General features: G+C 42.9%; 3 protein-coding genes and 1 long non-coding RNA gene across 9 annotated transcripts; 1 reads left to right on the top strand and 3 right to left on the bottom strand.

Moving 5' to 3' along the window:
- Positions 1–2,083: 2,083 nt before the first annotated feature.
- CSTF1 (cleavage stimulation factor subunit 1) lies at positions 2,084–21,043 on the bottom strand. 2 transcript variants are annotated; one of them, XM_053394302.1, is made up of 7 exons: positions 20,536–21,043; positions 18,982–19,173; positions 18,305–18,500; positions 17,103–17,380; positions 15,752–15,949; positions 14,305–14,695; positions 2,084–2,760 (listed from the first exon to the last, which is right to left on the bottom strand). In XM_053394302.1, the coding sequence occupies exons 1-7, from the start codon at positions 20,653–20,655 to the stop codon at positions 2,501–2,503; spliced, it is 1,635 nt and encodes a 544-aa protein (XP_053250277.1). In that variant the 5' UTR covers positions 20,656–21,043; the 3' UTR covers positions 2,084–2,500. The 2 variants fall into 2 exon arrangements, with proteins under 2 accessions (XP_053250277.1, XP_053250278.1); XM_053394303.1 differs by lacking the exons at positions 18,982–19,173; positions 20,536–21,043 and adding an exon at positions 18,899–18,923.
- Positions 21,044–22,206: 1,163 nt separating this feature from the next.
- On the top strand, positions 22,207–34,563 carry AURKA (aurora kinase A). Of its 5 annotated transcripts, none has more exons than XM_053394307.1 (9): positions 22,207–22,301; positions 23,988–24,047; positions 24,530–24,794; positions 26,940–27,018; positions 29,955–30,146; positions 31,051–31,189; positions 32,521–32,669; positions 33,203–33,377; positions 33,939–34,563. In XM_053394307.1, the coding sequence occupies exons 2-9, from the start codon at positions 23,994–23,996 to the stop codon at positions 34,122–34,124; spliced, it is 1,239 nt and encodes a 412-aa protein (XP_053250282.1). In that variant the 5' UTR covers positions 22,207–22,301; positions 23,988–23,993; the 3' UTR covers positions 34,125–34,563. The 5 variants fall into 5 exon arrangements, with proteins under 5 accessions (XP_053250282.1, XP_053250283.1, XP_053250280.1 ...); XM_053394308.1 differs by lacking the exon at positions 33,939–34,563 and adding an exon at positions 33,601–33,861 and having other exon boundaries at positions 22,209–22,420; XM_053394305.1 differs by having other exon boundaries at positions 22,210–22,374.
- A 1,982-nt stretch (positions 34,564–36,545) lies between these two features.
- Positions 36,546–51,214, bottom strand: FAM210B (family with sequence similarity 210 member B). Its single transcript, XM_053394300.1, has 3 exons — positions 50,606–51,214; positions 37,736–37,911; positions 36,546–36,941 (listed from the first exon to the last, which is right to left on the bottom strand). The coding sequence occupies exons 1-3, from the start codon at positions 51,020–51,022 to the stop codon at positions 36,725–36,727; spliced, it is 810 nt and encodes a 269-aa protein (XP_053250275.1). The 5' UTR covers positions 51,023–51,214; the 3' UTR covers positions 36,546–36,724.
- On the bottom strand, positions 39,147–41,296 carry LOC128416485 (uncharacterized). Its single transcript, XR_008331225.1, has 2 exons — positions 41,018–41,296; positions 39,147–39,870 (listed from the first exon to the last, which is right to left on the bottom strand). It is a non-coding gene; the product is annotated as an uncharacterized LOC128416485 (long non-coding RNA).
- Positions 51,215–60,948: the final 9,734 nt, after the last annotated feature.

Raw genomic sequence — 60,948 nt, 5'->3', positions numbered from 1 at the left:
GTAAGAAATACATTGTGTATCTGAGGAAACAGCTGTATAGGAGACTTAGTTCATTATTTATTGCGTTTCTCTTTGTATGCCTATCCTAGAAAGAAATTATCTTATTTTGTGTCGCAATGTAGTGGGTGGACAATTCAGGACATAATAATAATAATATATTATTAATAATTAATTAATTTTATCTTATTTTGTGTTGCAATGTAGAGGGTGGGCAATTCAGGACATAATGATCTGTCTGCTGTCTGATGAACACAAGTGTATATGTTGCATTATTTGCAATTGCAACAAAGAAAATCCAAGTGAGAATTTTGAACCCAATGTCAGTGGCCTACAAAGGTAACTTGTTATTTGGAGAAAGCTAAAATGAACAGCAACCCTAAGAAGTCTTGAGGTTGATTTTGCCAAATCGAGGCAATGCAACTGAAAGTTATCTAAAATGAATCTCCAGATGAAAACAAAATTACAATAAAAAACCCTTTTATACACTGCTAGGCGTATAAACAGTCACTTAATGAAAATACATGTCCTTTTAAACTGGAGATGCTGGCTGACATTTTCCTAGAGAAAATGAATTTCAGTAATCTAAAAGTTGGGATCCAAGACTGCTTTGAAATTGAGAACTATCAAGGAAGACATCTAAAACAGAGCACAAGCTAAATGAGATGTGTAAAAAGCAACATGGGTTTGGGTTTTTTGTATTGTTTATGCAGTGCAGCAAAGGTTTCACTTCTTCTTAGGACTATTTTGGTGCTTTAAAGTGGTTAGCCAAAAGAGCCTAAAAAGCAAAACTTGAGAAGGCTAAGAAGCTGAATGCTAGAGCAGCATATGCAGTACTTCACTGTCTATTTAAACGGTTATAATGTAACACACAGCATTATAAATGAGAAAATGAACCAATGACTGTCACTTATGTGTTCCTTAGACATGTATTACAAAAAAATTATATTTAATTCAATCTGTGGTTAAGCAGGAATGTCTCTGGCCAATCTCTGATAGGCGTTAATAACAACTAAGTAACATCTCATCTCCCATGCTATTCTCATAAAGCTTTCATGTGGAAATTAGCTCTAAACTTCACACGTGTGTACGGAGAAGAGATTGTCATAACTAAGGAACTAGTAATTGTGAAAATATTACCATTAGGGGTCACTCCCAGACTGTTTGATATGTCCTTTAGAGACTCAACAAAAACTGGACGATGACACTACAAAACTTTACCTAACAAATGTATCTGGATCAAAGAACATCATAAGAACCTGCTGGACAGGCCAATGGCCCCAGGTAACCCAGATCCTTCTCTCACAGTGGCCAACCAGATGCCACACTTCCCCCTCCTGAAGTCTTCCACAACTGGTATTCAAATGAATATTGTGCCCAAAACCATGGAGGCAAAGCACAGCCATCATTGTCACTGATAGCCTTCTCCTCCATGAGTTTGTCTAATCCTCTTTTAAAGCCATCCTAGTTGGTGTCCACCACTGCTTCCTGTACACATGGATTCCATATTCTGACTATGCACTGTGTGAAAGTTTTGATGTAACTTTAAACAGAGTGGCTAAATGAATGTTCCAGTGATTTCTAGGTACCATAGAGCTCTATGCTTTAGAAGAACCTATCATGGAGGTGACCGAAAGAGGGATTACAATTCTACAGTAAATAGCTCTCGGGACACAGTGGCTTTATACTAATATATGGTGTGACCACACTTGGAAGACAAGTGTCTAGTTCTGGGTGTCGCACCTCAAAAATGACCCTTTCAAGGGGCTGGAGCATCATATCTATGAGGAAATGTTAGTTTGAAGCTTTTCAGTTAGAAAAATGGTAAATGCGGGACACCACGTAATAGAGGTCTGTTCAAATTATGCATGGTGTGGACAAAGTTGATATAGAGGTTTCCTCCCTCTTATTTGAAGCTAAGGCTATCTAATTAAGCTTAATGGTGAGAGATTGAGGACAACAAAATAAATACTTGTTTTCACAGTACATAGTTAAAACACAGAATTCATTACAAGATTCAGTGATTTCCACCAAACTAGGTGGCTTCAAAAGTAGGGTAATAGCCAATTATGAGAAAAATTAGATACACCTTTCTAAGAATGAGTTTAATAAGAGAACTTTTAAGTATCTACATCATCTACAAATAAGAAAAAAAGGCCACCATAGAACTGGAAAAAAGCACACACAACATACAGCAATACATGTACATCAAATGAAACAGAGCGAAGAGAGTTAAGGGGTTTAAAAAAACAGGAGGCCAAGTTTTGCTACTGAACATGGGCAACCTGTCCTGCCAAACATGTACAATTATTAAAATATTTTCAGCTATCTTGGCTGTTTTCAACTATGGACCCAACTTAAAAAACTGTCCTGTCAGTAGGGATTGGTGTTATTTCTAGAGCAGAGAACTCAGTGCAAATACATAAATTCAGAAATGGTAACAGCAAAATTTTTAAAAATAAAAAAGGCATAAAATTCAGGCAACTTTTTCGCAGCTGCAGCTTCAGTCCGTGGTTGACCTTCGGTACCAAAATCGAGCTCTATAGTCGTCACTGCAAGTCATGAAGCCAGGGTTGGTAGGAGAGTGGACAATGCAACGAACTATACTGTTATGCCCCAAGGAAAGAAGATTCCTTCGTTCAGCTGTTCGTGAATCCCAGCAGCAGAGGCTAATGGTCCTTTCATCAGGAAGCAGCACATAGTCTTCTGTATGGTTGAAGACAGCTTGTGTCCTATGAACTTGGCGTCCACTCAAACCAGCTCCTGCAGGTATTGCAACATAAATATTCAGTATCAAAATACATATTAAAGGAAAGTATATGTAGGTCCTGCTATCCAAATGCTCATCATACCAAAATTCACTTATTCAAACATGAGAAACTAGCATCCAAATCTCCCTATGTACACCACAGATTCAGATGTTTGTGTAATACTGTAAACATATAGCAGCCTTAAACAAGCCTTACTCTTCTGTGTTTTGCTGGTCTGTGGCAGCCATTTCACTAGAAACCATAGGAGGAAGAGGCGAAAGGAGGCCATATTGGACAAATAATGGAGCATATTATCCTTCCTTGTTTGACTTTTGCAGAGGGTTTTCCTGTTTTTTTCATAATTTTGAGGTTAAAATTCTTTGATTGGGCATGCATTAGAAACTTTCCCATAGGAAATCAATAGAAAGTGTTGACTTGCTATGCAAACACTTGCCTAACAAATGATTTCCTGAGAATGCATTGTGTTCGGATAGCAGGACCTGTGTATAATGTATATTTGACTGGCAATGGGTGAAATGAACACCAGCAAATATCAGAAAAAAGACAATAAAATAATCAAATATTCCTCTAAGAATCAACAGAATATTTTTTAGTAAATTCAGTAAGAGGCTTCATAAAATAAACATCCTTGCTTGCCTTTAGAAAAGCCTGCACAAAGTGACACAGATCTTTTGAGTCTTCCACAGCTCTAGTTCTACATAGAAAAGTACTCTATTCCCAATTAATGGGAGTAGGATAATCAGGGCTGACTCAAAAGTAGGGGAATACACCTAAAAGGATTAGGCCATTTAGGAGTTCAAAACTTTGAATTGTAGCTGGAAGCTATAAGGCAGCACAGTTGATTAGTGCCCATGTTTCCCCTATTCTATTTGTAACAGAAAACAGTTTGCAACATTTTGCACAACTGAAGCTTCTGAATGCTCTTAAAAGAGCTACCCATGTAGAGCGCATTGCAGTAATCAAACATGGAGGCTGAAGAAAAAAGATTGATGGTTGCTAAGGAAACAGTTGACAGAGCAGATGATGCCAAGTGGCAGCGTACTCTCTGGGCCTCAACTGATACCTGATTATCTCTTTCCAGAATGGTTACTGAGTTAATCTGTTGCAGCAGAAGTGAAGTCTTGTGGCATATTAAAGACTAACAAATCAATACGGCATATTCTTCTTATTATTTTGCCTACGAAAGCTTATGCCACAAGATTCGTTTGTTTTATGTATAACTCTTCTCAGACTTTCCATTAATTATTAAAGAGGGATAGATCACATCCATCAATAGACACTTCCCTCCATCCCAAAACTCAGGGAATATTAGCCACTAGCCCTCAAGCTTGTCTGGATTCAGTTTTCAGACTATGTGTTCTCTTCCAATTAACCAAAGGCACAATAACCATTACTGAGGCCACTCAATTAAATGAGTATGAAAAAATAGAAGGGTACTACCATCCTCATCACGCCTCATTCCAAGAGTTATGTATGATCTTGTTAATGGCCTCTTTTGTTGGCATGTGTCTGTCTTGGAAGACAATGGAATGCATATCCGGGGATGAAGTCAAACTGCTGTATTAGCAGCACTGAAGTTACCTCCCTGGGGGGAAAAGCCTGGGCACTGTGTATGGAGGTTTTGAGCTGGCCATATGACAAGACCCCTCTCTTGGCCTTGCTGGTGGGCCAAAGGTAAACAGAGCAATACATTCGGCACCAGCTTGGCTGCAGGAGTTGCCAGGAGGCATACAAGGCACCATCCAACCATCTTAGAGACTCCACTCTGATTTGTGTAGGTTTTACACATTAGACTTATTTTATCCCAATGATATCCCACAAGGGTGAAGAGGGTCAGGATCACAGTTTTCTTTCTCCTATAGGAGCTATCTTCCTAGGTTGATGAGTCCCAACAGCCTCTTACAAGTACAGTATTAAACAATTGCAGAGATAGAATGGAATGGTGGCACTCTACAAGCCAGCTTCTACAGTGTTATCACAAACTTGCCTATCCGCAATCTCAAAATTTACATCCACAACAAATTGAACCAGGCCGGACCACTACATTTACAAAGCCCCAAAGGGAACAAGATTTTATTATCTGTAATCTCAAAGGTAAATGAGATATCTAATAGGAACAACTCTAGTGTTACTTCCTTGCCCATGTTAAGAAATGATTGGCTACCAGGGCTATTATGGGAGTCTTTGTCCTGAGCCCATGCTGAAAGCCCGACAGAACAGAGTTTTAGAAAACTGTTTCTTATTCATCCCAGAAAGCAGACAGTAATGGTGCAATTGTCAATTCAATCACCTTCCCAGTTTAAAGGCAAAAATGTAGGAATAACCAGTTTCTGTCAGATTGGCACATCAAGAAAGATTTTTTAAGAGAACCTATGGTCACCTTGTTGAAAGAAGTTGTAATTTTCCTCAAGTGCAATGAGCTTTAAAAATAACATTTTTTTAAAAACTGATCCAGCTCATTCACCTTTAACAGAAGCTTCACATCAGCCTTTCCCATGCGGTTTTCAGCAAGTATGCTGAGCAAGGGCTTAGATTATATGAAGTTCACAAAATATCACGGAAGAGGAATAAACTGGCCGAAAGTAATCCGAGCATTTGCGGCAAGAGGTTGCCAATGATGATTCCAGTTGAGGTTCTGCTCTGTGACACCATTACAGGTTCAATTTTATATTTAGCATGCCACAGCAGTCTGCACATGTTTCCTTCTCTGAGTGGGATAATCCATGTCAGGATCTCTCACATCAACTTGAACAGCTCTATGAGAAGTTGCGGTACAGCAATAGCAGAGGAAAGTATTCCTTGGAACCACTACTGCATAAAACTTCACTCTGATTATGGCTGCACATCTTTTGCCAACTGTGCTTCTCAGTGCCTTATACCAGAGGTCAATAGGTCAACCTGCCATTCCAGAAAGCAATAAGGTAACTAATTGCAGCTATCGATGACCACCAATAAATCCTCCTAGAAAGAATTCTAAAAACCAACAGGATGCATCAGTATCTGATAGGCACATCTTAATGCTTTTTCACCTGTGTCACTACTAGGTAACGATTTATCCACAACCAAACCCAATAAATCTGAGAAGTTTAGACTAGAACAGCAGCTACGGCATTGACTTCACTATGATCACTGAAAGGATATGAGGCGAAATTAGGGCTAAATTACTGGTTAGATTAAATTACTTTATAAGGAAGTTTTAGCCTTCGTTATTACTTTATAAGGAACCAATTCTTGTCCAATTAAACATCTGAATAGTTTACATTAAACAATACTTTCATGGTGTAATCCTATGGCCCCTATAATACCGACCTCTCTCGTCATGTGGCTAGAGGTAATCTCTGGGCAGAGCTGGAGTTTCCAAGCATCATGGCTGCTCCACTGGCTGACTAGGAGCATGCTGGGGCAGTTGAAGGCACACAGGATCCCAAGGCTCCCTCATTTCCCCAAAATATCTCAAAAAAGAGCCAGAAACTACACCAGCCTGAGACCTTGCATAATTTCTTCCCACTGGAGGAAATGGAAGGGAATCAAGAACAGGCACAATTTCCTCCCACTGCAAGCAGTCATAGCTTGGAAATTGCATTAAGCATGATGCAGACTTCTCCTTCACCTTTTCTAGTAAAATTTCTATATTAGTATAATGACACATTATATATACTGTAACTTTCTTAAAAATAATAATAATAGAAGTATACTAGTCTCCCCATCTAAAAAAAGTAAAGAACTTTGTTAGTCAAATCTCAGCTATAGAATGTAGGGCAAGGTTTGAGAACAAGATTACACTAGCACTTCTCAAAATTCAATGTGAAACTGAAAAATTAAAAGGAAGCTAGAGAGATAATTGTTACACACTTGGAAAGAAAGCTTAAAACCAACACTAACGGCATATACAGACACATCTAAAGAAAATATATATTTTACTTTCGGGAGTGCAGGCTGAGTCCAGCTTCTCTCACCCCCATCTTTCCACTACAAACAAAGATATACTTTGCTTTCAAGCTGATTGCTAATTAAGCTTCACTTTTGGTCCTCATCCTGCATTTTCGGATAAATTTGTCTTTTTTAACTATTGAAAATACTGCTTGAAGGTTTATACATACATAAGTTACTTTGGCATCTTATCAAACCTTCCCACCCCTCCACCCCCCCCCCATTGAAAAACTGCTCTTGAGAGAAGAGGTGGATTTGCAAAGTCACAGGTTCTAGCCAATCAGCACCGTATAAACCACCTTTTCCTACAAATTGACAGACCTGGATTTCCCTGAACTCAATACTGGAAAGATTGTATATCTGACCATAATGTGCCAAGTGACATTTCATAGCAGCCCAACCACAGTGAAGAGACCAAGGAGCAGGTTTGTAAGAGTAAATGTTAGAAGGAGTAGATTTCAGCAGGGAACAGAAAAAATGCCAAAAGATTGATCCCTTAGCTAGTTAAATGCTCCAAAAGATTCTGTTAGCAAAAGAAAATATGGTGCTTGAATGTTCAAAGCACAAGAGAAGTTTAATTACAATAAAAAGATTTTGTTTTTACAAAGGCTTTTCCATCTAAGAGAATTGCATTAATGTAGATCAGAGATGTCCAACAGGTCGATTGCGATCTACTGGTAGATCCCCATGAGGTTTTGGTAGATCACGGTCAATCTCTGGCACGCTTTCCTTAGCGTTGCTAAAACTGACTCCTTCCACGCCCCACCCTCCATTGTTGTATGATCTCTGGAAGGGAAGACCAAGCTTTCTCTGGGCTGCTGTTTTGATCCACAGTGATCTTTTTGTGAGTGACTTTACCCCTTTGTCCCTTGCCTTCAACACTCCCCAAATGGAACTCCCCCCCAAATCTTTTCTCCTCCCTAAAAAAAGTTCAACAAGTTTGAGCTGAACCCCCACAAAACAGGGTTCCCTTCCCCAGAAAAGCTCAACAACTTTGAGCGAAACCCCACAAAAATGGAGGTAGATCACTGCCAGTTTTTAATTCTAAAAGTAGATTGCAGTCTCTTGAGAGTTGGCCACCCCTGATGTAGATGATATTTGAGTGTCTTATGCCTCCTATGATGATTGCATTTTGCAATGGTCACCATCAAAATTGGGCAGGAAAAAAGGTACCAGAGTTTGGTAATCCCTGTTCTAGGTACCACATTTGGGTTGGATCCAATCAAGTCACCCTCAGGGCAGATTCAATGAAATCAATAGACATGATTACCTGATGTCCACCAATTTCAATGGGTCTACCTTTGAACATGATTTGCAATAGACATTATTGAGACATCAGTTACTCAAGTCAGTTACTCAAGTCCATTGATTTCACTGGATGTGCTTTGAGTTCAAGTTAGTTGGACACTACCCTCTGGATCCCATCTAAGGAATATTCCATTATTTTCTTTACAACTTTTCAAAGAGGGTTAGACTAAGAAAGCAATTCTCCCAGAAATCTTCATTGAGTGGCAATTTGAACTCAAGACTTGCCAACCGAGTACCATTTATATCACACTATTCTGGAATTTAGATTAGGAATTTTTATAGCTTTTACAGCTCAAGGATGCCATTCCCTTGAGGGCAAAAGGCTGGGAGCCACAAGTAAGTGATAGATGGAACCAGAGGCAAAAGTGGGCAGGTTGAAGGATGTGACACTTATCTTTGTATAGCAAAATATATCCCAGACACACAGCTGTCAGAGGTTTCTACACACCCACCTACCCACCCCTACCTCTCCATCCAGACTATGAAGATGCAATATCACAGTTCAAAGACTCTTTCCAGTCAGACAAAAGCCAAGAAGGGTGCAGTTGAAGGTTATGGCCTAAGAAGAGTTCCCTAGAGCAGCCAGGAGGACAACATTCAGCCCCCAGGTCTGAGGTTCCACACTCCTGTTTTAAATTAAGCCTTCAGGCATTTCAATAATATTTTATTGTTTAAAGTTTAACATTATGTAAGAAAAACTGATTTTCAGGTGAATGCAAGCATGTTGCGTTTTCTACTGTTTATAAACAGGTTGCTCCCAGCACTCACTACCCAATCACTCACTATACTGCTGTAAGCTACATATGGAATTGTGACAGACTTCCACACTATCAGAAGTACTGCACTTTCTCTACATGTACATCTTGCTATGTTCTGCCAACACAAGTGGACATGACATACCTATGGTGGCACAGTATTCAGCCATTATTACTTGTCCATTTATTTATTTATTTTAAAAAACCTCATAAAAAACCCTTACCATTATGGTGTCATGCTTTTTTCATTTAAAAGAACTAGCTGGAAAGGAGTTTTGTACTAATTAACAAGATAAAATTACCACCCCCTCAAGAAAAACAAATGAGATCATAAAATGGTACCCATCATTAAAGCCGATGTGTGCTGAATTGCAATTGGTTCACTTTCCCAGTAAGTCACAGCCCACTTAAACCCCTAGCTTTTAAATAAAAAGATGAAAGAATGGCATGAAAGGAAACCTCTTTGCAGAGATTGTGCTGCTCTTCTGGTCTCTGTGGTCTGAGAAAAGATGCAAAAACCGCAGGGAAAATAACTGGGTTTGGATGACTGAGTGAATGTCCACTACAGGAAAGTAAATGAAGCATGTAAACTTCACACTCAAGGCCTAGTGTAGAAGTATCCTAGAGGTTAAGGGAAGCACTACTTCCACAGCAACAATCCAAGCTAGACAGGAATTTGAAGGCTGGCATCAGCAGAAAATTGTGGTTGTGAATATTCATTTCTAAAGACCGTAACATGAAAATTAGTTAGAATGGGTATGCTTCTCAAGACAACTCTAAGCAAAATTGCTAATGGAGTGATGAGTCAGTTTGGCCTGGCTCTGTAGTTTCAGAGTTGACTGGATTCCAGAATACTCTGCTCTGCTGATGACCTTGCTAACTAATGGAACAGGAGGTGGATGTCAGCCTCTAAAACAGTTGCTTCCAAGGGTCATCTTCACTACTTCGTTGGCACAAGTCACAACTTTACATAGGGCTCAAAGGGGATGAAGTGAAGTGCAAGATGATTAAGAGTGTTAGGTGGTATTTTACTTGCAACAAAGCTGACAGATCTTGCTACAGAAGATCTGCTAAAGCCTGTGGCAAGTAATTCCTCCCCGTCTGCCATAATACCTACAGAGCCATCCAAAGCTATTTCTGGTGATGAGGGAACATGGGCTGCCTCTACTTTGAGAAAGATACATCTAGTGTCTGTTTTGAAGACTGAGTATCTAATACACAAACATAAGAGTCTTCAGAGATGTAAGGGCCTTATGACTTGTCCAACAAAACTGGGAGAAGCTGGGTTTCCTTGCTGGGCAGCATTTTTCTCCCATTTAGATAGAGCAGTGTCTGCTATTGTTTTGTTCCTATTTAAACGGTGGGCGGCAGTACCTTGGACGTAGCTTTGATACACTTCTAACCTTTCCTTTTGGAAAGGTTACTGAGAGTATTTGCTCTACAGCTCCAGGCATACCTGGATATCAAGTGTTTTGAGGCTGGCCTTCTGAGCCTGAAGATTTTTACCTGAAAACTGGGAAAGGTAAGTTGAATTTTGAGGTGTTGCTATTTTTATCAGATCAAGACCTAGCAACTGTCACGTATTCATAACCTTGAGGCTATTATCAGATCAAGACCTAGCAACTGTCACGTATTCATAACCTTGAGGCTAGACTACTGTGATGCGCTCTATGTGGGACTGCCCTTAATGAATGCCCGGAAGAGTAAAATATTTCACAGTAAATTTGTTTAGATGAACTCTCATTGCCAGGGTTAAGCATGAGCAAGGCACTTTTATATTATTTTTAGTTTCAAATTTATTTTGTTGTACTGGGGCAGGGTAGAAATGGAAATTAATCTAATTATGGCAGAACTGGTTAAATACTATTCATAGTTACACAGGTCTGACTCACCCCAAGAAAGAGAGTTCTTTCTTTCTAACGTCCAGATTCCTAAAATTTCAGATGAGGAAAAGAATAGGTTGAACCAACTAGTTGCAGTAAAGAAAGTAAGAGAGACCATTAGTCAATTTATGAGTAGCAAGACTGGTATCAGGATATTACAAAAGGTTTGCTGGGATCTTAGCAGACACTGTAGTATCTTTAATCCAAACAGCTGTCTCTGTCTTGAAAAGCGTCACTAAAGAAACTTTACCTCCAAGAGGGCAAGGACTTGTTTGCGATGTATTATCATATATATTTAAAGAGATCTCAATTTTCCAAGTGATGGTATTTATGTAGCCAAAATGGTATCACATACACAAGCAGGAGATTATCAGCAGGCTCAAAAAACTTCAAAGTTTGCAGAGTACAAAAACCTTAAATCCAAGGCGGGGAAGTACAAAACCTTAAATCCTAGGCGGGGACCTCCCCCTCAAAAACACCCAGTCCAATACTAAAATATTTTATTGCAAATCCCACCTGTACCACATTTTCTCTGTCTTCTAAATCTCATCTATCCACCTTTATTTCCACATTGGCAGAAAAGGAATCTGTTCAAACCTAAAATACATTATTTATGATATTAAAAAAAAATATTCCCAGTTGGAAATGAAAAAAAAAAGAGTTATATCTGAAAGATTGTTCATCTTGTCTTTTAGGGATGGAGTGAAAGTTTTCAAATGAAATGAGAACTCACCCCCCCTTGGGATTTAGGTTGAGCTCTATCTTTGGCATGACTACAAATATTTAATGATAAATCTGTCTCTACAATTTTGTTGGATGCAAGTTAATGGAAGCCATATATTAGATAGTTCTATGGGAAAAGGATACTCCAGTTTTACTGTCACAAATGTTTTAGCTGTATTTATGGAAACATGAGGATGGCAGAAACAGACCATAATTTGCAATGTCAGAGATGTCATATCAGAGATGACTTGCAGTTTCAAAATACTGCATTTTTATAAAATGAACCCTCTATTTTATCGAGTCCTTCATGATCATACCATTATCCACAGAGTACCCATTTCCAAAAATGGCCAGAGGCCTCCAAGAAGCTTTCCAACATGGCGCAGAAGCATTTCCCCATCTCTTTTCCATGACTGGTATTCTAATGTTTACTAGTTCTGGACTTCCAAGTTTCTATTTAGCTATTGCAGCAAATAATAATTGATAAACCTAAGCTTCGTGTATTTATCCTTTTGAAACTATCTTAGTACCACCATGTCTTGTGGTAGCCAATTCCTGAAGCTAGTACCACTTTGGTGATACTGCCAGCATGAATTAGGTGTGGTAATCCACACACTTTTGTTGCTGGTGCTGGTGGTGTTCATGAAAGGAGGAAGTGATATCCCTTTAAAATAATTATCACAAGCAATGAGATGAATATAATATAATAAAATAAATATCAGAGATACAATTTACAAGTTTCCTTTTAAGTTGACAGTCTTCCTTTTTGTGGAGTACTCTTTAAAATATAATATAATTGGGAGCAGAATTAAACTATGTCTGCTGTAGTACATGGACTATTGCTAACGTATAGTTTAAAAAAACCCCCACTAAAAATGGTTATCACCTACTACTGGGCAGGGCAAAAAAAAACGGGGGTAGTTTAAAAGGTTAGAAACTGGACATGAGTCACTGTTATTAAGAAAGAAAAATACTGAAGAAAAACCGTTTTCTCCTACAAGTATAGGAGACCGTGAAGTGTATGAATATTCATCATAAAACGTGGGGCAGGAGAAGAGATTTCATGCCTGAACCTAATGGCAGAACTGAGTGAATAACAGACCAGCAACCCAGCTCTAGACAATGACTTAAACTTTAACATGGCAGTGAAACAGTCAACTAAATTGGTTGCGATCTCCAAAACAGAAAACAGAGTATTAGTATTACAAGGCTTAGGTACATCCTTCTTTTTCTTTCTCTCTCATTAGTATTACAAGGCTTAGGTACATCCTTCTTTTTCTTTCTCTCTCTTTCTCTCTCACACAAAAACTACACTGACACACAACATACTTGATGCAATCTTAAATAAGGGGTGGCTAACGTATGGCCTTCCAGATGGTGCTGGACTGCAACTCTAGGCCATGCTGCCTCAGGTTGATGGGAGTTGGAGTCCAACATTGGGAAGCCACAGGTTAGTACCCTTGTCTTAAATGCCAAACTCTTACTCCAGTGTAATGTAGCAAGCCTTTAGCTCTCAGTATCTATACAAACTATTTATGTTCATTAGCTGGCACACCAATTTTGAGACAAGTATTCTCAAGAGCCTTTAAACTTACTGACACTTATCTACTTCCTGGATTGCCTATAAGCAAATTCATTTCAACGCTTCTAATAGGGATAGAAATGTGAAAATATACCACCCAGAATTCAATGTGAAATTATCCATGGTAAAAGTTATTGCAAACCCTGACGTTTTTATATATAGAAACATATTTAAAATCCCATGCATTAGATAGTAATAATTGATGCCTAGGTAGAAAAAATATTTATTCCAAAAATCTCAAAGACACTAATAACATAAATGATTGAAAGCATTATTAAAACACGTGCCATTCACATGAACCAAAACAGCTGTTGCTCACAGCATACAAGAGCAACAGAAAATCATCTCTCAGAAAGAAACCCAGCAGTGAACTAGTTGGACTGGTAGAGTTCATTGAGTGAGAAAATAACCAACCACAAATGTTAAAGCAAGGTAATGTACTGCTTTCCAACTACAGCTGAGGATGAATACTATGGGCCCCCCACAGTGCCCTTGTTTCTTTGTAAAGGAAGAATATAACATACATTATTTAAGACTGGAGAAAGAGCCCTGCTAGATCAGGCCATCTAGTACAGTGTTCTGTTCTCACTGTGGCCAACCAGATGCCCATGGGAAGCCTGCAAGCAAGACCCTAGTGCAACAGCTGTCTCCTCACTTGCGATTCCAGCAATTGACATTCAGAGGCAGAGTGTCTCTGACAGCGGAGGTATGCCAAGACTTGACTGCACCCTGCTGGTTTAGCATGTTAGAAACTTGGAAATTTGTATAACAAAATATGCCTCTACAGAAAAGGAGCTCTTCCAGAGAAGTTAATTCATATAATTTCCTGATTTCTGAGGGAGCTGTTACCGCAGTAGCATCTCACACTGGAAGTATTAGAGAAAGCATTGAGCAGAAAACTGCAAGCTTACATGTTGATGTAGTTTGTTTCCAGCTCAGCAAGATAGAAAAAAGAAGCAACATCATTTGTATATCATTTGTATTAGGAAACGAATCAATGTGTGAACCCCAAGGATTTCTCTTAAATAAACCCCCGTGATTTAAAGTAAGAGTTGTGCAAACACACAAGTATGATTTTGGACATGACTGCAGAGTTTACCTGATTTTCTCCTAGGTCATGAGATCATGAGGTTATTTCCTTATGACCAATATTTGTTTAAAATTTCAAGGGAAAATGTCTGGATTTATATGCCACTGTTGCAGACTTCGTACAGAACTTTCAATTTACATTTTTCCTCATGATACACCCAGGAAGGCCATTACATTTAACTAGATGTAATGGAGGATGGGATCATGGCTAAGAGTACGTGAGAGAAATATATACATATCTATTATATTGGTCAACATCTACTCACCTGTATATTTTACTAGTGTTCTCCCTGTAGAGATCTCCCACAGTTTAGCTACAGAGTCTTTTCCACTAGACAGAATATACTTTGAATTCTTGGAGAAAATGGCAGAACAGACTTCAGCCCCATCGTGCGCTTTTTCAAAAGTAGTGATACAACGATTTGAAACGCCATCCCACAATTTGATGCATCCGTCTTTGCTGCCCGTTACATACATGTTAGCACTTGCATTGTAATTAACTGAGCATATGGCATCAGTGTGCTGATCTTGAGGATTGCAAGATACAAAGCACTGGAAAGTATTGACATCATACAGTCGCAGGGTAGGATGCTGGGTACCGACAAGAATGAAGTCTCCAGAAGGATGGAAAGAGATAGAACGCAGCATTTCTGCTTCCTGTTTAGTTGGAAAATAGGCAGTTAACATTAAAAGGCATCTTCCCAGTGCACTGATCCACCTAAGCACCAAACTTGTGTTGGCTACTGTATAAAACATACAACAACATTGCTATTTAAAGAAGCTAGGCAGGACTCATGGCACAGCAAAACAGATTTTTCTAAACACAGTGTGGGAAAGCAGGTCCTCATAAAAGAGGTGAGATTATTAATTAACAGGAAAAAGGTTCTGAAGGTAGTTTTGTCTGAGTCACACCTTTTCAAGATCAGTATCACCTACTTTGTAGATCCCCAGAGACCACTCTCATTTTCCTGTTAAGTTGGATTCATGCTCTGAATCAACTGGTAAAACTAAGCTACTGTTAGAGAAGAGAAATATTTAGTTATGCTTAAAGAAGTCACAAACTACTTCAGATCTATTGTAATCTACCCCATGTATTATTTTTTCCTTCTCTAGCAGATTGGATGATCATGGTGTTCCATGTTAATTTCTTCTTGAGAGATTGTCAGTATGTGGACAGAGGAGCCACTTAAACCTTCCCCTGGGAATTTTCTAGCTATATTGCCCTTCCTAAGGGGGGAAATATAGGGGGATTTCCCCCTCCCCCTAAAAACAACTTTGGGTTTTGGTGCTAATTTTATTTATTTGCTACAATTATTTACATCCTATCTTTCAGAATACAAATACTTCCCAGGCATTTGACATTTAAAATCACACACATTATCCCCATATAAAATGTTATTTGAAAGGGGGGAAAATTAAGCAGTCCTGTCTTCTACTTCTCTGTTCTTCCACTCAGCAGCAGTAGCTGATACTGCTTTTCAGTTCTAAAAAGCCAGGGGAAGAAAGAATGAAAACCATTTCATAGCTAGTTTGGCCCCTCAATTAAAGTTAGGAGGAGTTTGAATGGCAATGTCCAAAGTATGTTTTACCAGGATGGTCTTAATCCCAAGAACACTTGTACACACCATTTAATAACATCAACAAGGCTTCAAAAGTCATGCTTTTCTAGTTATTTTTGTTATTCCTTATAAAGTTTTGATTTAAGTGTCTAACCTGGATATATTTGAAGGCTCTTTTGGCAGATGGTTTTGAGTAGTCAAACAATTTAAGTGTGTAATCCCTTGAACCAGAGGCAAGGATTTGTTCTGTTGGATGGAAAGCTAAACATGTCACCTCATCCACATGATCATAGAGAGTTCTAATAACAGGGTGGTTCTCCATGTTCTGCTGAGCTGTTTCATTCATCATGACCTGAAGAATACATTTCAAAACACAGCACAGTAAGCATAGAATTTTCGCTGCAGGAATCAAGACATAAATGCTGTCTATTACACATCTGAAGGTGTTCCCTTCATAGTGGACACAGTGGATCTGCATCTTCCCACAACTGTTTATGCAGAATGTTTAAAGCGTGAAACAATCTCTCGTATATGTCCAAATAAATCTCTTTAGTGGGTTATTAACAGCCCATCTTACAAATGAAAAAAGGAACTCTTGAGAGATCAGGACTGGTCCAAACTTTGCAAGTCCATGGCTATGCTAGCACTAAATTCAGTCACCAATACCCTTTCCCCTGCAGCTTCCTGTACCCCACAAAACTCCACAAAATGTGTGTGTGTGTGTGTGTGTGTGTGTGTGTGTGTGAGAGAGAGAGAGAGAGAGAGAGAGAGAGAGAGAGAGAGAGAGAGAGAGAAGGTGTGGGTGGCCGTAGGGAGAGGGGGAAAATAATAAAAATTGCCTCCTTTTCTTCTAATGCAGTTCTTTAAACACAGGTATAACACGTGCAAGGCTAGGTACTCTGCTCAGAACCCTAGCTGCTGCATTCTGCACTAGCTGAAGCTTCTGAACAAAGGCCAAAGGCAGACCCATATAAACCACATTACAGTAATCTAATTATGAGGTTATCAATGTGTGGATCATGGTGGCCAGGCTATCATTGTCTAGGAAAAGGTGCAGTTGACATACCAACTGAAGTTGGTAGTAGGCTCTCTATGCCTACCTAGGCCTCTAATGCCAGTATCTGTATACCTATGCCTTAAAGTGAATTCAAGCAACCCAGTTCCTGGACTCAGGAGCCATCCACCCACAGGCTTTTTGTGTTATCAGAGGAGGCTCAGTTTATTGATCCTCATCCAGCCCATGACTGTGTCCAGGCTTCTCCCAACAGCTTCATATGACTAGTAATTAGCACTGGAGATAGCTTCATACGACTAGTAAATAACACTGGCACCCCACAGTTTAACTGGCAGAGTGATGAGATGCTGTCATTCAAAGCTACTCTCTGAAAACAGCCCCACAAATAGAAGCATGACCAGTTTCTTTTGGCAGATAATTCCCAGAGGACCCTAAAGCTGCAAAAGGAAAATGCAAACATTTATTGATTCATTACTATCTGAGCATTTACCTCAATTGGCATAGCACTCTTTGCTAACATTCTCTCTGTATCAAGTATTTTGATCGAAGCATCAGCTGATCCTGTAGCTATTAACTGTCCATCTCTGCTGTATGTAGCTACACGACATGGTCCTTTGTGCGATGTGACATAACAGGTCTCATATTCAGAAGCTTCTGGGGACATGGTCTGCACATCTGCATCAAATTCCAAGTCAATCCCTGTGCCAGGAGCTACTGTATCAGAGCGCCCAATTGCATACTGAACTGCACTATCATCATTTTCCATTCCTGGAAGAAAAGAAATTACAAAAGCTCATTTTCCAAAAGTAAGAAGCCCCATATTTATAAGCAGGAAAAAAACCTGTTACGACAATAGTTCTCAAACCTAATCTGTTGGTATTTTGAAGGCTTATCAAGCTGTGAGTCCTAGAAGACCTGTTCCCTGCCGTATAGGCCTTTTCCCACCTGGTCCAGAAGGGTGGGGACCTGTCTCACCCCAGCTACAAAAGCTGAGGCTGCTAAATAGATTCTTGGACTGGGATGTTGTTTAAGGTTTTTATAACTTAACTGGAAACATAAAGAATCAGAAAATTTGTGGAAAGTAAACTGTCACAATAATTCATACCGCTAACAACCATTTTTACTCTATATGAGATGCTTACATGCGCAAAAGAAAGTCTTCCTAAAAAACCCACAAGGTGAAATGCAATTATTCACAACTGTGCCTCTCTAGTTTAGTGTACCTGGCACCCACATAAGTAGGTGAGCAGCAACTGATCTTCACTCCGAAGCATAAAATGGAAAGATAGCAGATTGGTGGGAAGCTAAGGTGTAGCTTGGTTGCAAATTCACTGGAAAGATAGGGAAGCTGACCTAGTTTATACACAAATAGCTGCAACAGAGCCATCATGTACATGTCTTTGCTGCTTTACATCCTATTCCAAGCAGGATCACAGAATATAATGGCTCATTTTATATATTTCTCTAGTAAGTACTGATCTGGGAAAACTATCAGTGCTATTTGCTAACTATCGTTTTAGAAGACTTAAGTGACTGCAGATAACTTTAACGGCTTAAATATCCAGAGACAAAACAAGTATTTTGATTACTGATATTTTGACATGCTATCTAAAATAACAGTCTTAACAGAACTAATAGTGCATACCTGAACTTAAACACAGCATATTAAATTTGTTTCACATCACAACTTACCCACTTTAATAAGATGTAATAGTTGTTCGGAGGGTGCACATACAGACTGTGGTTTTACCTCATTTATCAGACCGTTAGCAATGTTGATATAGCCATCATAAAGCAACTGACTAATAATGAGTCTGTAAAGTTGTTGCCTGTCTTTCAGGCTTACTTTTGGTCTATACATTGTGAGTAAGGGCTGTCTTCCAGAAGTCTGAAACGAAGAAGGAAAAAATAACTACAGTACTGACATGTACAGGAAGAAGGCATTTATGTTTAATTTTATTTTTGAAAGCATTTGTATCCTTCTTTCGTCTTTTTTTTTTTTTTAGTAAAATGCCCAAGGTTGCTTTCACAGCAGAAATAAATAAAGCAACCAAGGGCGGCAAAAATATACCAAGTAATATAACCTAATAGCTCCCACAATTTTTCTCCCACGGGCCACCTGAAAATTGCCGAGGGTTTTGGTAGATCCCTCCTGCAGTCTTTTCTCCGGCCGCTCTTTCGCCCGCGCCGAAATCCGTATTTCCCACCCCCCACAACACCGAGCCTATCGTGACAAAGGCTGCGGGGCTGGGCGGCTCTTCCATTAAAGGGAAAGCGGCGGGTAACCTGGCGTTCTCCACGTGCAAGAAACGGCCAAGGCGAAGAGCTGGCGAAACCGCCGGGCCCGGAAAGCGAGACTTGATTCTTACCAGACCGTCTTTCGGCCTGGGTCGATCTGCGCTCAAAATGGCTGCCGGGGGCCCGACGACGTCGGCGGGCGGCTGCGGCGGCAAAGGCAGCGGGAGCGGAGCCTGCGGAGGGGCCGGCAGCAACCTGGACCGAGGGCCGCTGCGTCGAACAGGCTGCTGCATCGAACCTCCGCACATCGATTGAAGCCTCAGCTGGGAGGAGAAAAGGAGCGCAAGCAAGGGTCACGTGTGCGCATGCGCCACCACTATAGCCACGTCTATTCGAAATACGACGCGAAGATGGATAGTGGGAAGGAATTTGGCTTGCCAAGTTTTCTCTATCACTGTAGCTCCCTCTTGGGGGCAAATGTTTTACAGTACATTACAGTATTCTTAAATTTTTGGCTACTAAAAAACGGTCGAGGCACAGGAGCCTTGCCACACACAAAAAAGGATACTTCGTTGAAAATCCAATTTACATGGATCAGTATCATGAGTGTAGCCTAGAGAGGGGCAGGTGCCCCCCATCAATAAACATACAAACCTGAGATTCTGCCCCTCCTAACAAAAGCCTGCACCCCTATCAAAATTCCTGGCTATGCCCATAATCACTATATTTAAAAATGCAGTGTGGTAGATATTTCATTCACAAACAAGGAGCTAGGATTTAATTCTAGGGACAGTAAATTCTGCTAAGCCTGATTCATAATTCTATTGTCACTTCCAGTACACTGCTGTGCATTTACTCAGATCTAAGCCCCACGCACAATGCGGCTTACTCCTGGGTAAGCACATACAGAATTGCAGCCTTAAGCACCGATATCCTGAAAATGTGTGTACACAACTTCTTACTAATATAGGACCTTTAAAAATTTCCAAGTTTTAACAAAAATATTGAGAATGGGCCTGATTATTTGACCTCTTGGGGTTTTTTTCTGGCTAAAAATGGGACAATATACAGTATATTGACTTAAAAAGTCCCAAACTCTTCCCTGACCAGTTCTTCATATCTAGAGGAGCACAACCATTCTAAAGGGCAGGAATCAGATGGCTGAGCTTCCTACTGAATGTCATGCAGCTCAGATGGTGAAATATGGGGTCTCCTCTTAAATCAGGCATCCCCAAACTCGGCCCGCCAGATGTTTTGGGACTACAACTCCCATCATCCCTAGCTAACAGTTGTCAGGGATGATGGGAATTGTAGTCCCAAAAATCTGGAGGGCCGAGTTTGGGGATGCCTGTCTTAAATAAAGCATTTACCTGGCAATCTCACAATCAGTTTACCCAGAGGTAAACCCCACTAGAGTTTAATAGGACTTATTTTAAAACTGAATAGAGTTGCAATTGTGCAGCCTGATCCGTTGCATGTTTCCTCAGGGTGTCCAGATGAGTTCAAGGGAGTTTACTCCCAAATAAGTGTACTGTACAGTGGATTGCAATCTTAGACAAGCGGTGCATAAGTAAATGGGCACTGTTCCGTGACAAAAGATAGGAAGAATCACCTTGGGCATGTTTGCTTTGATAAGTCTACATTGCAACAGGCCCAAATACCTCTTATTGAACAATTCTACTCACATCAGCTTCAAGAAATGACAGTCGCATTGGTCGTGGTTCATTGGTAGGCAAGCCCATGTTACTCATGCCCCATGGAAACTGCCGCCTATCACATGGCGGCGTGATACGACGACTTGTCATTTTTTCTCACAACTGTATATCCTTCACACTACCTCTTCAATCCTCTCACTTGTCCTCAAGAATTAAGTTATATGCAGATGACCTTCAACCTGAGAAGCACACATTAATCTGATGTCTGCCCTGGTCCTCAAAGGTCAGTCTCATAATCCTGTCATGGTAGCTTTTCAAAAGACATGGACAGAGGAGAGGGCTTCTCCTCAAATCCACACTCACATCTGTCAACAGCTGCCTGCTTAATAGGCACAATGTCCATTATACAGAACTGAGTATTATGGGAAATCTAGCCTGGTGCAATGCTGTTTCACATTTGTCAACAAAGTCCATTCCGTAGCAAGTTGCTCTTTTTTGACTTAGTAGCCTGATACCTGAACTGATAGACCACCACGGCTCTGATAAAATGTCTTCAGACAAACACTTTTTTGATGCCACAGACTGAAAACTAAGAATACCAGAATCATTGGTCTTCAGCCACCCAGTGCCTCCTATTCCTGTTGGGCCCATACGTTTTAAAAACAATCTGATGCCCTCCACCTGGAAGAAAACAACCGCTCAGCATCTCTTCAAAAAACAAAACAAAATATTGCTGTGAATCTGACCTATGCATTCTTTGTGGGCAAATGCTACCACTTACTGGAGGTCACCAATGGACCAGAGGGCTGTGGCCCTCTTTGGCTGGGCAGCCCTTCTGCTCCTGACAGTTTGCAGCAAGCTAGCTCATTTCAGAGTGGCCATTCACAGTCTTTCAAATTCGGAGTGGTGAACTCTTGGTTTTAGGGAGAGTCACCCCTCATGCAAAATGGCAGGCCCCACTGTCTGTTTTTCCCCTTTGCAGCCAAGGTACAGAGCCACACTTCTGCTGGCCTGTCACGTTTTCCCCTGAAAATATGTCGTGGCATCTGACCCCTCTGGACATTCAAGCGAGTTTCATTGTCACAAAAAACCAGCCCTGCAGTGTTGGCAGCTGCCCTCACAGGAGCCCCCTCACTCAAGTCTTTCAAAGTGGGGGCTTCGGCCCCAAAGTGTAGAGACTGGGGGCAGGAATAGACCCAACTCTCAGTCTTAGTCTGAGTCCGTCACACTATAATTAGGCGGTGGATACGAGATTTTTGCCGTCGCTACCGTAGGGACTGCGCCGTGAGGCGATGCGCCACCTGCGCAAGGGAAAAGAGCAATGGGCCCTGTGCGACGGGTTTACTTAACCAGCGTATCGCGCGCCTTCTAAAAGAGAGCTCGCGCGCTACGCTGAGAGCGTATCCTGCTTAGCCATGCTCTCTCTCTCTCTTGTTCACGGTTCACAACAACAGACACCAGCAGGAGAAGAGCAGCCTTGCGAAACCCCGCCCCGCTCAGTGCCCCTTCCTCTGCACATGGGCAAATGATCGCAAGCCGCGAGGACAGCGGCTTTCCCTCAAAGGCGACAGTTAGAAGCCCGCGAATGGGTGGAGCGGTGGTTGCGGAGACCAGCGAATCAGCGAGCGGTAGCCTCGTCGACAACAGGGTGAGCTCCGCCAATAGGAGCGCGGCGGCGGTTTAAAGAGCGTTGCAGAGTGGGCGGGCGAAGGTTTGAATTCAAATAGCTTCGGAGGCTGTTGGAGGAACGCGGAGGGTAGGCGGCCGAGGCCTCTGGAGTGCGCAGGAATCGTGAGGTATTCGGCCTGCCTGCGTCTGGTTTCGGGGTGTCGTTAAGGAAAGTGGTTACGACCTTGAGCTGTGGCACTCGTGAGTAAAGGCGGAAGGCGCATCCCAGGGAGCCGTAGCGCTTCTGGTAAAAATTGTGAGCTCATAAATGGCTCTGGGGTGGGATAGGTGCCCAGCATGAAGGAAACTTCTAGAAAGCCCCGTTTTCTCTGCGTAGAATGAGAGGGAGTGTCGCATAGTGGTTAGGCTGTCAGACCCCAATTGAGAAGGCCTCAGTGCTTGGTATACTGTACACTGAAAGCACGTCTTTTTCCCTTCCCCAAGATTCCTGGGAACTGGTTTGTTAAGGGTGCTGGGAATTGTAGCTCTGGGAGATGTAAACTGCAGCTCCCAGGTTTTTTTGGGGGTGGGGTGCAATGTACTTAAAAACTGTAGTTTGAAGCAGTCCTTTTTTCCCTAGAAAGAGGTGCCGGTACTGCATACCCATGAGTACCCCTTAAAAAAGCACTGGTTTGGAAGGTACCCCAAGGATCAACTGTTATCTTCAATTTTTATTTGTTACACATTACAAGGTTGAGTTTCATCAGAACAAAGAAACAAGGTTGTGTGGCATGGGTTGTGAGGCAGTTTTGAAGAGTTAAAGACTAAAGGGGATCACACTATGTAAAGAGGCCCAAGGACTGCCATGACACTGAAGGTTTTCCAAATGTTTGAGCACATTTTTCAACTTGCCCTACTCCTAGGAAAAAACAAAGCTGCACTTCACTCTCAAGATACATGCATATATAGTCCTAGTAGGCAGAGATCCTTCCAATTGTGGGGATAACCCAGTTTTATTTACTATTTATAGTTTATTAGTGTTTGCATTACAGTCATACCTCATGTTACATTTCTTCAGGTTGTGTCCCGCGGCGACCTGGAAGTACCAGAAAGGGTTACTTCCAGGTTTCGCCGCATGCGCAGACACGCAAAATGACATGCGCAGAAGCGGCGAATCACAAACCGCGCATGCGCAGACACGCCATGGCGGGTTGCGTTCTTTTCATGTTGCGAATGGGCCTCCGGAACGGATTCCGTTCGCAACCAGAGGTACCACTGTATTTCAATAAAAAAGTTACTTTTTTTCCTTTCTCACATCCATAAAACACAACCCCATCATTTCTGCTGGATAAGCAGAAACAAACCAGCTACACTTTGACTCATTTACCTACTTGGGCTTCACCCTCTGGGACAACCCGCATATTGTAATAGCCAATAATCCACCTCTGTGCAAAGCATTAAGAATTTCTTCCAAATCAAGTTTATCAATATACCATAGCTTGTTTGCTCCTTCAGATCTTAAAACAGAAAAGCCTTCTGGGCAGTGATAAAATCTTCAGGCATTTCCAAATATTGGGTAGTATGAGTTGCACCAGGGAATTCTAGTGTGTCCTTATTTGCTTCTATTAAGCTGCCTAAATATTATCAAGAAGTGGGATTAATGGGAATATTATCAAGAAGTGGGATTAGTGGGATTAATGTTTTAGGGGCCTCACTGCTTTGACAGGCATAGACAGGCATATTTGATATTTATCAAATATGTCAAGCTCACTGGTTTTAGAATCATTGGCACCTAGATTATAGAAGTGAGATCTTTAAATAACTTGGATTTCATGTTTTACACAAGTTGCATAACTGAATTTCATTTTCTCCAGGCAATAATGGACAAAGCTTGTAAAGAGAATCTGAATGCTAATTCAGCTCATAATGGCAAGGTAAAGTGATCTTCAGATACTGAGCATTGTAAATCTCGGCTTTGTTAATCAGAGCTACAGTTCTTACTGGATTATTTCTGTATGTGACCAAAACTGATATTTGATAGTGCTGGAGTGAATAATTAACATGTGGAGTAATGTTCCCCATCTATTTAAGGCCAAGTCTAGATGAATTCTTGCATAAATGCAGTTTTCTGTTATGTCCAAACTTGGGACTCGGCTATGTAGCTGCAAATGAAATGTTTTAAATGTGTAGTAAAGTGCAATATACAAATGTGACACTAGATGGCGAGAGTGAGCTATGCCAAATTCAATGTATTTTTCAAAACTTTTAAAAAACATTTTCACAGCGTTTTTATGTGTTTAGATTCCACCTTGGGAAGCTATGGTTTTTTCTCATTGGTCAGTTCAGACAAACTAGGATGTGAGATCTCTTAGCTTGCTATGCGTGATATTTACTGTTGTTGTTTTTTAAAAATCAGGCAGCTATTGTGGATGGTGCAAGACGGGTTCCTGTGACCCAGAACGCGACACCTGGAATTGAAGTCCAACAGCAGCGTGTTCTGACTCCTTTAAATGTTGCTCAGCGGGTGCCTATTCAGCCTCAGGCACAGAAACCTACTGTTGCCAGTGCAAAACGTCCCAAACAGTTAACTCAGCATCAACCCACACTTCTTGTTCAACCAACATCTAGGAGTCTAGGTCCAAGTAAAGCCACTGAAACGTCTCGGCAGCCCTCTGTTTCTGGTAAATAGTGCTGTTCAAATGTGTCCACCTCTGTAACAAATGTGTTGGTTGCTATTATGTATAAAGTTCATACTAAAATGGTTATAAAGTCAAGAAGTTGCTTGGTGGCTTAGGGCCTTAGAAATTCATAAGAGAAACCAAATTACTGCAAGAAAAAAAACTTTGCATAATGACCTGAGTAGCAACTTGGGCTTGGATGCTAACAAGGTATCTGAACAGAAGGGTGCCTTCTGTTCATGGATGACACTGAGATGCTGATTAATATTTGTTACCTGCCTTTCACCTTAAGGTCCCAAGGTGGGTTACATTTAAAGATAATATAATGCAATAAAACAGTCACACCCCAAAATGATAGGCCATATATACATAACAAACCAGATGGTACTTCAACTGTCAAAGGTCAAAAGGGGGTATGCCTTCAGTGTGCACTTAAAGCTGTAAAGAGATACTGCCTGATGCACCCCTAGAGACCATCAGCTCCCTGCATTTCCAAAGGCAGTGGCACCATATAAGATGAGCTGCTTTTGCAAATTGTCATGTCCTGATTGGCACATAGATGCTCTTGAAAGTATTTGGGACCCAAATCATGTAAAGCATTAATATCAAGGCAAGTACCTTGAATTAGGCCCAGAAAATTAGGTCTCTTTGATAGGAAACAAGAATTCAATTGTAATATATACAGGCAACTCCTGTTTTGTGTACATGCAGGCCGTTTTCAAATCTAGAAGAGGGGGTGAAGTAGGCTTATGTGCCCTCTGCCGACATGCACTATGACCCGGAACATAACCACTGTCCAAAACGAGGGTTGCCTGTACTACATTTTGCACTGGGGCCTTATTCTCAGTTCCTAGAATGCCCAGCTGGCAGCTAATATGTGGATGTCTCAAACAAAACAACCCTTTCACTTGTATAATTGATCCAGGGAAGGCCAATTCTCAGTTCCTAGAATGCCCAAATGGCTCCAGAGAGAAGCAAGAAATTGTTGAATGTCTCCTTGTGTTCAATAGCTGGAGTGTAATACGAATAGGAACCTGCTCTTGGGGCAGGGCTGTCTTTAGCATATGTGCTGCCAGGGTGCAAAGATCTGCCCAGTGCCCCCAAATTTAGTTTAGCCCCCAAACTGACCCATCCCTTAGGGGAAAGAAGGGAGAGACATGTTTGCATCGCAGCCACAGGAGGCGCCTCCAGATGGCTCCTTCATTCCATGCCTCAGCTATGCCTCTGGTAAAGACCCTTCTTCCTCCGTCCCAGAAGAACCACTATATTTAATGTGCTGCAAATGTGCTCTCTCCCACCCCACCCCCCACCTTAAATCCCGGGAGGTCGGATGGCGTTGCTTCGCCACCCACCTTTGCTGCTGGCACCCTCATCATTCTGGTTAAACTTGAACTTGGGTTCTTCCTTGTCCAGGCTGATCATGGCTTGGGAGGGAGACGCAGATCAAGTGAGCAGAGTTTCCCCGCAGGAAACGGGAGGTGGTGGGCACTCTTGACTCCTTCCCTTGGAAGCTTTTAAGCAGAGCAAACTTGGATGGCTTGAGTTGAGATTCCTCGTGGTCAGCTGCACCTTTGACACGACTAAGCTCATGCCGCCTGCCTGCCGCTGGCGCAAGATCAGTTGTGTCAAAGGTGCCACTGACTTTGCTGCCGCATAGCAGCACTCCTTGAACCCCTAGGTAAAGACAGCCCTGCCTTGGGGTACTTCCCAGTAGAAGCTTAGGCTCCAATTCATTGAGATGGTGGCATGGAGTGTTACTTAGTCAATGGTGTAAATGACCTAGATACACTCTACAGAAAGCATCTGCAGTCATTTGTGTTGCAGGTGGGAGGACTTGGAAACAGATGTGAGCTTGCCAAAGGCCACTTACTGGTCTTGAGCTAGGAGCTTTTGTGTGAGCTTCACCAGCTTCGGGGCGGGGTACATATGTGGCAAGTAAGTGGATGATTGCTACCCAAGCTGCTTATATTCAGAATATTGATTGGTCTGCATGGTTTTCAGGTGAAGATAAAGTTTTTTATTTTGTGTGCTGAATATAAAGCACGAAGTTCACCTTCTGAGAGGGGCGTTTTAAAACAAATTGCTAGAGAGCAGTGTCGCTTCATAAAGTCTGAGCTTATTAAGAGTATTGAACTTCTCTACATGCAGGAAAAAAAGCTGAACCAGGTGTATCAAATCAGAAGAAAGAGGCAAAAGGGGTGTCAAATCCAAACAGTGAGACCAAAAAGTAAGTTGGATACTTCATTTACTTCCATGTTATTTTTTTGTAGGAAGATGAAATACAAATGTGGTGGTGTTGTTCATGATTACTTCTTTTTGCAGCTTTTGGAAAATCTCTTATAATCACGTAGTAAAGGATTAAAAAATATTACTCTAAATTGGTTTCTAAGCTTGCTTCCTTTTCCCAGTCTTACTGATGGTCTCTCAGATAATTAAAATGGGATGCTTTGAGCAAATGTACAACATTTTAGTAAAATATCCTTAAAGAAGAATTAAAAGCTGGATATATTTTCATATAACCTCTAATCGCTTCAGCTTATTGGTCTTCATCGAAGTTTATGTTGTGTTTGAAGTGCATTCTGAAATGCACAGTTGTACTCAAGTCTGGATTGCATCCAGTGCCAGCATGAGCACAAGATTTCATTGGCAAGTAGAATCCCTCCTCTCTGCTGTGGCCTTCTTTCCTACTGCCCTAAAGCCTCTTCTGGGGGTTGGGGGGGATGCTTGTGAAAGATCAGGAACTTGAGGAGTGAGGAATTGGGCATGGGAGGAGCTTCACACACAAGCTGCCCTATCTGACACCCCAGGACTTTCTTGAGGATCCCGTAATCCCCATATTCCTTTCAGGGTGCAGAATATTTCCCTTGTGCAAGCATCTTTTCTATGGCTTTGGATACAGCTCTGAGGAGTTGAATGTAGGAATACAGGGATTTATAGGCCTATTAGACTAACCTCTGTTTGTTAAACTGGTAAGAAAGTATAGGCAGAGTGCAGATAAATCATCGAAGACGGAGGCATGATTAATCCACACTTCAGTTGTTGAGAAAAGTCTTGTCTCAGAAACCTTGGAATTCTGAAACAACATCAACCAATATGCTAATTTGAACTAGCAGTAATTCCAGACTGAGTAAAGAAGGGGAAATGCATGCTGACTAACCCTGCATTCTTGCAAAACACAGATGGTGATTTCAAACAGCCTCAACTGTAAGATGTCAAAGATGAAAACTGCAGGAAGACGGAAATGTGATTTGTGAATTGCATTACCACCATTTGGCTTTAAATCTTAACCAGTGCACTTAAATTGCAGTTTTGTCTTTCATGCACAGGCAGAGACGCAAGGGTGATTTATATTGCATATTTTAAATCTTGGAACTGAGTGTTTGAAATGGTGTTTGGCACAATAATGTCCTAGATGCTCTTGTCCCATTTTGTTTACTGCACTGGAGAAATGTACAGTAAAATGGCTAAATTACATATAATAAGGAAGCATTAAGTATTTCACCTTATGCCCTGAAGGACAGAAAATAAACCTACCTACACTGAATAATCATAGAATTGTGGGGTTGGAAGAGATCCTGAGGAACATCTAGTCTAATCCCATGCAATGCAGAAATTGCAGCTGTCCCATATGGGTATCTAACTTGAAATCTTGACGTTGTCAGCACCACACTCAGAACCTGGTATGATTTGAGGAACTTGATCATGGAGCCTAGCATGATGAAAATGTCAGCTGGGTATAGTGGCACAGATAAAGCCATACTGATGTGAATGAAGTTGTTGGTTTTCAAAAAAAAAAGTGACTTGAGTTGGGGATACATGGACAAAGACTCATACAACTTTGAATGCTGTAAAAAGCAGGTAGATAAACACTAGAGCTAGGATGGGGCTTTAAGTGTAATTCATAGTAGTAATACCTAATTCATAATTTATATGATTTCTTACCTGTCCAGTACTTAGGGCAGGTTATAACAATTTAAAAATACAATATTAAAATCAGTTTAAAATAAATTAGAAGAATGGGGTGGGTCCAAAAAAATATTTGCAGTGGTACCTCGGGTTACAAACTTAATTCCTTCTGCAGGTCCATTCTTAACCTGAAATCGTTCTTAACCTGAGGCGCACTTTCGCTAAATGGGCCTCCCGCTGCTGCTGCGCCACCGGCACACGATTTCCATTATCATCCTGGGGCAAGGTTTGCAACCTGGAGTAACTGCTTCGGGTTAGCGGAGTTTGTAACCCGAAGCGTTTGTAACCAGAGGTACCACTGTATCTTAGATCTCAAAGGCTGGGGTAAAGAGGTGTGTTGGCATCCAACAAGAGCTGCATAAGAAAGCTGCCAGATGCACCTCTGTGAGTTCCACAGCTTAAGGGCTGTGACAGAATGCCTTTTCCCAGGTACTTTTGAGGATGATGGAGCTACCAAGAGGGCTCTTTCTGCCACTCTTAAGACCTGGGAGAATCTGTAAGGAGAGAAGTGGTCTTTCAGATATTTGGTCCTAACTTGTTTAGAGTTTTAAGTACTATTGTAAATACCCTGAACTGAGCCTGGAACCAACAGGCAAAATGAATTCTGTTGTTTTAAAACATGGGTTATAAGAGCCAAATGGAACTGCAACCTGTCATCTGACTGTTTCTGAGTTGTCTTCAATAGTGTATTGTGTGAAGTACACTGTATGGAGTTACTTATGGAATTCATTTCCAGAATTGGTAGTTTAGAAATACTCAAGTAAATAAAATCTAATCAACCTGTGTTGGAAAGGAATGTTGGACTTAGATAAGCCCTTGGTCTGATTTAGTAAAGCTCTTAGATTGTGGTATAATCTTAATATGAGGAAGGTGGGCTTTGTCAATATACTTCCTCAAACAAAGTGCTTGCACAATGCTGGGAGAAGTTCCCCCACCAGCAAAAACAAGAAGCTTCCATCCTGTGCACGCTCAACACTGACACCTAAATAGGTTTTGACAGCACCAAGCTGTTTACACAATACAGAGGTAAGCAAAAATACTGGAAACAAAACAAACTTTTGCATGTTACTGAATGCCTTGTAATTGCCAGCAAGTTTAATATTTTGGGACAGGACCATATGCATGAAAATAACTTCTCACTTCAGAGAGGCAGCTGTATTACCTTGTAGCAACCTAAATAATAGCTTTGTTCTGTAGAAAACAGTGGTCTCTTGATGACTTTGAAATTGGTCGTCCTCTGGGAAAAGGAAAATTTGGAAATGTATATCTGGCTCGTGAAAAGGAGAGCAAATTCATCTTGGCGCTGAAGGTCTTATTTAAAACACAGCTGGAAAAAGCAGGTGTTGAACATCAACTGCGTCGAGAAGTAGAAATACAGTCTCATCTTCGGTAAGATTGATTTTAAATGGCTGTTTTGAATGGGTTTCTAGCTTTGCTATCTTAAGCAGATTTTTATTTTTAGAAGCATTCCACATTTGTGTTTGTGTGTGTATACACACATATATATACACACACAATGCTGTATCATAAAAATCAATCCAGCTTACAAGAATATATAATAAAAGCAAGTAGAAATTTAGAGGCAATCAACTTACAGAAAGATGTTTTCTTAATTGCATGCATATGCCTGGCAGCACAGAAAAGTTTTAAGCACGTGTTAAAAGGTTGAAACAGGTTCCTGCTGAATCTCTATTGGCAGAATTTTCCATAGGACTAGGCTGATGACACTAAAGGGTCTATTTCATGCTGATGTCAAATGAACTTTATCCTACTTGGGGAATGATCAATGACACTCCTGTCGTTGCTCCCAGTGATCAAACTCTGATTTAGGCAGCCCCTAAGGTATCCTAAATATAAGTTCTTCGGGTTTGTGTAAATAAAAGGACATTGAGCATGGTTCAGCAGATAAGCACCCAGTGTAGATGTTCTATAAAATGGTGTCACATGTTATTTGCAGCGTGTCCCCATTAGCAATCTGGCTGCCACACTCTGTGTGCAGGCCCACATAGAGTACACTGTAGTAATCCAGCATCAAAGTTAATAACACTTGGGTGACACTGGTCAGACTATCCTCATCCAAGAATGGCCATAGCTGGCAAACCAGACAAAGCTGGTAAAGCACACTCCTAGCCACAGCTGCTCTAACTAACTTGGTGGTGGTTACAGAATTTCTCAAATGATACTTTTATTTATTTAGCAAATTGTAGGCAGATTGAGGGAGGCATGGAGAATTATGTGCACATCATTTACAAATGAAGCCATCATTATTAAAGATGCATATACTTACTTGTAGGCATCCAAATATTCTCCGACTTTATGGCTACTTCCATGATGCAACAAGAGTCTACCTAATCCTGGAACATGCACCACGTGGAGAAGTGTACAAAGAACTCCAAAGGCTTACTAAATTTGATGAGGAACGGACTGCTAATGTATGTTGACCTTCTGAGGATACTTTTTTCAGAACTGTGTATGTGACCACATATGAAGCTAAAACTGCACTTTTAGGACCAAACTCTTCCTTAGAGAAGGGCATGAAAGAGTAGATTCTTCTTTCACTGACCTGAGCCAGGGTTATACTAAACAGCTATGTTTTGCTGGTCCAAAAGTGGGAAACAGTATCAGTATAAATGGTAGAGTAAGGTATGTTTCCTCAGTTTTGTGGAGTTGAGAAGTTCGTAGCTTTTCCAGTAAAAAAAGGTAAAGGACCCCTGACAGTAAAGTCCAGTCGCAGACGACTCTGGGGTTGCGGCGCTCATTCGCTTTACAGGCTGAGGGAGCCGGCATTTGTCTGCAGACAGTTTTTCTGGGTCATGTGGCCAGCATGACTAAGCCGCTTCTGGTGCAACGGAACACCATTTACCTTCCCGCCGGAGCGGTACCTATTTATCTACTTGCACTTTTGGGCGTGCTTTCGAACTGCTAGGTTGGCTTTTCCAGTAAAGAATATCCCAAAATGGGACGGGAGGAATTTCACTGGAATAAATAGGACATTTATATGTGTCAGTCTTTGGCAAGGCTACATGGCAAGTTGCATGATACAGGACAGTGCTTGGTGTGCATGCAGCATGAAGCCTATGGAGTTGTTGGAAGAAGATTGGGTGGGGCAGGAGTGTCTGTTATTGTATTGGCCTGAATATAACCGTCACCCCCCCCCCAAATTCCAACTGTGAAAAGTTAGTGTGGCTTATATTCACAACCTTACAGTATGCAGCCAGGAGTGTAGGGCAAAAAGCACCAGGAGTGCGGCAAAGTGGCACCTGCCCTGTGCGTAGCCCCCCATCCTCTCCCCCAAGGCTGGTGAAGGAGAGAGCAAGGAAGGGGAAAGGCCGTCTGCAGTGCAGCCCCCCCCCCCCCAGTATGCAGCCAGGAGCAGTGAGGAATAGAGCGGCTTATATTCGGGTATTTTTTTTCCTCTCCCCCCCCCTCTAATTTTAAAGGTGCGGTTTATATTTGGGCCAATACGGTATTCAAAGTAGCTTCTGATGAGGAAGAAGCTATGTTGAGGGCTATACTAATCCAGCTTGGCATCTAATGTTTTGAGTTCTTCGTACTTGGCTGTGGGAAAGAGTGAGTCTTGAATTAGGTGTGTCTAAAGGTTTTTGTCCTATATTAAGGACTTGTTTGCATCAGTGATGCAGCATGTTATTGATACACTGAGAAACATTTTCTGCCATTTTACCCATGCATTTTAGGCATTTGCTTAGCTTGAACAATGCTTAGATTGAACTCCTTATATTTGTAATCTTCATTTGTTCTACAGTATATCACTGAACTGGCAGATGCGTTATCGTATTGCCACTCGAAAAGAGTAATTCATAGAGACATAAAGCCTGAAAACCTGCTGCTGGGATCAAATGGAGAGCTAAAGATTGCTGACTTTGGATGGTCTGTGCATGCTCCATCCTCTAGGTAAGGGAATCGTAGAGTTGGAAGGGACCAGAGGATAATCTAGACCTACCCACTACAATGCAGGAATCTTTCGCCCAATGTGGGGCTCAAATCCACAATCCTGAGATTAATCTGAGTCTCATGCTTTACTGACCTGCGTTTCTGACAACTGAAGAAGCTTGGTACTATGGAGGCAGACAACAGAATCAGAACTTGGCTATGAGGAAATTGTTTTGTTTCTGTAGGCAGTAAGCTTTGTGAAAATAACTTAGCATTAGTCTCTGATTATAAGAATTGAGTTTAGAGAAACTACTGTTAGTTGAGAATGTTACTTAGATTACAAGGGTATCAAGCATCCCTAGAAGGGATGCTCTTCTTCAGGTTGGCCATCAGCCATGCCTTCCTCCAGTATACTATATACTACTATTCATGGACAAAGTGCTTTAGAAAGTGTTAAATCATGAATGAAGATCTAGATGAGTGCGTGGGGAAATATCTTAATAGTTGTGTGGCAACCTTCAGTTGTTAGTCTGTGCATCATTTTTATTTTCTAGGAGGTCGACTCTGTGTGGTACCCTTGACTACTTACCACCTGAAATGATTGAAGGGAGAACACATGATGAAAAAGTTGATCTATGGAGTCTTGGTGTCTTGTGTTATGAATTCCTAGTAGGAAAGCCTCCTTTTGAGGCAGACACATACCAGGAAACGTACAGAGCCATTTCAAAGGTAAGTTGAATTATAATGCTGCTTGATTTAGAAACTGAGCATTTCATGGTATAGGAATTAACTCTCAACTAGCTGTTATGGAACATGTACTTTCCAGGTTTGGGGCCTAATATCATTGACTTTAGTTCAGGAGTTTTCAATTAAAGAACTAGAATTTCTGATTTTTAAATGTGTTGTCTTAGTATATTTTTGTATTCCAGTAAATCCAGGTTCTCCCCAACAGGTTCAGTTGCAAGATTTGAGGTGCAATCCTCTGGCACACTTACCTGCTCAATTTGTGTTTCCCATTTGCAGTCCACTGTGGAAAAGCAGCCTAGGACAGCCTAGGCTTGAACAATTTCTCTGAGCTAGTTCAAAAATAGAAGTATGGGATAACACTAGTTAAATAGAACCCACAGTGACACAGAAGGGGACTGCTAAGCAAAAAGGCAAGAGAAAAACCATGATTACTAATGTATAGTGGGGGGGGGGAGTCTAATAGTTATACTTAATAGTTCATGCACCTTGAATGCATGCTTTCACAGAAACATGTCTAATGATGACTATTTCTTTGGTTTAAAGGTAGAGTACAAATTTCCTCCATTTGTAACAGAGGGTGCTCAGAATCTGATTTCAAAGCTGCTGAAGCATAATCCATTCCACAGGCTGCCACTGGAAGAGGTTCTCAAACATCCATGGATTATTGCAAGCTCTACAAAAACTCCCAAGTATAAAGTTGCTGAAACTACCACTGCTAAGAATATCTAGTCATAGCATGTAGTTCCCAGGAACAAAGTAGTTCCGATGAGATGTATGGTAATCCAGCCAATATAGGCTGGTTGGACTCAAAAGGCAGAGTTTATCGCATTGTAAGCTCTGATCATGAACCTTACAAATCAGGTCATAAAGCAGTTTGTCAATATCTAACTTACTTGAAGTCCTCTTTGCACATGCCACTCTGAGGCATAGCTGGTTGAGGATCGTCTCATGTTCATGGCTGGCATTTCCCTTTTGGCCCCTTTTTGATAGCATCATGAAACTGAGCCATGGATTCTTGTGCAATATGAAGCAGTTTATGAAGCAGCATGTCCTCACAAGATAACATTCAAAACACATGTGCAATGAATGGAATCCACCTTTGAGTGTAACTGTATTGTTTAGTTGTTCTTTTTCCTTTAAGTTTTAAATAAAGATTTTTATAACAAGACTACTTCTTTATGCTACCAAAATGGTCAGTTTAGTGGTCATTCTAAGCACCCACACATTCTGATTGGTGTACCAAATCTGGCTAGCAAAGATCCATTACAAAATGCAATCTGACACTGATTCTGCATACCTTACTTGAAGTTGCCTTTGATACTTAAATCTGTTCTGGATTTTTTACATCTGCCTATGCCAGGGCAGGGAACCTTTCTGGCCTAACAGGCCAGATCCTTATTGGTTCCCAGCCCCATGGGCTGATCCACCTGTCAATCACCTGGCATTCTCCACTAGGAACTCACTTGTAAGTCAACCCAGTTGTATCTCTACATATCCCACATCTGACATCACGAGGTATGGGGCAGGTGGACATTTGGGGAAACTGGCCTCATGCCAAATTGGGAATAGTGTTGGGCCTGCAAGGTAGATTTTTCCCATTCCTGACTTAACAGTAACTTGAATGTACTGCTTAAATGTCCAGGTGGAATAAATACACTAGTTGAATTAGTCTTGGAAATCAAGACAGAACTAGTGTTCTTGATTATTAAAACCATATTAGAGGGGTAAGAGAGAGACTTGTGTAAAGCTACGGGGTTAAGCATCTTTACTTAAGTGGCGCAAATAATAAAACTTATTGTTGGGATTATTTGAATATGGTTTCATAGCTTAAATTTACAGTGGTACCTCGGGTTACAGACGCTTTGGGTTACAAACTGCTTAGCAGGAAGTGGTTGCCCCAGGATAAAAACAGAAACTGAAGTTTCATATCTCACTGAGGCATTCCTACAGTGCCGTGTGCAAGGATGTGAGGCTATTATAAAAGGTATGAGTTGAAACATTTGTGGGTCCTGTGTCTGGTTTGTTTCATATGGGCCTGGAAAACAACAAATAATTATGGCAATTCTTGGTTGGTTTCTGTAGTGTTTGGGTCCACTAGAATGGCCTGCCAACAAATCTGACTTCTCAGTGCCTCAACTACTGTAATTAACAGTATATCCAGGACAGACAAAAGCAGTTCCTCATGCAGCACAGAATTAATCATGGATTTTGCTACCATAAAATGTGATGGCTGTTAAAAAGGGTGACAAATTGATGGAAGATAAATTTACCATTTACTATTACTAGTGATGGCAATATAGAATCTTAGACTTGGTCAAGTGGGAGAACACCTGAGAAAGAAGTTAAGTACCCGATACAAATACAAACCCATCTCATCGAAGGCAGTACAATTATTGGTAACAGTCGCCTCACCTGAAGAGTATACCAGTTCAGCATTCCTTCCAGTCCTTCCCTTTAAATAGGGTGATCCACTGCCCCTTACCCTAGTCTTTTTCAGTTGACAGGCTATTGCCTAGGCCCAGTTTTATTGACCTCCTGCTTCAGATTTTTAAAAAGTGTTCTTGTCTTTCTAAAAACCCTGGGATTCCTCCAGGCGTGATGATACCTCATTACCTAGCAGCCCATTCTAGCCTACATGTTGGCACTAAACACTAGAGTTTGCTATTAGAATTATAGTCCTCAGACATCTTAAATCAGGGGTCTCCCAAGCTTTCCTTGCCTCGGGCCGGTGTCTCCAGTGATGAGTGCGCACCCGTACGTGTGCACAAACACTCTTTCCGGTGCTGCTCTGACCCGGTAGTGTGTCCCACCAATGAAGATGTCATGCATTTAATGAGATGAGGTTTTAGTCCACAAAGCTTATACCAGAAAGCTTATACAGATATCTGTATATGGAGAGGAACCAAAGATCAACTGTATCAGCATATGCTTTTCTTGCAGAAGGTTTCAAGACAACTCCTGGCAACTCCAGTTAAAAGCAGCTAGAAAGTGAGGTAAAAGAGGCACTGCTGGTCCAAACACAATACTGGGCAATGGTCTAAGTTATTATAATAAGGCAGTTTCCTATCTTCCTAGAAGTACCTATATAATTGTTATCAGAACATCTGCCCCTCTGGGCTGGCATAGGACTTGAGGAAGAAACATAGGTAATCCGTATTTGTGAAGTAGTTTATCAGGAAAAAACACTTCCCCTCCCTCCACCATGAATATACAATGCAAAGGTGGTATTACAGGAATCTGCACAGGCACCACCAGGGTGCAGCAATTTAAAAGCATTTTATATTTTATATTAACTGAGGTGGCAGCCTTGTTTTCCTCCAGTGATTTAATCATGGATTTGGAGTCGGAGGTTTGAAGAAACCTATCTTCCGAAAGTATCGCACAAGTAATGGCACAGAGACTAAGGTGATGCTGATGCGGACTGGAGCAAACAGTTTGTGGATAGCGTAGGCCAAAACAAAAGTACTCGTCCCAGCGGCCAACTTGGATTGCACAAGAGCGTCATCAAATCCCAACTTGGAGAGGATGGCAGTCATGTCCACTCCACTAAAAGGGGGTGAAAACAAACCACAACTTAGCTTAGTAACATTACAAAAACAAGCATGGATTTTCCAAAGTGTTATATTTTTCGCTACTGCAAGATTTCATGATGGGCATCACTTTAGATCAGGGATGGGCAGACTTCAGATGTGTCGTATCAACTCCAAGATCCATCAGTTGGAGTCACTACAAAGTGGTGGCTTAGGAGCTGGACCGAATTTGTATTCAAAGTACAATTTTATACCCGAGTTGCTTCTCTTCACATACAAGTTGGCCAGTACAACTATTACAAAGACCTGATCAAAGTAATACTTTACAGGGGAGGAACATGTAAAGGGGCTAATCAACAAATCTACCTCTTAAGGAGGCTTAGATGGCTTTAAAATGACAACTATATGGAGATTCTCTGCATGGGGGAGGGGAATGGATGGGTATGCATAATATCCAAAAAGCAGTGGGTTATAGCCAATGCAGGTCTTACTTAGAGTAGACCCACTGAAAATGAGCATAACTAACTTAGGTTCATTAATTTAAGTGGTTCCACTCTGGGTGTTTCTTGAATGTCAAATGCTGGGGACAAACTACAAGAAATGGGCATCTTAATTCCATGCTAAAAAACTTCTACAGGGATCTTGCTGGCCGTTGTTGGAAACCAAATGCTGGACTGGATGGATCTCTCTTTGATCCAGCAAATCAATTTTTATATCCAACAGCCATAAATATTTCTCCCATGTTATACGTGACATTGTATCAAGTCCTCGCCACACCAAACCCAATTACAAATAGTATGGAAAACATACCTTGACACGGCTAGATAGAACATTCCTAGAGACATCAAAGAAATCCCAACATGGAATACAACTCCTACAGCTCCATATTCCTTAAAAACTTTCTTCAGCTGCTGGGATTTCTTAGGTTTCTTCCCATTCTCCTGGCTAGGATCTGCATGGTCGTTTCCTGCAGTTTCACTAGTCTCCTATGTATAGTGGGGGGAATGGGTGCTCATTAAAATATGTTTCTAGAGTGATTGAGCATTTCACTAAAAATAAAAGTGCAAAGTTTAGTTCATAGAGTGCTCCGTTCAAATGCTACAATATAGTCTGTGTGCACCATAGTTTTCCTATTTCTTACCTGCATCGTTCATATGTATTATATTGTATTTTTATGCTGTGAACCGCCCTGGGATCTGTGGATGAAGGGCAGTATACAAATTTTAAAAATTACAATGGTGATGTTCATCGTGCCTATTCAGTGCTTGGAATGAACTACTTCAGTTGAACAAAATTCATTGCACTACACCTGAAAGTAGTTCCCTTAATTACCAGGTGAATTAATCTGGGAGGTAGAACATGGAATGATTCCAAACTACAAGAAAGAAGATTCCACCTAAACATTAGGAAGAACTTCCTGACAGTAAGAGCTGTTCGACAGTGGAATTTGCTGCCAAGGAGTGTGGTGGAGTCTCCTTCTTTGGAGGTCTTTAAGCAGAGGCTTGACAACCATATGTCAGGAGTGCTCTGATGGTGTTTCCTGCTTGGCAGGGGGTTGGACTTGATGGCCCTTGTGGTCTCTTCCAACTCTATGATTCTATGATTTCTAGTTCATCTTCACAGCCAATCCCCCGCCCCCCAAAAAGGAGGCCCAGACTCTTTCTTTTAAATTGAGAAAAAGAAAGGGAAAGAAAGATAAGTCACTTGGACAAAGTTAGAAAGCAAAGTGTGGAGACAATGTTCTAAGGCTTATCAGGCAGCTATGGAGCTGTTGTTGCTTCTAAGGATGCTTAGTCAATTAATATGGCTTAGCAATTAGAAAGAAGGAAAAAGCGGCTTTTCCTGTATCTTCCTCGCTGAAAATATTTGCTTTCTTCCAAAAGGAGTATCTTGTAGGAAGAACTACAACAACAAAGAAAATGTTGCATTGTGCCTTTAACAGCTGTGTGGCTGCCACAAATTACAAAGACAGTGGTACCTCAGGTTAAGTACTTAATTTGTTCCGGAGGTCCGTACTTAACCTGAAACTGTTCTTAACCTGAAGCACCAGTTTAGCTAATGGGGCCTCCCGCTGCCGCTGTGCCACCGGAGCACAATTTCTGTTCTCATCCTGAAGCAAAGTTCTTAACCTGAAGCACTATTTCTGGGTTGGCGGAGTCTGTAACCTGAAGCGTATGTAACCTGAAGCATATGCAACCCAAGGTACCACTGTAAGGTAAACCTAGTATGGAAATACATTTATGAGGAAAACATCACCTGTTGACATTCTGTCTGTCAGACACTTTACTACTTATGTGTGCTCCCTGGCTTCCATTTGGACCCTATATTTCAGCTTGTAACATTCTGAACACTCTTTTTGTTTTGCCAAGGATAAACTTTTTATGAACTTGAACTAAATTATTTTGTAAAAGGACAAATGAACTAGTACCTTTTTGGACGGGATAAAGTTGAACTAGTTTCTTTTTTCCAATGGAACTTTTCAAGCAATGTTTATACTACATCTGATTTCAAACAATGTGTATAATAAGATGCTATAAGTTACTGATAGCTTGCTGCTTCAGAAGAAGCACCCTCTTATCCCAGTGAAGGGTACTTACTGCAGAGTACTACACATATTTGTTGATGCTCAAAAGATACTATAATGCTCTTTGAAAAATAGTCATAACTAGGTACCACACTGTATTTTGATGTGAACATGCAATGAGTAAAAGGCTGTGAAAGATGGTCAAGTGTCCAAGGAGGACACACTGTGAATATGCAGCTGTACAGTCTTCTTAATGCAGCAAAACATGGTCATTCCCATACTGCAACTGGGAACATGAAGCTGAGAGATGGTGACATGCTTCTAATGAGAGAAAGAAATGATTGTGGATAAAGTACATAGAGAATTGGCCCAGACTCACTGTGTGTTCTTCAACAATTCACCCTCTTTCAGTTCTAATAACCTGTGAAGTATGGACTACAGCAATATCAGGTAACTTGGATCGCCCACTTCATATGTTTCTGAGATCTCTTTCCGGTGTCCCGAGATGCGTCTCAGGTGCAGCCCTACGACTTGAGTTCGCCCAGCCCTCAATTGTAAAACGAGCATGGTGTCGAGCCATTTCCTATAGCTCCCACCTACTAGCATCGGATGCTCGAATTAGAGGTGGTTTTTCCAATCTGATCCTAAGAGATATTCATAACTCCCCTTGGAAAACTACAATTAACCTCAAACTCCGCTCTTTTTTCAATCTGAATTGCAAAACTGTTCTTAAAGTAGAGTGTATCAGTCCGGCAGCCCTACCTTCAATTAAAAAGAAGCTACAGCAACTTGACTTCTCTAACACAGCTGCCGATGCAAGAGGGCCGTGTTCAGGCCTAGCCCTAGCCATTCCTCCCCCTGAAGGAATCCCTCTATACTGCTTCACAATTTCTTCGGAGGCTAAGCGAAGGGCCTTTACCTGTGCCCGTCTCAACTGTTTTCCTACAGCAGTTCTGTCGGGTCGTTATTCCAGAGTCCCCATCGCAAACAGAACATGCACCTGTAATGACATGGCTCTGGAGACTATGGAACATGTAATGCTCTTCTGTCCCAACTGGACAGATGAAAGATCTCGGTTTTTAACTCCTCTCATGAATAAGCTTCATCTCCCAATCCAGCCCTGGATAGTGTCCCTTTTTTTGCAGGATTCTGATTGTTGGATTACCGAGATGACAGCTAACTTCCTGCTCAGTGTGATGAAGAGGAAAGCGGCACTAACTTCTTTTTTAACACCACAGCTGCAGTCGATACGCTGCACAATCGAACGAAGTTCCAAGTAGCTTTATTGTACAAGGACAATGGAGCTAGGACAAATCTGAGGAGCTGAAGGACCCCTTTAACGATCCTCCTCCAGCCTCAGCAGTTTTTTGTCTTTTTGTTTTTGTACTATCGGTCACTCGATGTTTTAAATCCCCTGTTGCTTCTGTTATCTCTTCCCCCCCCCCTTTAAATATTTGCCCAGGACGATATCTACCTTTACCTCCCCACCCCCATTTTATGTTGTTATTTCTATGTATATCATGCTATGGCCACACGGCTAATGCAATGAAATCTATTGATTGAATAACCGGTCTATGAAATGCATGACCTTTTTACAGGGGTGTTGTAAAACACCCACAAGAATATGGCAGCAGACCACCATTTGGAAGAAAAGAGCACATTCTTCACATACATTTCTGAACTATCCAACCCAGCAAGATGAACCAATGGCCTGACATTTTTGCCTATGCTCCAAGGTCACAGAATGTGTGCTTTGCAAAAAGAAGGTCCAAATCTTCAATTAAAAGGATCTTAAGTAGCAACACTGGGAAAGACCTCTGTCCAAACTTTGGAAGGCCTCTGTACACGAACAGAGTACAGAGCCTTTTTAAAGACCCTTGTTCTATGTATCTGACTGTGTAAGGCAACTCGATCACAAACTGAAAACCACAGTATTTCTAAGTCTTCAACTTCCTACTTTTACAAGTGAGAAGCACATGGGTCATATTTCAGAGAGACTCCAGTGGCACAATGGGTCAGTCAGTGCATCTGGCTGTTAATCAGAAGGGTGGTGGTTTGAGCCCCCGCCCCCGCTCCAGGGACAACTGTGGGCAGGATTCCTGCATTTGCAGGGGTTGGACTTGATGACCACTGGGGTCCCTTCCAACGCTGAAATTCGATGATTCTAAGCTATAGAATCTGAATCTTATCTTGATTATGGCATAGTAACTTTCAGTTCAAGCTTCAGCCGGCTTTGCTGACATGTGCAAATCCTAGGAGTACTGTACTGCTGCAGGCAAGCAGAAAGCTATTTAGAAACTTGAAATAATTCATCCCAATATAAAGACCAGCATTTTCAGCTCCTGTGATAATAATAATAATAATAATAATAATAATAAATTTTATTTATATCCCGCCCTCCCCAGCCGAAGCCGGGCTCAGGGCGGCTAACAACAATCAAATAATCAAACAATCAAATAAACCAACATTCTAAAAATATTTCATTATAAAAATTAATTAAAATCAAGTTAATGGCAACCATTAAACAAAGCTCTGTGCAGGTTGCCAGATGTTGTGCAATATGCACGTTTGCAACAAAATGCTGAAAACTCAGGAAAGGGACCACTGGGGAATTGCTGGCAATCGCTTGCTGACAATATGCTTTGCTAGGCTGGTGAAACGACTGCAACTAATAAAAGCAGATCTGGGAGAACAAATTCCAGAGGGGAAGCTCTGTTAGTACTGCAGTGAAAACAACAAAGGCTGTGGCACCTTAGAGGCTTAACATTTACCGTAAATCAGTTACAAATCTGTGAGCCTTAAAATGGCGCTACAGGTTCAGGGTGTTTGTTTGTTTTGCTGGAAGAACAGGTTTAGAACTCCCAGATTCCAGGGGGAGGACATGAGCAAATTCCCAAGGCGGCCCTGCCTCTCCATTGCATAAGCAATTTGCGGGGAGGAGAAGTGGAGCCGAGAGAACAAATCCTGCCCCTTTTTTAATGGGAGGGAAGGTGGTGGAAATACGGGAAGAAACAATTCACTGGGAGCCAGGAAAAAAGGAAATGTAGTGGACCTTGAGCGCCCAGAGTGGATCGCTCCCACACCCTCCGAAATGGTGCAGGGAAAGAGATTATTTTGAGTAGATAGGAGAGAGCTCCTTTTAAAAGGCAGGGGATTGTTTTTGCGACCCAGTTGGGACTCCAGGGACCACACCACCTCTGGGTTATGTACAACATTCTAGGGGCTTCTGACAGTTCACCCTACAGGTCCACTGCACACTAAACAGAGGGTCCTGGATCACGGTGGCCTGGTCCTCATGTCTCAGGCTGTCAAATACACGAAGAGCAAAATAAAATCGAAACACTTCTGCCTTAAAACAGCAAGACGATCCCATACAAACCAAATTTTCCTGAAACGAACTGGTGACACCTGCCAGGAAGGCCTGTAGGCCAGAGTGCAGAGGCATAGCTTTGGCACTTGATGAAACTGAAGAGAGCTGATGGACCTCCAGTGGCAGAGAGTTCCACAGTGAGGGTGCCACAACTGAGAAGGCTCTCTAAGGTTCCCCTCTGACGATCTCAATGGTCAGGCTGGAACATATTGGAGAGGCACTTTTTGAAGTATTTGGGCCGTGATATATTTTGGGATAGATGAGGGGTGGGAAAATCTTTTTTTTCCAGACAGAGGCCACATTTCAAACTGGTCCAAATGTCAGTGGTTGGTGAGACCAGAGGCAAAAGTGGTACAGTAACCAGCTTCTACACACACACCTATGTCTTCCACTCAGGCAATCAAGAAGCATTATCAGAATTCAAGGACACTTTCCAGCCAGGAAAAAAAACCCCTCTGGAAGGGTATGAAATAGGGCTGATGGGGTGTCTGGTTGAGGAAGGAATGCAGCCTGGGGAGCCAAGGGCCAGATAGAGGGTTGCATTTCATCCCACCGCAGCCCAGCCCTGAGGTTCCCTATCCCACTACTAGATTGACCAATGGCCTGACTCATAGGTCCCTGAGGATCATCTGGTCCAACCCCTTGCAATGCAGGTGTCAGGAGTGCATGCAGGAAGCCAGGCCTTGTGACCCATAGGACTTTGCAAGACTGGGGCCTTCCTAAGTTTGTTCTGAAGAGGCAAGGCACAGCCTCACAGGTGAGGCCGGTTGGTAACTCACAGCACCTGGTGGCAAGAGCTGGGAAGGGATATAAGGTCAGCATTTCCCTTCGGCTCTTTGCTACAGCAACACATTTCCTGCCTTGCTGTGTTTGGCTTCTTGCTTCCTGATCCTTGAACCTCACCTTCTTGACTCCCTGCTTCTTGGACCCTTGACTTCATGACTCCTTGCTTTCTGACCCTCAGACTCTTGGCTTCCTGACTCCTGGCTTCTGGACCCATGTTCCTGCTCCCACCCCGCCATCTTGCCCCCGGTCCTGACGTCCCCTGCCGGGACTTTGATTGCCCATGAACCGGACCGTGACAGCAGGAATATGCAGCTGTCCCTTACGGGGATCAAACCTGCAACCTTGGCGTTATTGGCAACACGCTCTAGCTGAATTTAAGGCAGCTTCCTATCTTCTGAGGCACTTGGTGAATGTATTTGGTGAGCTTCTGGGCTACGTTCAGCTTGGTGGATCACTTGCAAGGCGACAACAGCATTGTGTGGGCAGGCCGTTCTCCCTCCTCCCTTTCACTTCTGAGCACCCAAGCTTTTTATGCATTTGGTTAGCAACAAAACCCTAGCCAAGAGAACTGGAGAAAGGCTAACTTGTTTTGATTTGGAATAGTAATTAAAAAACAAAATACCAAAGGAAACAGCACACACAAACAAAGGAGACTGGGATAGTTTGCAGACACTTAAAACAGTCACGAGGAGAGGCATGAAGCGAGAGAAAATGCTTTTCCATTTGACAATGAGACTGGCTGTGGCTGCGCCCGACTGGGACACAATTTGGCTTCTGCTCAACAGGGAGCGAAGCTTGAAGAAAATCAATACAATGTTGTGCATTTTCTTTTGGGGCCTTTGTTCTGTGTGTGCTCGTTGGCTGCTGTTTGGATAACCGGCAGGCAGGCCAGAGGGAGGAGGAAGCCAGAAGAAAGAGCTCTTACTTCACCCTCTCCCCGTATTATCTCCCCAAACCATGCCTCGTCTTTTTGGTAGGCGTTTTGCAACTCCCCGGGCATGTACAGATTACATTTCTCTTGCTGTTGAGGTCACCTTTGAATGAAGGATAGCAGAGGCAACACTAGCTCAATGGCTACTCGTCATGATAGCTGCACTCCAGCTCCATTGTTGGAGGCAGTAGAATTATAGAGTTGGAAGGGACCCAAGGGTCATCTAGTCCAACCCCCTGCCATGCAGGAATCTCAACTACAGCATCCATGACAGATGGCCATCCAATCTCTGCTTAAAAACCTCCAAGGAAGTAGAGTCCACAACCTTCCAAGGGAGTCCATTCCACTGTCGAACAGCTATTACTGTCGGAAAGTTCTTCGTGATGTTTAGTCGGAATCTCCTTTCTTGCAACTTGAAGCCATGGGTTCGAGTCCTGCCCTCCACAGCTGGAGGAAACAAGCTTGCTCCATCTTTGAATATGCCTCTGACTACCAGTCGCTGGGAAGTGGGGAAAGTCCTGTGGCCCTCAAGTCCTGTTTGTGGGCATCCCGTAGACACCTGTGGTTGGTCTGGCCACTGTGAGAAGAAGAACACAGGAAGTTGCCTCACACCAAGACAGACCATTGGTCCTTGTAGCTTAGTACTGTCTTCAGTGACCGGCAGCAAGTCTCCAGAACTATTCCCAGCCTTTGAGTGTGAACTCTTTTTTTGTTTTGGATCAGACTGTTATTATTAATGTTTGATGTTTCATTACATTTATTATTGTTTGATGCTTTATTATGTTTTCATATGTGTCGGGAGCCACCCAGAGTGGCTTGGGCAACCCAGCCAGATAGGCAGGGTATAAATAAATAAAGAAAGAAAATTAATAATAATAATAATAAATGTGAGAGCTTCTGCATGAAAAGCAGATGCTTCCAGTGAGCTACAACCCTGTCCCAGGATCCTGGACTGGACGGACCTTAGGTCTGATCCAGAAGGACTCTTCTTATGGTTCCGTGTGTGGATTTCTGGCAAACTGGATCTCAGAGCCTCTTTTTCATAATGAGCCGTTGCTCTCCCTTTCACTACCTTCGGTCCTTTGTTAGCTCCTGCCGTGTCCACCTAACCCAAAATGCAAACCCGCCATGCCCACATCTATTTTTTGTATATCCTTTTGGCACATTGAACTTGCTAGACGATACCTAGAAGATACGCCCTCCTGAAAGTGCTGTGATCTCTGCTGCCTACCCTGCAAGGTAATCTTGCTTACAGGGCTGCGGCCCTTAATAGGTCGATCAACTGAAGCTTTTGATTTAATTGGTAGAAGCCAGTTTTACATGGCGGAGATGAGGATCAAAAACAGGTTGATTTAATAGGAGGGTATTTTGGTGTGTTGCCGTAACATGTAATGAAAAAAAAGGGAAATATCAAGTTCACTCAAACAATGCTTGGCAACTTTTGTGTATTATAGCGAAAAAATTGTAATATGTATATTCCTTTAAAAGAAAGAAAATTAATCAACGAATAGCAGAATCCCATATACAGATGAGTCCATTCAGTTTAATGGGCTTACTTGGTGTAGGGTAGCAGCCTAGACTGATCTTTCTTCATTGGCACCTCTTAAGTGTTATGTTTTGTTTTGGGGCAAGGGGCTGGCTTAAAAATGTGATGTTGAGCAAAAGGCTTATGATACTCCAAAAAATTAAATGTGAATTTGAACGGGAGAATTTTTCTTCTTCTGCAAAAATCCCCCCTGCTCCCCCCCTAAATATGCCATTTGACACTTTGCTAATCTCATGTTGCCCCCTAAAAACACTTCCATGGTAATATTAGAAAATGTTTAGAGAGGCAAAGGCCATACAATGGGTGCAAATGAAGTGTTTCAACCCAAACCAAGAAAAGGGCATATGGATAAAAGCCTGGAAGCCTGTAGGTGGTCTAAAAAAAATAGGGAGAGAAAGGAACTTTTGTCAAGGACCTGAAGTGATGGGAACTGGCAGCGATTCAGCTCCCCATCACTATGCGACTCTTCTTCCAACACTTCTGCTCAAAACGGCATCAAGTGCCTCCAGCTGAAAAAAGCAGGGCAGCAATTTAAGAGGGACAATGAGCCTTACAGCTCCTTTTGATTTCTGCCAATAATGAACACAAGGGGCGGCTCAGGGCTAGGGTCATCAGCTCTAGAAAAATACATATATCATGCCAGGCAAGTTTCCAAGGATCGTTAAGAGCAGCTCTAGAAAAGGAAGTCCGATTGCAACATTTAAACTGCACAAAATGAAAATAAACAAATGCATCAGAAAATGAATTAAGAAATATCATCAAAAAGGATACTGCAGGGTTGGAAAAGGTTCCGAGAAGGGCAACCAAAATGAAAAAAGGGGATGGAACGTCTCCCCCATGAAGAAAGGGTTAGTTTAGAGCAGGGTTTCCCAAACTTGGGTCTCCAGCTGTTTTTGGACTACAACTCCCATCATCCCTAGCTGTCAGGAATGATGGGAACTGTAGTCTAGAAACAGCTGGAGACCCAAGTTTGGGAAACCCTGGTTTAGAGAAAAGGTGACATGATAGAAGTTTATGAAATTATACATGGCATAGAGAAAATGGATAGATATTTTTCCCCCTTTCCCCAAAATGCTAGAACTGAACGGACATCCAGTGAAGCAGAATTTTGGAAGATTCATGCCACATAAAAGAAAACACTTAATTCCTGCAGCTCACAGTAAAACTACGGAACTTGCTCCCACCAACTTGGATATTTTTAACAGAGGACTGAACATGGAGGACAAGCTACTAGCCCTGTTAGCAGTGTTCTGCCTCTACAGTTGGAGGCAGTATGTTTCTGTTGCTGAATATCACAGGTGGGCAGAGTGCTGTTGCATCCTGTGAGAAAAGGATGCTGTGCTAGGTGAGATTATTTTTGCTGGTAGGAAAAATAAGGCCACCGCCATCTAGAAATCATCAGCTGGCAGCTTCTCCCTGCAAAACAGTGCTGCCCAGATTCTGCCTAATCGGCTTCATGCGCATATAGTGGCATCAGGGAGAGAAATTGTTCACATACTGCCACACACGCACATGCACTTCACACACAACTAATCTGAGAAATACATTTCATATGAAGTAAAAATAAGATCGCTCTCTTTTGCACAACTGACCTAATGTCAACACGTGCGATAACTTGCAGCAGATGTCTCTACAACTCTCCGTCCCCGGGTTTAATTCAGTGCAGAATACTTATTGCTAAACAAGGCTGAGAGTTGGTGACTGACCCAAGATCACTCAGTGAACTTATAGCTGAGTGTAGATTTGAACCCTGGCCTCCCAGGCCGTTCAGCTCTCACTGTGCCATGCTAAAATTTTGGAAGGTGTCATAGATTGGTAGGTGTGATATGATTAACATTGCAAATCTAGAAAAACCCCAAGTCACATCAAAATCAGTGGCAGCTACAACACAGTCGAGACCATATAACACCGGTCCTGAAAGATCTTCGTTGGCTCCCAGTACGTTTCTGAGCACAATTCAGAGTGTTGGTGCTGACCTTTAAAGCCCTAAATGGCCTCGGCTCAGTATACCTGAAGGAGCATCTCCACCCCCATCGTTCAGCCAGGACACTGAGGTCCAGCACCGAGGGCCTTCTGGTGGTTCCCTCACTGCGAGAAGTGAGGTTACAGGGAACCAGGCAGAAGGCCTTCTCGGTAGTGGCACCCGCCCTGTGGAATACCCTCCCATCAGATGTCAAGGAAATAAACAACTATCTGACTTTTAGAAGACATCTGAAAGCAGCTCTGCGTAGGGAAGTATTTAATGTTTGATGTTTTATTGTGTTTTTAATATTCTGTTGGGAGCCGCCCAGAGTGGCTGGGGAGGCCCAGCCAGACGGGTGGGGTATAAGTAATATTATTATTATATTATTATTATGTCATATCCTACCATATACGCATAATGCTGGTGCTGAGGGACTCAGCACTTGGTAGCTACCAATTAGCTACCAAATCAAAGTACCAATAAAAGGTAACGATTCTTGGATGACCAAATAGGGTGAAGGGTGAGTGATGACCAGCCAGGCAATTGCTCCTCCTCCCTAGATGAACCACAATCCCCAAATCCCCCCCCCCACTTTTTAAAGTAAGTGTCTAACATTGCAAAACCTCTCTTAAAAAAAAGACGTCCATGTAATGATTCAGGATTAATGAAGCCAGTGCTCAGTGACATAATTTTACATGGCACCTGGCCATTGTTATTTAACATTTAGCACCAATGGTTTCCAGATGCTGTACAGAAGCAGAGCAACAGAGTGAAAGGAAGCAGCTGAACAGACTGATACAACAGGACAGGCATATAGGCAACAGAGGCAAAGACACAGAAGCCCTAACTATTTAGGACTGAGATATCTTCCCTTCCTCTCATACAACTGGAGAAGTCTCCTCTCTGCTCCCATGACATTCAGAAGTTCAATTATTAGTAGTGGTACTAAGACTTTGGGACTCCCCACCCCACAATATCTACTTTGCCTCATCAATGGCATTTTGTCACCATGCAAAAACAATTTTGTTTCACAAGCTCTTCAGCTGGATGCTGTTCTCAGATATCACCACCATCAAATTTGTATTTTGATGCTGCCACCACAGCCTTGCTTGATCCATTTTTTAAAAATAAAGTGCATTATATGCTGTTTTTAACATGTTAGTTGAAAGCCGCCTCAGGCTTTGCTCTGCAATGGGAAGGCAGGAGATATAAAAGTAATAACATTAATACGCAAGTAATACAGATACTGTAACAAAAATAAGAGAGACAAGTGCTGGTTTTGATGGATATGAAGAAATAACAGAGCTAGTACAGCAGAGAGCAGTCACCAGGGTGAACTGTCAGCGAAAGTCAAAGTTTTGCTATTAAGCACCTGGCCTGCTGCAAGCCTCAGCCTCTCTCATGCCCTAAGGAATGTTGTGCAAGAGGCCTGTGCAATGCCTGGACTTCCTGATGTTGCTAAACTCCAACTCCCATCAGCCCCAGCCAGAAGGGGCAATGGCCGGGGACCATGGGAGTAGAAGTCTGAATGTCCACAGACTGCCCACCCCACTGTACTGGGTTAACAATATATGCAGTACTTCTATGTAGATTCTTAGTGCCTTTATGAATCAGAGGGCAGGCCTACATGCCCAGTGTCATTTCCCAGCCATCAAATCCGGCAACAGTACTGCAAATATTAGTATTGTCATCATTATTAATTAAATGCATACAGGGCCGGATTTAGGTTTGATGACGCCCTAAGCTACTGAAGGTAATGGGGCCCTTGATATGTCCAGCTGTCCTTTGTCAACAACAAACTGTTGCTGTTTTTTGTGTTGAATATGTGCTATATGGTAATTTATGGATCTAATAGGTATCTACAGCCATGTGCACATAACAAAATATGTATTTCATCAAAGTAATTGTTGAAAAGTCCATGCAGAATGCAAAGTCCATGCAGAATGTAGGTGCCCTATATATAGAAATGAGCAACCCAGTGATATTTTAGGGAGCAGGCTAGCAGGCGGGGCCCATTACTTACATCATAGGAGCCTACACAACACAAAACACTGTTGCTGTATGTAGGTTTTATTTTATCTTGTATTTTGGAAACGTACATCCAGTTTTTTCCTTCAATTTTTGGGCCCGCCTAAGAGTGGGGCCCTAAGCTATAGCTTGTTTATCTTATACGTAAATCTGGCACTGAACGCATATATTGCCCTTCATCCAAAGATCACAAGGCGGTTTAAGGCAGAATACCCGCTCTCACAAGCACATTTAAAAGGCTGGAGGGCCTGGTTATAGAGGCACCTAAATATATGCAGTGAAGGTTCCGGGTGAGAGCATTCACTGGGGAGAGCATTCCACAAATGGGGAGCCACCGCAGAAAAGGCCCTGCAGAGGGAGAAAGAGAGGTGCCTAGGCCTTAAACCAGGCCTCTGCTGGTCCTGGATCCTAGGAAAGGACACTCTGCCCGTGCTCAGTGGAACTCTTGCCTACGTTTGAGGGGGATCCTAAATGCGGTTTCTCCCGCATTTTAACCACCCACAGCGCGCGAGGTGGCTGCTGACTCACCCACCTTCCTGGACCCGAGGCCGCCGCTGCCTCTTCCGCCGCCCCCGACCGCATGCAGGGTGATCTCGGAGAGCAGCTGGCGGGGGCCGCCCGCCTCCCCTTCTGCCTGTGGCAGAGGATATGTCAGCAGCAGCAGCAACGGGTCGCCCTTTCTTCCGCGGCGCAGATCAGCCCCGGCGGCCAGGATCCCGAAGCGCCCAGGGCTTGGCGGCTGCTGCAGCAGGAGCAGCAGCGCTTCCCGCAGGAGCCTCCTGTGCGTCCTGCGCGGCGCCCGCTTCTCGACTCCCGGGCTGGGCTGCACCTGGCCGATCGGGAGGCTGCTGGTTCCCGCTTCCCCGGAGGCGGCGCTCCTGCTGCAGACCTGCAGCAGCCCGCCGGGGCAGAGCGCGTGCAGAGCGCACGGCCGGCCTAGCCGGAGCATGGCCGCGGAGGGGCTGCGCCGGCTTCCCACGGCTGGCAGCCCAAGCGGCCGACGGATCCCGGCGAAGGGAGGCGGCTGATCAGGCCCGGAGAGAGCGCGCAAAACAGCCACCCACCGCCTTGCCAGGCACCCTCCTCCTTAAAGGGACAGCGCCCCGCCTGTCCTGGGCAGGGCAAGGGAGCCTGATTACATACAGCAGCTGTACAGCTTGTGCCTTCTTCCTCCAAAAACCTTTCGCCTCTCCGCAGGGAGCGCTTGCAAATCGCCGGGGGTCTCTGTCGGGGGACGCGAGGAACCAATGAATCTCTCCCCACCACCACCAATTGCGATGCGATGCCCTAATTCGCTGCACGATTTCCCCATGCATTTCGAAACCGCTTCTTTCGGTTCTTAATAATACTGTACAGTATATCTGAAGGAGGGTCTCCACCCCCATTGTTCTACCCGGACACTGAGGTCCAGCACCGAGGGCCTTCTGGCGGTTCCCTCACTGCGAGAAGCCAAGTTACAGGGAACCAGGCAGATGGCCTTCTTGGTAGTGGCGCCTTCCCTGTGAAACGCCCTCCCACCAGATGTCAAAGAGAACAACAACTACCAGACTTTTAGAAGACATCTGAAGGCAGCCCTGTTTAGGGAAGCTTTTAATGTTTGATGTATTATAGTATTTTAAATTTTTTTGGAAGCCACCCAGAGTGGCTGGGGAAGCCCAGCCAGATGGGCGGGGTATAAATAAATTATTATTATTATTATTATTATTATTATTATTATTATTATTATTACTGCATTTCATCGTGTTTACCATAAAACTCTGCGTGGTGAATTGAAAGAAGCGATTAAAAATGTAATAAAAAAATCAGTTTTTTAGTGCAATAGGTGCATCATCTCCAGTCTTCGACCACAAATCCGCAGAGTAGTTGCTCTAGTCAAGCTACCTCTGGCAGGGAATGACTAATTAATTAATGCCCTGCCTTTTTCCTTGATGGGACTCATCATATAAAATCTGTTTAAAACATACAAATAATTACAATAAAACAGCTATACAATAGTATCAAAAGTATCCAAAGCTGGCAAGAAGCACTCATAGTCACCAAGGCTGCTTGTCTGGTGTTTCAGAGGGAGTGCAGTAGAGTAGAATAATTCACTTATCCTTCAAAATGAAGGTCATGCATCAGGGTAACCAAGGCTGATTTAGCCCCCAAGCTAGGCTGGAACCCAGATTGGAATGGGCCTAGATAATCCATATCCCCCCCAAAAGGCTTGCAGTTGTGCCCCCATGACCCTCTCAACTCCCTTGCTCAAAAAGGGGGTGTTGTTGGTGGGCTAAAATCAGCTCCTGTCTGGATTTTTTCAAGTGTGTTTTCAGGAGGTACCTAAAATAGATTGCCTTGTGGGTCACAGAGGGAAGGAGAAAAGGGTATTCCAAACTACAGGAGCAACCAGAAAACACTTACAAGCAACTCCCCTACAGTAATCTGAACATGGAGTTGTATAAATGGCACAGGTGCAAACCTTATTCACTTATTCCCATTTGTCTTGTGTTGAATGCCACAAGTGGATCGGTGGGAATGGGATCAGTTTACAACAAAACTATTGCTCTTTTCCTCTTCATTGTTTGAAAAGATTCCCATTAACTAAATAAGCAAAATTGTTTGGTGCATTCTTAAAAAATGCAGATCTGGGAATTACAAGTAAGAGAGGGCAGAGGGGGCCTTTGTAAACTTTGACTTGAAAGGGATTTCTGTTTCAGTATGCGTAGGTCCCAAGCCAGCAGGGTTGATGTTCGGCATTCTCTCTCATCAAAAAGGGTCCTTTTGATCTCTGATTTTCCACCCTTCCTTAGGCACATTGTTTTGTTGTGTCTATAGTGCTGTAGACTTCCAGGCCATAACCTAAACAAGAGCTTTCCTGTTTGGGAAGCCATGCAAATTTGGAGCGAAAGAGAATTGCAGGGATCGGCCCAAGATGATACAGTGCCAAAGCAGCGTTGTAGGAGCATGGGCTAGATGTGTGCAGACTGGAGACGGAATATTCCAGATAAAATTGCATGGCAGAACAGATGGGTCTTGAGAAGAGCATCTTCAAGGGAGCTTTGCATTCCTTTGCTGACAGCCGGTTCTCAGAAATTTTATGAGCTGGTCCTTTGAATCAAGGTTTTATGCATTGTGTAGAAAGAGATGTATAGGGCTGATGGGCTCAGCTCCAGGACCTGGAAGGCTGTGTGACATTTCTAAGGCATGCTGGAGCCTTGTCCCCTCAACAGCACTCACCATCATTTCAATCCCCAGCATACCTGGGCATTTGCTGGGCCCCACATGCCAACCAAGTCTCATGGGGCTGATGCCTTGCCTTGCTCTCCCGGGACACCCCACAACTTACACCCCATGATGGCACTGCTGCTGCTGCATCCACAAGCCTCACCTGGCTAGGAGTCGAGATGAAGTCCAGTCCCATAATAGCAAAGCCACACCAAATCCCGGAGATCCAATCATATCTCTCTGCCAACATGTCTAGTTTTGCCCCAGAGTTTCATATTTTATCCTGATCATCGGGTACCAGAGGTGAAGGACATGGGAATGTCACTTACAGTGTGACAATGAAAGAGGACAGGGTAGGATGTCTTCAATATGCAATAAATGAGTTGACTTTATATTAGGATCCCTATCATTTCCATGGTAATAGTCATATGATATATTTGGTTCTTAAATGTATCTATTTTCATAAGTGAAATAAGTACAAAATAACTCAATTTGCAATTTTGTACAAAGTTTAAAGGTAAAGGTAAAGGGACCCCTGACCATTAGGTCCAGTTGTGACCGACTCTGGGGTTGCGGTGCTCATCTCGCTTTATTGTCCGAGGGAGCCGGCGTACAGCTTCCGGGTCATGTGGCCAGCATGACTAAGCTGCTTCTGGCGAACCAGAGCAGCGCACGGAAATGCCGTTTACCTTACCGCCTGAGCGGTACCTATTTATCTACTTGCACTTTGACGTGCTTTCAAACTGCTAGGTTGGCAGAAGCTAGGACAGAGCAACGGGAGCTCACCCCGTCACGGGGATTTGAACCGCCAACCTTCTGATCGGCAAGTCCTAGGCTCTGCGATTTAACCCACGATGCCCCTGCGTACAAAGTTAGCAGCACCCCAATTGCCCAAATGGATCAACCTCCACTCATATCATCTTTAATATTCATGTGTGCTTTATTTTCTTGCATTTATATCCCAAGGAGCAAAAGGTGGCATGCATGGCTCTCCCTATTTTCATTTTATAACTACCCTGTGAGGTAGACTCTTGAGAGTCCCATGGACTGCAAGAAGATCCAACCTATCCATTCTTAAGGAAATCAGCCCTGAATGCTCACTGGAAGGACAGATTGTGAAGCTGAGTTTCCAATACTTTGGCCACCTCATGAGAAGAGAAGACTCCCTGGAAAAGACCCTGATGTTGGGAAAGATGGAGGGCACAAGGAGAAGGGGACGACAGGACAAGATGGTTGGACAGTGTTCTTGAAGCTACCAGCATGAGTTTGACCAAACTGCGGGAGAAAGTGGAAGACAGGAGTGCCTGGCGTGCTCTGGTCCAGGGGGTCACGAATAGTTGGACACGACTAAACGACTAAACAACAATGACGAGGTAGGTTAGGATAAGGAGCAGTAACTGGCCCAAGGTCAGCTTGTCTCCTCGGTCCTGGTCCGACACTGTAAGCACTTTGCCACAGCAGCTCTACATTGTGTGTTACATATTCTGATATAACACTGTTTCCAGGTATTCTTTCACAGAGGGAAAAAAATATGCTGTGGTGACACTGGCCTTCTGTTTGCAGGGACAATTTCTGCTGATGGCAACATCTGTTGGGTTTGTCTAAGAAGTGCTATCTAAACCCACCACATTGGAACCGGTGAGCCTGTTGCTCAGATAATGAGCATGTATGTTGTACAGTTCCCTTTTGTGGTTGGCGAGAGGAGGGCAAGACTCTGCTAAGCCTGCTTTGAAACAAAAAATGAGAGAAGGAAAAAACCCCTGCATCACGCTACATGTTCATATTATTGTATTTATAAATGACCCTTCCTTGAACAGAGCAAAGGGCTGTATGCGACAAAGGATTAAGGAACAAAACAAATACAAAACGAAAGCATTTCTTATGTAACCATAATTTAAAAACACAACCCACACATTGCTGTTCAGGGAAACTATTATCACCTCAGAATGAAAGGGTTAGGAAAATAGAAACTGTTTTAGTTGGCATCTAAACCCCAACCACAAAGGAGACATGCAACTCTGGGGGGAGATCATTCCAGATTCAAGGTCCCCCAACACAGAGAAGGCCATTTTATGAATCCCCTCACCACAGATTCTCATGCGGACTATGAACAGAGTCCAATCTTAAGGATGGAGTTGGCTGGTGTTGGATGAGGCTGTATTGCAGATATAGCTGAGCAGAACGAAGGATTGCTCCTTTGGGCAGAAGGATGGGAGCCACTATGGTGTAGTGGTTAAATTGTTGGACTAAGACCTGGGAGAGCTGGGTTCAAATCCCCACTCAGACATGAAACTCAGTGGGTGGCCTTGGACCAGTCACTGTCTCTCATTTGAACGTACCTCACAGGGTTGTTGTGAGGAAAGAATGGGGAAGGGGAGAACCATGTGCACCACCTTGAACTACTTGGGGATATAAATGAAATAAATAAATAAATAAATAAATAAATAAATAAATACAATAACATAACTTAAACAAATAAATACTTCAGGCAATTGTGCTAATTCCTCCAATGTCACAATTTCTGCTTCTGCTTCTTTGCGTATTTTAAGGGACCAGTGTTTCATGGTGGTACGAGGGAGCCATTTTAAAAGAAGGTATGCTTCCAAACCCTGTAGGTCTTATTATAACCAAACTACATATGTTGGAAATGCAAAAAAGAAAAAAGCCTAACAGTGATTATAAAACTCTACCCAGTTGAAATGTTTTCGCCGCAAAAAAAAAGCCAGTATTATGAGGTCTTTAAAGGTAAAGGGACCCCTGACCATTAGGTCCAGTTATGACCGGCACTGGGGTTGCGGTGCTCATCTCGCTTTATTGGCCAAGGGAGCTGGCGTACAGCTTCTGGGTCATGTGGCCAGCATGACTAAGCCACTTCTGGCAAACCAGAGCAGCGCACGGAAACGCCGTTTACATTCCCGCCGGAGCGGTACCTATTTATCTACTTGCACTTTGACATGCTTTCGAACTGCTAAGTTGGCAGGAGCAGGGACCAAGCAACGGGAGCTCACCCCATCACAGGGATTTGAACCGCTGACCTTCTGATCGGCAAGTCCTAGGCTCTGTGGTTTAACCCACAGCGCCACCCGCATTTAAGTTTGGCCCGAAGTCTTCTGCATGCTTGGAAAAGTGAAATAGCAAGCTGTACTGGTTCTTGTGTAACATCTATAGATGCCTTAACTTGGAATCATTATCCCAGGACACTGGCGAGAAAGCCATACCGATACGAAGCACAGCGTGCGGCTTTTAACTACTAAATGCTGCAGCTCAGCCCATTCATATTTAATCTCTGTTCAGCTTTTATGCTGCTCCTTTGCGTTCAGAGTCTCTCCACGGACGTTGTAAAGTATTTACCAGGTTTAGTGCTACAGGTCCCAGAGGGAAACATGGAATTCAAATTACAGACCTGAAGGTGAATGTACTAGCTGCTGAATATTCATGAAGGCAAACATGATCCTCTGGTTCCCAGGGTGATTATCTTCAGTGAAAATATGTTACTCCAGCTCTTCCGAAAGGTTTGGAAACTGAGGGCATATTTTCAGGACCCTCTGTATAGCTGCAAGGTACGTACTGGGCTCCTTGAACACAATGCCCACCCTTAAATAGATGGATGATAAACCAGTAGGTGCTGCTGACCAGGCTCAAACGTTTGCAGCTTAAGGGCTGGTGCACTTCGCCATTAGGTTATTTATTTGAGCGGTGCGGAGAAGTTTGATTCGTGCAGAATTACTCACTGAAATTGGCAACTGCACCAGAGAGCAGATGCAGCCTCTTCTCTGTTGCATTTTCAGAAAAGGAACTGTGCTAAAGTATGAATTTCCCAGACATAGCCAGAACACAGCAGTCCTGGTCTGTCCTGGTCAGAAATCGCAACCGGTTTTCCTGGTGGCAACCATTGTTGGAAGTACAGTGGTACCTCAGATTAAGCACTTAATTCGTTCCGGAGGTCCGTTCTTAACCTGAAACTGTTCTTAACCTGAAGCACCACTTTAGCTAATGGGGCCTCCTGCTGCTGCTCTTTTTAATTTCCTTAAAAAGAGCTCAAAAACAACTTCTTTTTTTAAGATTTTGCAACATTTTTGTCCGGATTTTCACTTTTTGAAATATGGCAGCCCCAGTGAACAGGCACAAATCATTTCAATGGGAGGCTCCCCACCCTCAAAAAAACACCAACTCCAAGGAAATGCACCATGGTGTTATTCTTCCTCAAGATGTATCACCTTCTCTTCCAGATTGAGCTTGGAGGAAATAGGTCCATCTCATTTCAGCACTAGCCATCAATGCACAGTACTGAAATGCTGTAATGGTGATGTCACCAACCAGGCTTCCATATTTGCAGAGCTACAATGTGTTTTAACCACCCATCCTTCTTCCCTAACAACTCTGGGAATTGTAGTTTTGTGAAGGAAATAGGAGCCCCCCCAACAATTCTCAGCACCCCACAGTTCTTGGGATTCTTTTGGGGAAGCCACGACTATTTAAAGTGGTATGATTCTGCTTTAAATATATAGTGCAGATGAGTCTTAACTCTTTTAGGCACATTGAACAGGTGAGAGCCACCTAGTGACAAGAGGTTGCATGAGCTTCCACTAATGCAGGATGGAAGGATCTTAGAATTTTTATTTTATTTCTTCTGTCCATCCATCCATTATTTGTGATCTTAGATTATTTGCTTTCTTGCTACCAGATGCCGGGAGTAAATACATTATTTTACTTCAAATAATCTGTTGCCAAATAGAAAACATCTCCTGGAGACTCGCACCATATTATGATTATTATATTTATTTATATCAGGCTTCCTCGGACTTGGCCCTCCAGATGTTTTTGGCCTACAACTCCCATGATCCCTAGCTAGCAGGATCAGTGGGTCAGGGATGATGGGAATTGTAGTCTCAAAACATCTGGAGGGCTGAGTCTGAGGAAGTCTGATTTATATTCTGCCTCCTCCCCCCCCCAACAGAGACTCAAGGCGGCTTAGAGCTAAATCAGAAACAGCTAAAAACAGAGAAAAAGCAATACTTAAAAAACACACAATTAAACAGAATATATATCTCAATAGGGACGCGGGTGGTGCTGTGGGTAAAAGCCTCAGCGCCTAGGGCTTGCCGATCGAAAGGTCGGCGGTTCAAATCCCCGCGGCGGGGTGCGCTCCCGTTGCTCGGTCCCAGCGCCTGCCAACCTAGCAGTTCGAAAGCACCCTCGGGTGCAAGTAGATAAATAGGGACCGCTTACCAGCGGGAAGGTAAACGGCGTTTCCGTGTGCGGCTCTGGCTCGCCAGATGCAGCTTGTCACGCTGGCCACGTGACCCGGAAGTGTCTTCGGACAGCGCTGGCCCCCGGCCTCTTAAGCGAGATGGGCGCACAACCTCAGAGTCTGTCAAGACTGGCCCGTACGGGCAGGGGTACCTTTACCTTTACCTTATATCTCAATAGGTACAGCAGAGACTCTTAATCTCAGGGTTGTGGGTTTGAGTTCTACATTGGGTAAAAGATTCTTGCATTGCAGAAGGTTAAAGACCCATGTGGTCGCGTCAAACTTTACAATTCCTGTATGTGTGTGTGATCTCTAATTAAAACATAGAGATCATTACAATAAAAACACAACAGCAGCAGCCCTTTCCTTAAAAACAATCCGTTCCCCCAAGCCTGTTGGAACAAGAAATATACACAATTAAAAAATGAAGTTTAATAGTACTTGCGCTCCCAATAGCATAGAGCAGACCAGTTAAGCCAAACCAGCTTCCGATTGTGCAAATAGTGTCTTCTTCCTCTCCTCTCCCTTCACGTCTCCTTCACTGCCTCCAAATCTGGAGAACCTCCCAACACATATAAATAATATAAATAACATATAAATAACATATAAATTGATGATGATGGTGATGATGATGATGGAATAAGATGTCCCTACTTTCGTCAGGCAGGTGGCACTGTGGGTTAAACCACAGAGCCTAGGGCTTGCCAATCAGAAGGTCAGCGGTTCGAATCCTCGCGACAGGATGAGCTCCTGTTGCTCGGTCCCAGCTCCTGCCAACCTAGCAGTTTGAAAGCACATCAAAGTGCAAGTAGATAAATAGGAACCGCTCCGGCGGGAAGGTAAACGGCGTTTCCCTGCGCTGCTCTGGTTCGCCAGAAGTGGCTTAGTCATGCTGGCCACATGACCCGGAAGCTGTACGCCGGCTCCCTCAGCCAGTAATGCGAGATGAGCGCCACAAGCCCAGAGTCTTCCCGACTGGACCTAACGGTCAGGGGTCCCTTTACCTTACTTTTATCAGGGAAATGTTGGAAGGGTTTGCTGATGTGGCACTCCATGGATCAGTTGCTCAGCTGGTCCATTAAGCTTGCCCCTTAATACTCCCTCCAAATACAGCTTGTGAGCCCACCTAGGTGAATGAAACCCACCAGCAATCTAGGGCGGCCTGCCAGGGACCTCTTTGCTGCCTGACTATAACTGTAAAAATGGAACACAGGCACGCCATACTCCATAGTTGGCAAGTTGTTTTCTGCTTCACGGGTCACAGGTTTTGCAGGCTTGCTCCAGGCCCTGTGATGACTGGCTTCTATTTGCCCCATATTAATTCAATCTGGAATGAAAAGGCGACATCTTGCCTTCCATTGCTGCTTTGCTCTGCAGCTGGAGCCTGGCGCTCAGAAGCAAACGCTCCACTTGCTGGCACGCCAGTAAGACACCTGGGGACCGATTACTGCAAAACAAACACTTTCTTATGCTCAGGCCTCTTCCAGCCTCTGTAGTGAGATCTTTGTTGAAGCAGCAGTAAACAAGCTCTCGCTACAGAGAGAATTCAGATTAGCTGGTGTAGGCGGCTGATTAGGAATTCTATTTAGCCAATTATTCTACATTTGTAGAAAGCTCAAAACATGCTTGCTTATTTTTCTCCTCAAAGTACAGCGGACGCTCGGGTTGCAAATGTGATCCGTGCGGGATGCACATTCGCAACCTGCAGCAATCGCAACCCGCAGTGGCGTGTCTGCACACACACAGGTTTCGATTCGGCGCTTCTGCGTATGCGTGACCACCGAAACCCAGAAGTAACCTGTTCCAGTACTTCCGGGTTTCGGCGGTCCACAATCTGAAAAAATGCAACCTGAAATGTTTATAACCTGAAGTATGGCTGTATTTACGTAGGAGATCCAGTGACTTTGGAGCATCTGACTTAAAGCCACACCAGAAGAAAAAGGCAGGGCTCATTGGCGCTCTGACAACCCTGTCTCTTCTTTGTAATAATAATAATAATAATAATAATAATAATAATAATAATTATTATTTATTTATATCTCGCCCTCCCCAGCTGAAGCCGGGCTCAGAGAGGCTAACAACAGTAAAATAATACATCATTCTAAAATCTCTTCATTATAAAATCTGTTCAAATCAAATTGATGGCAACCATTGGGCTAGAGTTCTGTGAAGAATTACCAAAGGAGGGGGTCAGGCTGTGCCTTGGCCAAAGGCCTGGTTTTGCGATGGTGAGCACTTCGGTGGATCAGTGGCTTGCAGCTTAGCCCAATATTTTATGTTATGGGCATGGTGGGGTGGGGGAGGGTTTCTTCCACTGAGTGCCTTTTGCTTCGGAATGATTAGATGGCAGGATGATCAGTGCAGACTTCTGAGTGGCCAGAAGAGGCTAACAAGAGTTGCTTCAGACATTACAAAATGGC

The sequence above is a fragment of the Podarcis raffonei genome, chromosome 6 (assembly GCF_027172205.1).
Source record: "Podarcis raffonei isolate rPodRaf1 chromosome 6, rPodRaf1.pri, whole genome shotgun sequence".
Lineage (NCBI taxonomy): Eukaryota > Metazoa > Chordata > Lepidosauria > Squamata > Lacertidae > Podarcis > Podarcis raffonei.
This window is presented reverse-complemented; position numbering and strand designations above follow the sequence as displayed.

Bases quoted from the DNA above. Each gene is read 5' to 3' on its own strand.
- CSTF1 (XM_053394302.1), bottom strand. From the start codon at position 20,655: ATGACAAGTCGTCGTATCACGCCGCCATGTGATAGGCGGCAGTTTCCA. The intron at 19,174-20,535 runs GTGAGTAGAATT...TTCTCCTCCCAG, and splicing joins TGTCATTTCTTGAAGCTGAT to CTGAGGCTTCAATCGATGTG. The intron at 17,381-18,304 runs GTAAGTTGTGAT...CTTTTCTTCCAG, and splicing joins ATTACATCTTATTAAAGTGG to GAATGGAAAATGATGATAGT.
- AURKA (XM_053394307.1), top strand. From the start codon at position 23,994: ATGGACAAAGCTTGTAAAGAGAATCTGAATGCTAATTCAGCTCATAAT. The intron at 24,048-24,529 runs GTAAAGTGATCT...TTTAAAAATCAG, and splicing joins ATTCAGCTCATAATGGCAAG to GCAGCTATTGTGGATGGTGC. The intron at 30,147-31,050 runs GTAAGATTGATT...ACTTACTTGTAG, and splicing joins GAAATACAGTCTCATCTTCG to GCATCCAAATATTCTCCGAC.
- FAM210B (XM_053394300.1), bottom strand. From the start codon at position 51,022: ATGCTCCGGCTAGGCCGGCCGTGCGCTCTGCACGCGCTCTGCCCCGGC. The intron at 37,912-50,605 runs GTGGGTGAGTCA...CACTATACATAG, and splicing joins GCGGCCTCGGGTCCAGGAAG to GAGACTAGTGAAACTGCAGG. The intron at 36,942-37,735 runs GTATGTTTTCCA...ACCCCCTTTTAG, and splicing joins TTCTATCTAGCCGTGTCAAG to TGGAGTGGACATGACTGCCA.